The sequence below is a fragment of the Pinus tabuliformis genome, chromosome 2_1 (assembly GCF_031772625.1).
Source record: "Pinus tabuliformis cultivar Carrire ecotype Pingquan chromosome 2_1, CPIR1, whole genome shotgun sequence".
NCBI classification, from domain to species: Eukaryota; Viridiplantae; Streptophyta; class Pinopsida; order Pinales; family Pinaceae; genus Pinus; species Pinus tabuliformis.
The window spans coordinates 105,730,052-105,802,140 of NC_142299.1; the positions used below are offsets into that span (position 1 = coordinate 105,730,052).

At 38.2% G+C, this 72,089-nt stretch overlaps 1 non-coding gene and 1 pseudogene across 1 annotated transcript; one reads left to right on the top strand and one right to left on the bottom strand.

The window, feature by feature from the left end:
* Positions 1 to 12,143: 12,143 nt before the first annotated feature.
* On the bottom strand, positions 12,144 to 12,270 carry LOC149199008 (U6atac minor spliceosomal RNA). The gene has a single exon (XR_016254074.1). It is a non-coding gene; the product is annotated as a U6atac minor spliceosomal RNA (small nuclear RNA).
* A 32,673-nt stretch (positions 12,271 to 44,943) lies between these two features.
* Positions 44,944 to 59,540, top strand: LOC149199009 (putative sugar phosphate/phosphate translocator At3g11320; annotated as a pseudogene).
* The last annotated feature ends 12,549 nt before the right edge of the window (positions 59,541 to 72,089 follow it).

Sequence of the window (72,089 nt, forward strand, 5' to 3'; positions counted from 1 at the left end):
CAGGAACCTTTATAGGAGATTCAACCTGATAATGCACCACCACAGTTGGTTCGCAGATCTTCTAGGCCTCATAAGCCTTCACAAAGGTATCCTCCTTCAAACTATATTTTGTTGACTGATGAAGGTGAACCTAATTGTTTTCAAGAAGCTTGTAAAGTTGAGCATAGTAAAGAATGGAAGAAAGAAATGGAAGAAGAAATGAACTCTTTGCAAGAAAATAAAACTTGGGAGTTGGAAAACTTCCCAAAAGGTAGAAAGGCTCTACAAAACAAATGGGTGTACAGGATTAAGCATGAAGGTGATGAAAAGAAGGAGAGGTATAAAGCAAGACTGGTGGTGAAAGGTTTTGCCCAAAAAGAAGGTATTGACTTCACTGAAATTTTCTCACCTGTTGTTAAAATGTCATCCATTAGAGTCATTCTTGGTCTAGTTGCTACTTTAGACCTAGAATGTGAACAGTTAGATGTAAAAACTGCATTCCTTCATGGTGAATTAGAGGAAGAAATTTATATGGAGCAGCCAAAAGGCTTCATAGAAAAAGGCAAAGAAGGCCTTGTTTGTAGGTTGAAGAAGAGTCTCTATGGGTTGAAACAGGCACCTCGACAATGGTACAAGAAATTTGATTCATTCATGTTGGAACATGGTTTTCAGAGGTTGGAAGCTGACCATTGTGTCTATATCAAGAGGTATGATCAAGGAAAGTATATCATATTATTGTTATATGTGGATGACATGTTGATTGTTGGGCATGATAAGAATAAGATCAATAGGTTGAAGAAAGATTTGGGTGGAAAAATTGCAATGAAGGATTTGGGACCAACGCAACAGATATTGGGCATGCGAATTATGCATGACAGGAAAAACAAAAGGTTGTGGCTGTCACAAGAAAAATATATCAAGAAGGTGCTTGACAGGTTTAATATGAAGGATGCCAAGCGAATTGGTACACCCCTTGCAGCCCACTTCAAGCTGAGTACTGAATTATGTCCTAGTAATGACAAAGAGAAAGAAGTCATGAGTAATATTCCTTATGCTTCAGTAGTTGGCAGCTTAATGTATGCCATGATATGTACCGACGAGACATTGCATATTCAATGGGAGTAGTGAGCAAGTTCCTTACCAATCCAGGAAAACAACATTGACAAGCAGTAAAATGGATTTTAAAGTATCTCAAGGGTACTATTCATTATTGTTTATGTTTTAGTCATGATGAGACTGTGCTTGAAGGATTTACAGATGCAGATATGGCTGGAGATATGGATACCAGAAAGTCCACTATAGGTTATTTGTATAAATTTGCAGGTGCAGCAGTATCTTGGGTGTCAAGGCTACAAAGAATAGTAGCCCTCTCTACAACAGAAGCAGAGTACATAGCTGCAACAGAAGCTTGTAAAGAGATGTTGTGGATGCAGCGATTCCTAGGAGAGATAGGAATAAAGCAGGACAAGTATGTGTTATATTGTGATAGTCAGAGTGCCATTCACTTGGTGAAAAACCCAACATTTCATTCTAAAACCAAACACATTGACTTAAGGAACCATTGGATCCGGCATGTGTTGAAGGAAGAACAGTTATCCTTGGAAAAGATCCATACGGATAGGAACCCTGCTGATATGCTCACTAAGATTCTACCATGAAATAAACATGAGCTATGTAGAGGCATGGTAGGACTCGGTGTGATTTGATGACTCTTATTTGGCTTCAAGTGGGAGAATGTTAAGTGTGAAGCCAAATTCACGGAGGATTCTAGATCAGATCTTTCTAGATCTCCAAGATTCTAGATCTTTCTACACCGCCATTAGTTTCTAGAATCACATGCAGGATTCTAGATCCTCCTACACCGCCAGTGGTTTCTAGGTCATTCCATATCTCCATCTGAATCACATACAAGATTCTAGATCCTTCTTCTGCCTCTATAAATTTGTAATTTCTTTGGCCAAGGAAAGCAAGCCAAGGCCCAAGCCTGTTATGTAATGCAAAGTGATTTCTGTTATCCAGTGATTGTTTTATCTATTTCGTTGTTTTTGACTAAGTAATCTTGTTGTTTCTCCATTTGTCTGTCTTTGTGAATTATTCTCTGCTATCGTCGTCTAAATCTCTGAGTATAAATCCGCCGTGTATTATGTATGCTCTGATCTAACACTAATATTTTCAGGAATGTATAACTCTTTAGTTTTAAAATTCATACTGTGATTATTATTGTGTGTACTAATCTCTTGAGGATGGTTTAAATCTTTAGTTTTAAAATTTAATATTAAGACTTTAAAATATATTAATAAAATGTACTAATAAACCAAGGGAAAAAATATAAATGAAATGAATATAAAAAGTGGAGTATCTTCATATGTTATATATTTAATAATAAAATGAAGGGAATAAATAAATTATAAATGAAATTTATATAAAAAAATATATAAATGAAAATGTGGATAAAATATTTTAAAATGTAAAATTTGATGTAAATAAAATAAATATAATTTAAATTTATATATAAATTGATGTAAATAAAATAAATGTAAATTTAATATATATCTATATTTATTTATATATAGAGAGTAAGTCTATTAATTCTATATATATCACAGTATAATAATCTTTCTTTAGTCATTCTACACAACATTATATATATATATATATATATATATATATATATATTTTGAACTTAAGCTCCAAGTTTTACATTGGTTTGTATTTCTTGTGTTTCCTTTTTCTAAGGTTTTGAGATAATTACTCTCTTTCTTTGAGATGTTTCCATTGTGGAGTGCTCTAGAATATTTGTTGGCTCTTTGTCACTATTTGAATGTTTTGATTTGTGAGTATGTTTTTGCCCATACTTTGTGGATGCCAAAATTATGGCTGAATTTTGTGCGGTCATACTAATTGTTGGTTGAGCTTCTTCCCCGGATGGTTGAGCTTCCTCTTTAATGGTTGAGCTAGCATATTGTGGCATATTATGATACTGAGCTAGGTCTCTAGGAGTAGTGTGTGTATAAGGAGTCTTTTGATTATGAGAATTACCTAAATTTTGAGCCATAGTGGAATTAGAACAATTGGGTCCTTTTGGATCTTGCCACCCAGGACTTTTCTTCTTGGCTTCAGGGTGTGAAGGGATTCCTTGTGAATATGGGTAAACATTTTGTGGGTGTCCAGGTTGTTTGCAAGATCTACAATGAAAAGTCATATTTTCATAATCAACCGGTTAGGAATAAACCCTATTTCCCAATTTAAGGAGGATTTTATTTACTAAGGTTCACTTTGACACAAATGCAAATAAATGTGTGAATTATTTTCATAATCATTTCTGAATCAATCTTGATGAAGCAGCCTAATGGATTTCCTAAATCTTCTAAGATATTTTGATGTGTCAAATGGATGGGAAAATTGGGAAACCTCACCCATACTCAAGTTGCAAGATTTGACATACATAGAGGATTAAAATCCGGAAACTAGGGTTGAAGGAAGAGACCAGAACTCTCGCAAAACCAAAGTCCCTCATCAAAAACCTTTGTTGATCCTCTAAATCTAGAAAAATAAAAATAAAAAATCATTTTGAGTAGAAATTACCATAGAGAGCTCATGAAGAAGGCCACAAACCATTGGAATGATAGATAAGTGTTTTATGTTCATAGTTTGGAGTGAAGTAAGAAAATGCAATATTTTCACCTCAAGAGAGGGGGTTTCAATTAATTTCTCCACCACACATATATATCTCGAGAGATATTTAGGATTTGGGGAAGGAGACCTTGGTTTGAGAACATATTTAAATAATCTTGTTGGGGTTGCGGTGGATGCACCCCCTTTTTTTGGCTCCACCTTGAATTATCATAGCATCCTTGGAAATGTTGTATTCTTTTTTTTGCTAAAGCAAGAGTCAATCCTTCTATTATCTTATCACTAAAAATACGTTACATAAAATACATCGCGCCCGAGGAGGAAGTGGGCTGAAAAAGAAAGCAAATCTTCCGGCTTAGGGAAGAAAGACAACATCTTGAGAAAAATGGCCTAGGGCCTACGAAAAAACCAAACTCACGGCCTCCACCACTCGAGAGAAAAATAGAACGAGAACCTGACAGATCAATAAACGGACCCCAAGAGGGGAATAGAGACCTTATCAAAAAGAACTCAGGTCCGCTGGGGTTCACCCGGACCCACTAACCTTCTCATCGAACCTAATCTGTTGATCTACAGCTACAAGATCCAACAGCTGAGGGAGATATCGGGCGAAGAAGAAGCAGGGGGAATACCTCACCCGATGATCACTCGGACCCACAAACCTATTCCTTGAACCTACGCTGTTGATCTGCAGCTCCATGATCCAACGACTGAGGGAAATATCGGGCGGAGAAGAAGCAAGAGGAATACCCGCTCGATGTGGGCGGTATTCTCTCTCCTCCAAGTGCCACGTGTTGACCACTGAGTGGCATCGTATACATTTCTGGGAAACCACTTCGGATTTTGAGGGCGCTCGATAACCTAGAAACTGCTTTGCCACCCGATAACGCAAAACCATGGAAACTCTGCACCTGCTGCCATCCAATCATTTGAGCCACCTGTTAGGATAGATTGACACAAAATTATAGCTACACGCTCCAAGTAACACCATTGAGCTGGCTATCTATCGTGTTTCTCCGTGAGACCCAAGTAAGCCCAATCTCAGGATGATTTCCTATCAAACCCCTGTCATCCATTAATTGAAAGGTTAACTGTTAGATACCCTGCCTGTGCTGATACTGTTCCGTGTCTGTGTGGGCCAGAGTGTAACAACCCTCCCACAGTTGACCTGCTGGTATCGACTCCCACAAGCAGCACCTGTTGCCTCTTGTGCATCTCACCCCTTCATTGGCTAGCCAGTCCGCTACTCTGTTGGCATCTCTGCGCACATGAACAAAAATGAGAGTTCTTAGAATTCTTAGGTGCGATTGAATTCGGTGATAGCTCTGCAAAAGTATCCAGTGTCTCGAGACTTTGTCTAGTGCAGTACCCGAGCCTAGCCGCTTGACCGAATTAATGATTAATTTTGAGTCAGCCTCGATGATAGTGTTATGTAAATTGTACTTTATCAGGATTTCCAAGCATTGCTCCATGGCCATGCGTTCAGCCATATTGTTGGTGGCCCTCCCCAGGTGACTGTGAAAGATGACTTTAATGTTTCCCTCTTCATATCTGATGACTCCTCCATAACCACCATCCCCAAGGTTACCTTTTGAGGCACCATCTATATTTAATAATAAAAAGCCATGTGGATGGGGTTTCCGGAAAGCCTTTCCTTCTGAAATGTGCTTTGCTGCCTTGTTTAAGCCCTTAGAGATGTGTGACTGTAGTCCCAATAGTTCCAGAATTTGAGCATCTTGGTGACCTGGGGGCTTTTAAGGAGAATGCTTCGAGAGGGAATTTATAGTTTCTTTGAGCTGTTTTAGGATTTGTGCTGTGATGCTTTGAGCTGAGCCGGATTTTTCTTTGAAGATCTTGTTGTTACGTTCTTTCCAGACATTCTAGATCAAGAATCCTAGAATCAGAGCCCAGGCTGTATTTACTGTCTCATTGTCCGAGAAGTCCTTTCTCCAGTTCTTCAAAGTACCATTGATGTCATTCTCATTCTTGTCTGTCTACTTGAAGATATCTGCTACCCAATTCCATAAGATTGAGGTGAAGGAGCAGAGGTTGAGAAGATGATTTGTAGTTTCTTCCTGCATGCCACATAATTGGCATCTTGATGGACTAGCAAAACCTCTCTTTCTGAGATTCTCCCAAGTCAGAATCTTTTCGTGCTGAACCAGCCACCTGAACAGTTTGATCTTCGTCCAGTGTGGGTTGTTCCATAGGTCTTTCCAAGTCTTGTCAGTGCTTGGGAAGTTAAGTCCCGTGGCTATTCTTTTGGCTTCTTTGAGGTTGAAGATACCCTCGTTATTGCTACCCCATCTTAGCAGATCATTCGAGGTTGAGGTCAAAATTTGTCTCTTTTCCAGAATGGCTTCCAGAGCTTTAGTTTGGGTCTTCAATAGGGTCTCATCACTATAATCTGGTAGCTTCCAAATTCTCCATTTACCATTGTCCCTTGACTGATCCCAATATTCACTTACTTTTTTTCAGTCCTTTGTTGATGGTGTCATTTTGGATGATATCTAGTTCCTCTCTACCTAGGTTATTTTCCTGTTGCCAGTTGTCCTCCCAAAACTAGGCAATATTTCCATTTCTAATCTCCTAGAAACTGTGTTTTTGAACTAGAGCTCTGTTCTCCCAGGCCTTGTTCCAAATATGAGAACCTCTGATGTGTCCTGTCATTATTATGTGGTCCATTTCTTGCCAATCCATAACATATTTTTGTTTCCAGAGTTTAGCCCAGGGGTTTCTTAATTCCTTTAGCCATCTCCACCAAAGTTTTTCCCCCAAAACTTTGCTTAGAGTATCCTGGTCCTGGAGACCCAAACCAGCATGGGATTTGGGCTTGCAGAGCTTTTCCCAGGCTACTAGAGCCCATTTATTTTTCTCTTCCCCTTTTCCCCAAAGAAAATCCCTTTGAATATTCCTAATTTGCTGTAAGACTCCTATTGGTGCCGAAAGGGCTGATAACATGTAGATTGGGATGGTTTGAAGTACTGCCTTAGTGAGGACTAGCCTCCCTGCTAAATTCAAGGATCTGCTTGTCCACTTGCTGACTTTATCCTTTAATTTGTTCGTTATAGACTCCCAGATGTCCTTGCTTAGTGGTTTGTCTGTGAGGGGAATTCCCAGATATTTTGAAAGCGGAAGCTCTCTTTGAAATCCTAGGATTCTAGAGAGATTTCTTTGAATTGAAATATCAGTATTGAAAAAGAAAACTTTAGATTTTGTGAGGCTTACCTCAGTACCAGCAACAAGTGCAAACTCATGCAGGATTTTTTTGAAAGCTTTGGCTTTCTTGACTGTGGGTGTGCCCTGCAGCATAGTGTCGTCCAAAAATTGTTGATGGGTCAGAGTATCCCCATTCTGAGTGAGTCTAAGTCCCTGGGTTCTTCCTTCCTCCTTGGCTGAAGTGATTGCTCTGCCCAATCCTTCCATCATGAGAATGAAGAGGAAAAGGGAGAGAGGATCACCTTGTCTGAGACCTCTTAATGGCCTGAAGGTTTTGGAAGGGGAGCCATTAAGAACAATAGAACAACTAGCAGTGGTAACAAGAGCCATGACCCATCTTATCCAGTTGTAGTCAACGCCATATGCTTTAAGAACTTCCCTGATGTAAGACCAACTTAGTTTATCATAAGCTTTCGCTATGTCCAGCTGTATTATCATGCCTGCTTGCTTATTGGTCTTGAGGGAATTCACCACTTCATGAGCTTGAATGATATTATTGAGAATTTTCCTGCCTTCCATGTATCCAGTCTGTTCCTCCGACACAAGTGTTGGAAGAAGGGGTTTGAGTCTGTTGGCAATTACTTTGGAGATGATTTTGTACACCACGTTGCATAAAGCTATGGGTCTGAATCTGTCTGGAGTAATGGCTTTTTCCTGTTTAGGGATTAAGGCAATGAAGGATTCATTAAGCACTCTTAAAATAGTTTTAGATTTTCTCGAGTCCTCCACAACATCCAAAATGTCATGTTTGACTATTTCCCAACATGTTTTGAAGAAGTCAACATTGAAACCATCTGGGCCCGGAGCTTTCCCATTACGCATCTCGTTGAATACTTCATTTACTTCTCCCTTTTTCACTGGCCTATTGAGATTATAATTGTCTTCCCTGGTTACCAGTTTTGGAATATGCTGAGTAAATCTTTTAGTGAATTGAGATCTGTCAGCCATGGTCTCCTCTGTAATACTTTGAAAATTTTGAACCAGTATAGCTTCCATTTCCTCATGAGTATCTTGTTCTATCCCTTGGGGATCTGTAAGTTTTGTGATCCTGTTATGAGCCCTGTGTGCCATGGTAGATTTGTGGAAGAACCTAGTGTTTCTCTCCCCTTGCTTAATCCATTGCACTTTGGATTTCTGCCTCCAGAATATTTCCTCCTACTGGCATATGTTATCCCATTCTTGTTGAAGTGAGTCTGCTTGCATTTTCCTTTCCTCTGTGAAGCCTTCTGTGATGAGAATTTGGTTAATTTCCTGTAATTTGTTTTCCACTTCTCCTTTGGCTTTAAAGATGTTGCCAAACTCTTTTTTGTTCCATTCTTTAAGCTTTCTCTTGATGTGTTTGAGTCTATGATGTAGGAGGAACATTTTTGTACCTTGGGTGGGTATTTCTTCAGTCCACCAATTTCCTTTGTTAGTGATGAAATCAGGGTGAGTGAGCCAGACATTTTCAAACCTGAAGTGTCTGTTCCTTGGGGTTCCAATAAAGGAAGCTTCTAGTTGGATAGGCCAGTGGTCCGAGCCTCCAAAAGGGAGTATGAAAGCTGTCATGATACGACTAGTGAGAAGGAGATCCTCCGAGATTACGAATCTGTCTAATCTTGAGGCTACTAGGGAAGTTCCCCCTCTTTTGTTGTTCCATGTGAAAATGCCATTTATTGTATCCATAGCCACTAGTCTCATATTGTTAAGGAAGTTTTGGAAGGCTATTGAGTCTCTACCAAGTGTTCTAGTTCCTCCTTTTTTCTCTATGAGAGATTTGATCATATTGAAGTCCCCCCCCAGAATCTAGGGCATTGCAGGGTGTCTTTCTCTTAGTTCCTCCAGAGAGGTGAGGAGCCTGAGTTTATCTTCCAGTAGTTGAGGACCATAGACATTAGTGATCATGTAACAATCCTTGTCCCCCACAGGTTGGATAACCAATGAAAGGTGGTTTCTAGATGCCTCAGCATCCAAGATCCCAAATTTTTGAGGATTCCATAGAGTGAGAATTCCTCCAGCTGATTTATATGCTTTGACTTCTAGATACTCATACTTAATTAGCCATTTGCTATGCTTATCTCTAATTTTATCTACTGAGCATTTTGTTTCCTGTATAAACACCATATCTGGTTTTTCTTCTTTTATTCTGTTACTAAGATTTCTTTGTTTTCTTTTACTCCCTAGTCCTCTAATGTTCCAGGTTGTAAGCTTCATAATGATGGGTTTGTGAAGGAGTAACTGGTGAGATCTTTCATCTTACCTGAATTAATCATGAGTTTTCCACACTCTGTCAGCAATTTAATCTGTCTCTTCCTTCCTCTTTTCTTGCCTGGGTTTTTGTTGGAGTGTCCTGATATTATCCCCATTGATTTAATCCCTTTGTTCTCCTGGCTGTCATGGCTCCTTTTGACTCCTACAGCCTTTGTGTGAGACCTGTTGAGGAATAGTTGTTGTACTCTATCAAACTCCTCTTGTGGTAGAGAGTCAATACCTTTGTTGATTCTGTGCTCTAAAAACTTTTCTAGTTCAAGGTTCTCCCTCTCAAGGATCTCCTGTAGGTCTTGGTCCTCCGTGCCTACTTTTCTTGGGGTCATCTCATGGTCCCTTCCAAGTTCCATAGTGCTCGGTGGGTCCCCCTTTTGTTCATTGTGTTCCTGTATGATTTCCATGCTGTCCTCTTTTTCCTTCTCTCTTTAATAGTCCTCTAGGTTCTTGTGCATTTTGTTTTCTTCTCCTTCTTCTTCTAAAATTTCAAAACTGTTGTGACTTGGTAACTTGCTTTCACTAGATTTTTTCTGAGACTTTTTTGTCCCTCCTTTCCCTCTACCTCCCACTTTGGTGAAACCTTCAGGGTCTTTTACTTTGTTGGTTTTCGGGTTTTCCTCCTTTTTGTTTAGTGGGATGTCTCTGAAGAGGTGTCCATGTTCATGACATTTACGACATTTGAATGGGATGTGTTCGTAGTGAACTACCTGTACCCATTCCTCATCATAAACTTCTAGGATGACTTCATCCGGGAGTGCTCCTAATAAGTCCATCTCTACACATATGCGAGCAAAGGAGGTATATTTCCCTCGCAGAGTCGCCTCTGATATCTTTATAAAATGCCCTAATTTGTTACCTATAGCTTTTAAAGATTCCGGTATCCAATAATCTAAAGGTAAGGAGTATAATCTAATCCATACCGGGACCGATGTGAATGTTTCTCGCTCTGGAACAAAGTTCATCACCCAAGGTCGCATGTAAAGGCCTGCGATAGCATAGAAGTAGGGTCCTCCTTTGAAAACTCTGTCTTTGTCCTCTAGGTTAGTGAAAACCATTGTGAAGAAACCCTTGGAGCCAAGATGTAGATTTATTTCTCCCTTTGGTTTCCAATTGTTTCTTATCGATGTGTTCAATGCTTTCTCCGTGGGCCATATGCTTATGAACTTACAATGATCGCATAAGTTGCCATGTGATCTCTGTGCACCTGTAGTGCAGAATCATTTAAGACCACCTGGGGTTTAATATTGGCCTTGGGCTTGCAGGGTCCTGTCACAGACATCTTCTCAGTTCTCTGACTGCTCTTGCTAGGATTCGTTTCCCTCCTAGTTTCCTTGTGGGTCCCTTCCATTTCATGGGAAATGTTGTTGCTTGGCTTGTGAGTGCCTGCTGTCTTTGTCTCTGTCTCCGTTGTTTTCCGAGATTTGTTCAGACTCACCTCTTTGCTTCTATCTGAAACCACGTTACTGTAGGAGGGATTGGAGCTCCCTCCTCCAAGTCCCTCCATTGTTTACCAGCTCGTTCCTGTCACCCCTGTTCAAAACCCTAGTGCTTCAGAGCTTCCTCTCAAGTCGAAAAGCCCTCAGCTCTACCAGAGAAAAATCTATCAAAAAAAAAATCCCTTGGAAATGTTGTATTCACTAAGGAGCATCTAATCCTAAACCCATAGTCATTTATGAATGAGCACAAAGCATTCATTAGGAATGTGCATCTTCTCCTATACCCTTTTTGCAAGCAATAAACAAGATCTAAGTTCAAAATTTGCAAACAAAAAAATTCTCCTGAGATTGGTTTCACTAAGATTGGGAAATTCTCCAAATATAAGCTTGAGATAGTTACAAACTCTATATTTTTTTATAAATAAAGGAGTAGTAAAATTTGAATTTTCAATTTTAAAAACTGAATGAAAATCTTAATCATAAGATTTTATTTTTTCCCTCCTCCCCTATTTATATATTTTTATCTTATTATTTGTTAAATTAATTTCAATAAATTCTCAAGCTACTTAGTACTTTATATTAAAGTAAATTATCTCCTCTCATTTTCTTTATATATTTATAACTTATATTATGCATTTTTATTTGTTTTAATTCATTTTGTGACCCCTTTATAATATATTATTGTGCTCCTAATTATTTCATTAACATATAATATTTTGAATCCTACTCTTAACCTCTCTTTACCTTACTCTTTATAGTATATATTATTTTGGATCTAAACCTTATTAGCATTTTAATATTATTAATAAACTCTTAACCATTGTTTTATAACTTATTCTTAACCCCCTTATTAATTGATGGAGTATTCTTAATGATATATATTACTCGTTCTCCTAAATGTTAATTTATAACAGTAAATAATTTCAATCTGGCTTGTAAAATATGCTTAAAGCTTCTCTTAACCTCTCTTTACCCTCTTAGTTTTAATAGGTTGGAACTAAACACTATTACCAGATTATTATTTAAAATTATATAACTATTTTATTAATACTTATAATTTATTCTCAACCCCCTTAAAACTTTATTATGATCTAATATTATCTCCTAACAACTATTTTTATTAAGAGATTATTCTTATTCCCTTATTAATTTGCTTAGCTATATATTGCTGTTATTTATACTTCTAACAACTAATTTATAACTAAATGTAGAATATTAAATAGAATTTATAACTAATTTAGAATATTAAAGAATTTATAACTAGATTTAAAATATTAAATAATTCCTTTCTAATTTTTTAGGATTTATATTTTGAAACTTTCTCATAATCTCTTTACCCTATTTGTTTTAATATGTTGAAATTAATTCCTATTACCAAATTATTATTTAAAACTATATAACTATTTTATTAATACTTATAACTTATTCTCAACCCCTCAAAACTTTATTGTGATCTAATATTATCTCTTAACAACTATTTTTATTAAGTACTTATTCTTATCCCAACTTATTAATTTGCTTAACTATATATTACAATTTATAACTAATTTAGAATATTAAATAATTTATAACTACATTTATTAAATAATTCATTTTTAACTTCTTAGTATTTCTAGTTTTTTTCCAGCACGCAAAAACTTGTGGTAAGATCCACCCCGGCGAGGGGATGGAGAGCCTTAACCGCGTGTGATAAGAAAGTCTGAAGACTGTTCAGTCCTTGTCGAGGGAGATGTCAACCATCTCTCCTTTCTACGAACACTACTTACTATTTCTACGAACACTACTTAGTATTTCTAGTTACATGTTTAACTAATCTCCAACGACTAGTTTTCATAGGGTGACCCTGGGCAATAATGCATTCTTCCTATTTATTCATGAAACTTTAATGATTTTATGATCTTTTCATGTTGTTCTCCCATCCTCATAGATGCTATTTTATTTACGGTCTGATATATTAGAATTCACTAGATTCCATCTCCAGCTTACCAGAAAAGTGCATATTACACTGAAACGAAATGTGAAATATTTGGAAATTGCAGTAACAAAATCCTGCATTTCTTATTGAATTCAAAAGGGTTATACAGAGTTCAATGTGTATGACAAACATCCGCATTTACTTATAGCCTGTGAAAATGCTCACAGATTGCACTGAAATTAGCGATGTTTGGAAATTGCAGCCACAAATGTAATAAAATCCTGCATTTCTGAATAAATTCAGGAGGACTATACAGAGTTAAATGTGCATGAAGAATATCTGCATCTAGGTAGAGTCTATGAAAATGCTTGCGACTTTGAAAGTGGGAACCAATTTTACAGTAACACTCTCCGCTTGATGTGCATTAAGAGGTCGATTGCTTAACATGCCATTCATTCCCAATCTCAAACAACACCTCCTCGCTCTTTTCAGCTCAAAATCATGTTTATTGTTGTGGCACCTTTGCTGCTTTGGGGGAGGAGGCATGTGAGTGAATGTGCCCACGTATAATTCTTCTTCTTCATCATTATCCTCTTCTTGCCCTAATATGATATACACGTGGAAGCACAAGGGCTTTTCATTTGTTACCTTTATTCTTTCTAATACCAACTGCTCTTCCTCATCTTTCATCCGCTTCAATGGCGCCGGTCTTCTTACGCGAGCTGTAACGACTTCTTGAGGACGAGGGACTGCATCTACGCCTGAAAGCTCATCTGGGCTCCTACTGTTTGGGGGCTTTAATAACTCGGGTGATCTGAGCCAGCAGAAGACGTCGTTTAATTCTGGACTGCCGTGTGGCGAATTCTTGAATTTTTCGGCTTCGTGCACAGCGTTTGCGAGCTTATGATAATTGGTGAAATCGGTGAAATCGGGAGGAGCCGGCATAGCCGCCATCATTTGTTGGGGTCTGAGGGGCAATGATGTGGATGCAAGGAGCAGTTGTCGACGGTACATACATCCTTGCGGCATTCGTTTCTCAGGAGAACAGTGACAACGGATACAGCTACTATTCCTTTTCCATGAACGCCTTCTACTCTTCTTGTTGCTGCCTCTGAAATTGGGATTGGGCGAGGTTGGTAAGACTGGAGTCTGATTTTTTGTATTTGCTTTTGTGTTTGGAGGCCATGCGATGAGGCCTGCTGATTTTGTAGAGGCCTTTAAAGAAGGAATCAAATCATGGTGGCAATGGCGATGATAGAGTAGTTGAGTTGGGCCAAAGCCTTGTGACTATAAGAAAATAATGGAGGAGTGCAGAGCGAGGAAGGTAAGTTGGGGGAACCAAAACTTTCTGATTGTAAGAAAGGGAGGAGGGCCGCGGGAGGTCGTGAGATACTGATAGTGAGGGACACCCCAAGCTTTGTTATAAGAAAGCTTGGGAGGAGGAGAGGCGTAGGCTTCACGGTCACGCAGGAGAGCCATGTTTGACGTTTCTCGGTGCTGTATTAGACGGCTGTAAACATTTTGGCAATTTCTGTTCCTCCCGCCAGCTAATAAACGCGCGTTTTAAATATAAATTGGTGCGTTCGCCGAAGTCCAGCTTGTCGCACGGTGGCGGTGGTATCGGAGAGAATAAACTTCCAAAGTGTGAGTACACCCGTTAGCCTCTGTTTTGCTGTCGCTACGAGTCAGCGACGTGGTGAGCGTTTGTGTGGAGAATTGAAAGGTAACCCTAGCGGTTCTCTTTCAAAAGTTGTCAAATCAGACGCTGGCAATTTGTTTGCGTATCCAATCAGGCAGCGGACATTTGTATCGACAAGAACCGCTCATGAATTCTTGGACCAAATTGAATTACGAAGAGCTGTATTCAGAGTCATACATCTCTAATTTGTTCCCATTTCCATGATTTTCAACGTTTTACAACCAGCGAGGGCCCACGTAAATTTGGGTTCACTTTTTCTTTATGGTTGCGATATTTATGCAGAGAGGGAACATCTGAGGTTGGGATACTTATTCATAGATGGACTTTTGATGACGTTAGAAGATATTAATTTTTTAAGGGGTTAATTTCCCTAAATGTTATTGGGAAGTGAGGAATCTTTGGTTATTAGTTACTATTAGTTCCCTATGATAGGGAACTAATTTTTTAAGGGGTTAATTTCCCTAAATGTTATTGGGAAGTGAGGAATCTTTGGTTATTAGTTATTATTAGTTCCTTATCATAGGGAACTAAAGGAGAGTAATTTTTTCTTAGCTTACTCTAATTTATAAATGAAATAACTTTTTTTATTGGAATTTTCATAAAATTTTTATTAAGAATGTAAATTTTTAAGTAAGAATGTAAATTTTTATTGTTTAAAATATATTTTTAAATGTATAATAAATTCAGTACTTTAAAAAGTTTGAAGACACTAAAATTTTACAAATTAAACAATTTAAATTCAAGTTTTAAAAATTTATGTCTGATTTTTTTGTTAAAATTAAACAGAAATCTATTTCATCTGTAAATTAGTCTAAGCCATTTTCTTTTATTCAATATGATTATGAATTTTTTTTTTAATTAAAATTAGTTTTAAGTTTTATTTAAAATTTAAAAATAGGTTAGTTTTTATTATTTTTGTATCATCTAAATCATGTAATTTTCTTATATAAAGTTAAATACTATTTTAATATACAATTTAAAGTTTTACCCTAAATATTTATTTTTAAATGTTAACTCTTTTTTTAATGAATATTAATGTTTTAACTATATCTCTCTCTCTCTATATATACATGAATAATTGGTATTAATTTCCGTTGGAAGGGTATATATTCATCTAACCCTTCATGGATGAATGGTTAAAAATAATTGTACTTCAATTGAAATTGTAAAGTAAATAAACCCTTCATTAAAAATGCATAAATAAAGTAGTGCCAATATAAACCTCTACATCTTGCAAAAATTAGATCATGGTTACATAGAAATACTCTAAAGTTTCAATAAAGCTAATAAATAAGGAAAGGTTTTTCTCAAATTTTATTTAAAAAACAACTAAGAAAATGTTTCTTTCATTCATTAGATGATCATAAAAAATAGTTGAACTTCATTGAAAATTTCATTCTATTTTCCCAATGGCAAAGGCTTTCTACTTTCATTTGTTTCCATACATCATAAATATCATTCGAATCTACCTCATTTATAGCATGAGGTGCACTAAGAGAGAGTAACTTCAACATGTATAATGTCTCCAACGAAAGTCTTGATCTCTCATTCCTTTTAACCCTATTTAATTTTGAGAAGCCTCTTTCACACATTGTTGTGCTTGTTGGAATAACCAGAATTGCTTGTCATAATTGCATTAAATATGGAAAGCCTTCAAACCATTAAGTTTCATCTCCACATAGATCCCATGCTCCAAATGTATAAATTTGATAGAAATTGCATCTGCTTAAGGTTTCAACCTGAAAACAAGAGACACAATTCTACTTTACAGAGCCGCGGAATGGAAAGCACAATATAGAACAACATGCAATAAGAAAAACGACAAATACACAATGATTTTCTGGGAACCCAACTAGAAAAAAACCCCTAAAGCCTTTTTTCATTAATCAGTTGAATAGAGAAACTATTGCAATTGCTTTCTCGAGCTCTGAGCACAACCTGCAAAAGAATAATTGTTCTCCTACTGACTGAGGACCTCTAGCCAACACTTAGCCACATTATGCCTCCATTAGCCTCTTATTTCCTTGTGAAATCCTTAAGGAAATTAACTCCTAGAATATAGGAATTTCCGCCTATTTTCTTGCACAATTTCCAAGGATGGATCTCCCTACTCATGCAACACCTATACACTCAAACTAGTATACAACTCATGGTACACTGCCTTGTCATATACACTTAGCTGAGGAATTTAAATTCCTTGCATGCACTAGCTATTTTAGGGTGAATGATCAATTATCTAACAGATCTCTGAGTTAGACTGTTATCCCACTGCACAACTGACCTTCAATTGACTCGAACAATAGTTAGAGGTTAGTTAACTTAAAACAATTGAAAATAACTGAATTAGACTGCTAAAATTTAGCAATCACACATGCATAACTATACTCCAAGCCCACTAACTCAAATTTACTGAGTTGACTAAGTGACAAGAGCCATGTCACACTAGTTAAATTCCTCCAAGTTATCCTACTGATGTGGAAATTCGATTTACTCAATTTGTCTAAGGCTAAAGTCAGATTGAGATTTTCTTGCTACATTTTTTTCAACACTCCCTCTTAGCAAGAAAGGGATTTTGTACCACCCCTATCCAACACCTATGGAATGTATTGTACCACTACCTCTCACTGTTATTTTTGCTGCTGAGAAGCACAAGAAAAACATTGAATCAACTTTGTTTGCAAAAGTTTATTTGGAAAATTGTGTTGTTGTTGACTCTACTACTGAGCTTCCTACTCTATTGTCAACTCTTCTTTGCACTTCTCGGTATCTACCTGACACTGATCCTCTTGCTATTGAATATTGTGAACCCTTATAGCAAGATAATGATCCATGAGGAGAACACCTTAAATTTTTACAATTCTATGACTAAGGATCTACATCGCCCCACCTCAATCATGGAGGTATAGCTGCATGCATGGAAAAATATACCTCTTGTTTGTATAGGTTTATCACTCTAATTCCAATCTACTTCACTTTCCCGATATCTACATGTTTGAAGAAGACTTTTCCCTTACTGAAAATAACATCATAGCATCTATCCTCCAAAATTTCTACAAAGATCAAGTTCTTCTTCATCCTAGGTACAAACATAACATATTTGAGGTGAAGATGAGAGCCAGACTCCCTCTTAAAGGTTATAGTACCAATTCCTATAGAACTGTACCTAATGTCATCCGCCAATTCAATATGCATATGGTACATCTGATCTTACTTAGATCCTTCTTCTTTCCATTATTTTGGTTGGACTCAACCCCACCTTGGCAATTATTTCCCTTTTCCTTCCTTCCTTTTCTAACTAGAGCAAATTCCTCTTCCTCTTCTTTGAATTTTACTTCATCTCTAGTATTTCTCTTGAATTATTCTTGAACCAAATAAGACCAAAACCTTTCCCAATTCGTTAATTTTTCCCTTCCATTCATAGATTCCTGGTAATTGTGCCAGGATTTTGGAAGAGCTAAAATACCTAGGCTCACAATGTCATTTGCTGGCACATTCACCCCAACCCGTGCAAGCACATCCTAAACTTGTGTAAACCTGGAGAGATACTACAAAATAGTGTCATTTTTCTGCATCCTCATGTTTCAAAATTTGTCTTTCAGGGCCAGTTTTCTATGGTCACTGTTTTTTTTCGAATAGCTCAGTCAGTACCTTCCACATAGAAAATGGTGTCTCTTTTCCATGGAGATTTGAGACCACATGGTCTCTCACACCTTTTAGGATGATCCTCCTGACTCTAGCAACATCCTTTTTCCATTAGGCTAATTGTTGTGCATGAGACTACTGTGGTTTTACAATGTTAGTTTTAACATATTCTAACACACTATTATCATCAAGCACTGCTTCCATGAGGTCCTTTCAGGATGTGAAATTCGAGCTTCCCTCCATGGCATACTCTAATCCAGTTCGTTGAAAGTCATTCTCAGAAATCTGAAGAAAAATTGTTGCATTGAACTTGCGACGTCAAAATTCCTGAGGAAAAGTTTGAAATAATGGTTCTAATGTGATTTCAGGGATCTGATACCGTGTAGAAATTTCATATAAATTAAAACTCAAGATTTCAACCTAAAAACAAGAGACACCATTCTAGTCTAATAATCCGCGGAATGAAAATCACAATTTATAATAACATGCATCGACATGAAACAAAAAAATCACAAATACACGGTGATTTCTAGGGGAACCCAATTGGGAAAAATCATTCAAGTCTTTTTCCATTAATCAGTGGGATAGAGAAACTATTACAATTTCTTGCTCTAGCTCTGAGCATAACCTGCAATTGAATAATTTTTCCCCTATTGACTAAGAACCTTTGGCCAACACTTAAACACTTTATGCCTCCATCAACCTCCTATTTCCTTGCGCAATCCTTCAGGAAATTGCCTCCTAAAAGATAGGAATTTCCTCCTATTTTCTTGTGCAATTCCCAAGGATGGATCTCCTTACTCATGCAACACCTGTACACTCAAACTAGTATACAACTCGTGTTACACTGCCTTGTCATCTACACTCTAGATGAGGAATTCAAATTCCTTACATGCACTATATATATTGGGATGATTGATCAATTAACTAATAGATCTCTGAGTTAAATTGTTTTCCCATAACAAAACTGAACTTCAACTGACTTCAACAATAGTTAGAGGTCAGCTAACTAAACACAACTGAAAATAAGTGAGTTATATTGCTAAAATTTAGCAATCACACATGTATACCTTAACTCCAAGAACTCTAACTCGAATCTACTGAGCTAACTAAGTGAAGAGAGCCATGTGACATTAGTTAACTGCCTCCAAGTTCTCCTGCTGATGTGGAAATTTGATTTACTCAATTTGACTAAGGATAAAGTCAAATTGGGCCTTTCTTGCTACATTTTTTCAACACAAAACATATGTTTTTTAGGTATAATTTAGGAATAATACAAATAAATTAATTTAATTCACCCAAATATCTAGCAGTATCCACAATAGGTGATTCCCCAACACGAAATTTTTCACATCAACACTTTAAGCATCTTTTAGTTTGAGAGTGTCTATCATTCAACTGTTCATAATAATGTCGAGGATTCAAAAAATTAGAAAAAATAAATATAGGTAAATCTGTGAACCTCTTATCTATATATTCAATCACCTTCATAACAAAACATTTTCCCAAAAGAATAAAATCATCTACTATCATTGATGTTTCTATCTTCGACAAACTTTGAAAGCTCAATGGATGTAAATGTACCATACATGTGTTATCGACAAAATCAAGGGTTTCCCCTTGTGCTTTAATTAGAAAAGAGGATATGTGGATTGCACCTACCCCAAAACTGCTTCCTAAAAATCATTTGTGAAGCATGCTGATAGAAATATATAGAGTAGTGGAAACATGATCCTTTTGAAACTCCCGATTCAACTTATTTAATTCAATTAGCACATCTGCAAGTAGATGGATGAAAAATTGCACTTGAAATATTGTTCCCAACCCATACATTTTTTTCTCCCCTAAATCGTAATATTTTAACAAAGTAGACATGAGTTTAGCATGTCTTTCCATGATATTACCTCTAGAAATCCATCTAATTTGATAAAATTTTAAGACCTATAGCATAGTGACTTGAAATGATTCCATTAGATCTTTCAATTCTCCATGTCGTTTTTTTTATTTCCCAAGTCATGAATAAACGTTTTTTCCAAATTTGTAAATATATTGCAACTTTGGAAAATGAGATGAAAAACCATTTGCAGCTAATGCTTCTTTATACCCATCATGGAAGATGGACCATCTGAGTGAAAACCAACTAACTTATTAATTAGGCCTCTATTTTCTTCAATTTCCTCCTCACATGCAACCTGTGACCTTTCACCTTCCTTTTCTCCTATTTTCCTTTATTTCATAAATAAAATGTCAATTAATGCCCCTTGCCTTTTCAAATCATTTTCTATTGCCTTTGCCAATTTCCCCTTAGTCATAATAAACCAAATGAATACCCACTAGGATGTTTTTCCCAACATTCAACTTGGAATACATGTCCAATGACCTTGGTCTTATTTTTCCTTTATTAACTTTATTACATGAACTTTTAACCCGGGGCTATTACATTTCATGTGTCACTCTTCATTATAGAGTTATATTCTTCATTCATTGCATCTCTTAATTCTTTATATTCTTTAGCTTCTTCATAACTTGAGGGTCTTACAACATTAATTACATGATACATCAATGCATAATCTTTATACCTTATAGGTTTATGAATTTGATGTGAGACCTTCTTGGAGTTTTCCTACTTTTTTATTATTCTCCTCTTCTGGGAATGTCATTATTGCTTAAATTTTATTTCTCTTGAACATGTATCTATTCATCAGTATCATGCCACACACAAGTATTATTCATTTTATCAACTTCATCTGCATTTTCATGAAACACCACATCCCTACTTGCAAGTAATATATGTGAACTCGGATCAAACAACTTGTATGCATTTTTATCATCACAACAACTAATAAATGTGTACTTAATTGAATTTGCATCAAGTTTTCTTCTTTCATCTTCTTGAATACGAGAAAATGCTTGCATCCAAAAAATCTTAAATGACTCATTTTTGGTTTACATCCGTAAAATTATTCAAAAGGTGTTTTATGATCTAAACTTTTGGTTGGACTCCTATTTTTCAAATAAACATTAGTATTAATGGCTGCATCCCAAAAAAATTAGAGACATTTTACCTTGAAGCATATTACTTGCACATCCTACCAGGGTTATGCTTTACCTCTCAGTAACTCCATTTTGTTGATGGGTATGTGGCACTAGAAATTCTTGTATAATCCTATTTCTTTTACAATATTGATTAAATAATCTTGATTCATATTCTCCCCGCTGATCAGATCTAAAAATTTTAATGCATTTGGCAGTTCGTTTTCCCACCATATGTTTGAATTCTTTAAAGTACTCAAAATAATCATCTTATTTTTGTTCATGATAGACATAGGTATACATGGATCTATTGGAATAAAATAAGAAGTAGACAAGAAGAAGATAGAACAAACCACGCAATCTCACAATATGTGAGATCACTCTCTATTACTAAAATGCTTGATCAAACAATACATATATAGATACTCTTAGACAAATCTTAGACATTCTAGATCCTAAGAAATTGGAGCTAATAGACTAAAAAATATAAAATAGCATAGACAAAAAAGAAACCAACTCATAGCACTAACTAAGAAGTAAACCTACTCAAAAACCTACGAGTACAACTGATCACGGACAACTCATCAACCAAACAACTTAGAATTCTAGAACACCCTATTTCTACATTATTCTAACACCCCCCCTTAATGGAGAAATGGATTTTGCACACTGCCTAATTGTTGTCTACATATTTCAAAGTTCATCGTTCGAAGAGGCTTGGAAAATATGTTAGCTACATTTTCACTTGTAGTACAATAGACTAAGTCAATATCCTATGACTATATCATTTCCCTTACAAAATGGTGCTCGACTTTTATATGTTTTGTTCTAGCATGAAAAATTGGATTATTTTCCAACTTAACAGAAATCTGGTCGTCAAATTGATGCTGATTGGACCTCTTTGTTTCTTTCCAACATCTTCAACAACCCTCCTTAACCAAACAAATTCATAAGATGCATTGGTTAAGGCTTTGTATCCAGCTTGTAGTGGATGAAGAAGAAACAATTGGTTCTTTATTTCTTCTCCATGATATGATCCTTGATACTATATTGAATGCACATCCAGAAGTTGATTTTTTGTCATCAAGATTTATAACACAACTTAAATAAGAAAAACCTTCCAACTCAACATCATATTTATCAGTATACATAATACTATGATTAAGTGTTCCTTTCAGATATTGAAGGATGTTCTTTGGTGCCTTCCAATGGCTTTCACATGACTTAGCCATGAACTAACTAAGGATAATGACAAAATATGTTATATATGGCCTGGTAGTTGTGAGAATGTTCAAACTTCCCACCCGTTGAGGATACAAAGTTCCATTCACCTCTTCACTTCCATCATCACTATCTAATCTAGCATTTTGTTTTAAAGGAGTAGGCACAACCTTATGCTCAATCATATTGAACATTTTAAGGATTTCCCTGTACATTTTCTTTGCATGATAAATGTCTTACTAGATTCCATCCAAACTTCAAGACCTAAACAATAATGCAATTCACCAAGATCATTCATCTCAAATACCTATGATAATTGACATTTAATTTCTTGAATCAACCTGGATGAACTTCATATTATGATAAGATCATCAACATATAAATATATCAAATGAATATCCCTTTCATCATCTTTCTTGTTGTCTAGGTTAGGATTGCTTCTCACAAAAGCTTTCTCATAAACGAAATGATCAATTTTCACATACCAATATCTTGGTGCTTGTTTCAAACCATATAAAACTTCCTTAACATGCAAACAAGATGCCCCCGTCCCTTATTTACAAACTCTTCAGGTTGAACGAAATAAACTTCTTCTTTTAACTCACCATTCAAAAAAGTAGATTTGACATCTAACTTATGCATTTTCCATTTATGTTTTGCAACTAATGTAATCACAATTATAATTATGTTTAACTTAGGTACAGGTGCATAAGTATATTCATAATCAATTCCCTCTTTTTGTGAATAGAGTTTTACAACCAATATAGCTTTATACTTATCAATATTGCCATCAACATTAATCTTGGATTTTTACAACCATTTGCATAATATGAAAAAAATATTTTTGGGATTTTTTTTAATTCCCATATGTCATTCTTCATTATATAGTTATATTCTTCATTCACTGCATCTCTCCATCCTTTGTATTCTTTAACTTCTTCACAATTTGAAGGTTCTACAACATTCATTACAAGAGACATTAATGCATTTATACCTTATAGTTTCCTAAATTTGACGTGATGACCTTCTTAGAGTTATACTTCTTTCATCTTCTTCTCCTCTTCTCCTCTTCTTGGACTGTCATGAATGTTTGATGCTTCTTTCTCTTCAACTTGTACATATTCCTATGCCTGTTCATGTTCTTGTTCAACACTTGTATCTATTTTTACATAATCATCAGTATAATGCCATACACCGATATTATTCATTTTATCACCTTCATCTGCATTAGCATGAAACACCACATCCCTACTTGCAAGCAATCTATGTAAGTTTGATATGAAACAACGTGTATGTTTTTTTATTATCGCAACTTTTATTGAGTGTTTACCATGTTTGTTCTTTGCAATATTTTGTTACAACCATGAACTAGAGGTGTTGGTAAGTATCAGGAGATTATGTCATTGTCACGAGGACGATAATAGAGATATGATTTGAAGGAGCATAACAAAACACATAAAGTCATCATGACTTGCGTGATCATGTTAACAGTGATCGAACAATGTTGCAACATGTCGGAAGTGCATCATTATCTTTTCCCATGATACATAAGATATCCAAGGACAATTCTGATTGAGGGCTAGTGGTAGAACCCCACCAGATCAGTGAATCTATAGAATATTCAAATGATTTGGGTTGTTGTAGCACTATGGCAGGCAATGAAAAGAAAAATGTTGTGCGTTTAATTTAATGATTTTGTTTGATGTGAATTTTATATATTTAAAAGAAATATTATTATATCTATGTGTTAAAAGAAGGTTTTAGATTTATATTTGATAATGGGTTAAAGGAGTTAAAAAAATAAGTTTTATTTGTGAACTAGTGAGAAATCAGTTTGTGCAGAAATTTTTATGATGTGGTACAAGTATTTTTTATATTTGGTGTTTGGATCTAAAATTATTTGGTATTGGTGATTTGGTATTTATTTGAGATCTGCTGCATTTTATTAATTGAATACAATTTAAAAAAATACCAAATCCTCTAGTTGATACATATTTGAATGAATCCGTTAAGATTTATGGTAAAAATCATTTTAACTATAAATTTGAGTTGTTAATAGTATTGGAAGGATATCGTATATGTTCAACTATAAGTGGGGATGAGCCCAAACCCACTATTGCTACTCCTCTTTCAGATTGGGAGAAACTGGAACTGAAAGAGAAGGTGTTGTTGCTTATGTCCATAAAGGAAAATATAATTCCTCACATCGGAGATTGAAAGACATCAAAATAAATGTTGGATGTGCTCAAGGGTTTGTATGAAACAAAAAATACAAATTAGATCTTAGTTTTGAAGACTAAACTTTTATTTATAAGAATGGAAGAAATTGAAAATATAAGCAATTTCATTTCCTGTGTCAAAGATCTAAGTTATAATTTAGGAGATATTCGTGAAAAGGTGTGGAGTGCTGACTTGGTCACCATCACATTAAGCGAATTAGTGTAATCTTATCAAACTTTTGTTTCAAGTTCTTCATCTAAACAAAAGCCCCCTATGTTTGATGAATTGATAAGAATTTTTCTGCAAGAGGAAGACATGATAAAGACTTTTAATTTGGGCTCTAATAGTTTAGATTTGGTGTTGGTAGCTAAGGGTAAACAACCATTCAAAGGTAAGACATGGGACAAAAACAAAGAAGGAAACTTAAAAAAAAACAAAAAGGTAGGGCACAATCTGAATTTCCAACTCATGATAAGAGAAATGATGATTGTTATTATTGTGGCAAACCTACACGTCACTCTAAATACTTTTATAAAAAAAAAATAACGAGTATAAACAAGGAAACATAAAGCATATTGGAAAATTTGTGGACAAATACACCTGAATTAGCGATGGATTTAAAAATCTTAGATTGTTTGTTTCTAATGTTGCATTGTTTATGGAGACAGATGATATGAATGCTTGGTTCATCGATTCTGGTATATCACTCCATATGGCTTGTATAAGGTTTCGTTTGATGAATATTATGAGAACATTGATGGAACATATGTTTATCTAGGAGATAACAAATCACTTAGAGTTCAAGGTTATGGAGTAATAAGTGTGAATTTGCCTAATGGACAAGAGAGACAAATCCATAATGTGATGTATGTTCTCGGTATAAAAAATAACTTAATTTATGCTTCTACTATTGATGATCAGTATTTAAAGGTGAACTATATTAAATCACAGTGTGCTGTTAAAGACATCCAAGAATGCTACAAGGTTATTGCCACATGTACCAGAGTTGGAGGATTGTATAATTTGGATGTGACCAGGACAAGTCATCAAGTGTTGGCATCTACAACAATGCTCCCAAAAGCAATCTGAGTAATTGAATATAATCAAATAAATATAATTTATTAATATATTAAATAAATATATTAAATAAATATATAAAAATATATTAAATAAATATAATATAATTAAATATAATTAAATTAATAGAATTAATTAATATAAATGTATTAAATAAATAAATATAATTAAATACATTAAATAAATATGATCAATTAATATATTAAAAATAAATATAATTAAACATAATAATTTTATTAATATATGAATTTATATATATTAAATTAGTAATTATATTTTATTAATAAAATCAATTTAAGTTATTTAGAAAATAATTGATGATTATTAATTTAATTTCATATTGATTTATATATTAGTGATTTTATTAATTTATAATTGAAATTATCACTATATTTATCTATTTTAATTACTAAGTATTTTTACTTTCCAATATAATAAGATTAGAACTAATATATTAATGAATAAAATTTATTATTTGGTTAAGCTATTAATATAATTTAGTTATTATTATTATTATAGTTTTATTCATATTACTTTAATTATTAATTTATAATTATTATTATAATATTTAATTATTATTTAGTAATTATTAATTACTTATTATATAATAATTTATTATTATCATATTAACATTATATTAATTAGTGTATAAGTTATTATTATAGTAAATTATTTTATTTTAATTGATATTTATTAATAATATTTAAAATGAAATAAAAAAATATTAATAACAAATATTACATTAAATTTAGGGTTCTAGCCGACTGTTTGTTCTTCCATTTGAATTTTCTTCCTCCTTAGTATTTATTCCTCCTGTTCGCTCTTCTTTTTATCATCATTCTTCTACCCTGATGATGGATCCCACTTGGGATTTGAAACGTTGGTATGAAAATAATTCTACTGTGGATTCTCCGATCAATTCAAAAGATAAAAACCACAGATCTCTCAAATCCAAAATCTACAACAATGTCAATAGAAGAGCTATGGCATCAAAGGTATGGTAATTTAAATCAAAATGATTTAATTTTACTTCAAAAGAAAACAATGGTTGCAAGCCTTCTCGTTGTGAAGAATGATCATGTTGAATGCGAAGCATGTGCACTTGGCAAGCAACATAGAGAAGAATTTCCTGGACATAAGAGAAAAGGCAGAGGGAAATACTTGAATTGATTCATACTAATGATTGTGGACCTATGCAAACTACATTTCTTGCTGGAACATTGTATTTCCCTATTTGTGTTAATGATAGATCTAGGTATACATGTTTCTATTTCATAAGAAAGAAGAGTGATGTTTTTGAGTGCTTTAAAGAATTCAAAAATATGGTGGAAAAATACTATAAAATGCATCAATGTTCTCATATCTAATCGAGGGAAGAATATAAATCAAGAGAATTTAATCAATATTGTAAAAGAAATGGGATTCTACAACAAATTACAGTACCACATACACCTCAACAAAAAGGAGTTGTTGAGAGGAAAAAAAATAACACTAGTAGTTGGGAATGTCGTATGCTTCAAGGTAAAAATGTCTCTCATGGTTTTTGGGCTGAAGCTATTGATACTATTGTTTGTTTGAAAAATAGGAGTCCAACCTAAACTTTAGATCTTAAAACACATTTTGAAGCATTTTATGGGTATAAACCAAAAGTGATTCATCTAAGAGTTTTTGGATGCAAGTCATTTGTTCATATCCCAAAAAATGAAAGAAGAAAACTTGATGCAATTTCAATTAAGTGCACATTTATTGGTTACCGTGGTGATGAAAAAACATACAAGTTGTTTGATCGTAGTTCACATAGATTGCTTGCAAGTAGGGATTTGGTGTTGCATGAGAATGGAAATGAAGGAGATAAAAGGAATAATGCTACCACATGGCATACTAATGATTATGTCAAAATAGATTAAACATTTGAATAGGAACATGAACAAGCACATGAACAAGTACAAGTTTAAGAGAAAGAAACATTAGTCAGTCATGACACTCCAAGAAGAGGAGAAGAATATGAAAGAAAGAAAACTCCAAGAAGGTCATCACATTAAATTTAGGCACCCATAAGGTATAAATATTATGCATTGATGTCTCATGTAATGAATGTTGTAGAAGCTTCAGGCTATGAAGAATCTAAAGAATATAAAGAATGTAAAGATGCAATGAACGAAGAATATGACTCTTTAATGAAGAATGACACATGGGAATTAACATAATTACCTAAAATTAAAGTTCTAATAATATGTAAATGGTTGTACAAATGTAAGTTTAACGTTGATGGTAATATTGATAAGTATAAAGTATAAAGCTAGATTTGTTGTAAAGGGATATTCACAAAAACAGGGAATTGATTATAAAGATACTTTTGCACTTATAGTTAAGTTGAGCACAATTAGAATCATGATTGCATTATCTACAAAACATAATTGGAAAATGCGTCAATTAGATGTGATGCAGGAGCATAGACTCGGAAAAATACCTTGTATTTATTAAAACTAAGGGGTCTCATGTTTTTGAGAAATTATTAATTTTATGTAAATATTTATGAGATTTTGAGAGGATTTGTAAGTGTTTCCAAACAACTGAAAACATGAGAGGAATTAGCCTTGAGATAATTAAGAATTAATGATGGAGCCTAAGTTAGATTTAGTTTCAAGATTTTAGGGATAAAATCTAGATTGTAGGGGTGTTGAGATATTTGAGGACTTTGTTGAGTGATTAAAGGGATTTGAACCTAAATTGGTTTAATTCAATTTGTATAAATTTATGAGCCTCAAAGGCAAATTGGGGTAGATAGGATAGAATAGAGAGGAGAAAGTGAAGCTTGGACAGCCAAAGCTTGAAAGCCTCCGGGCAATTGTAAGGCCGTTAATGTTGAATATCCGGCAAAGGCAAAGTCTGTAAGTATTTTTATTATTAATGTGAAAAGTGTTCTCAGAGTTGTGTGGTTCGATTTCTAGAGTGGTGTATATTTTCTGTAACTGAGTTTAAATTGAGAATGCACATTTTATATAATCTGGTGGTGAAATCGTTGTTTGAGTTTAATGCCATGAAATGAGTCAAATTTTACAGAGTAATGGAAAATCGTTCTGAATAATCGATGCTGGAATAGTTGATAGTGGGGAGCAAATATCCTTCAGTTAGAATTTGACATTGGATGCATGTGTATAGTGTTTGTAAATTCTTACACTACAGTGAAATTGGAGCTGTAGAGCTATAACTAGGGTCTCTCACACCACTAATTATCCCACATTAATAAGTCAATCCGGGAACGTTTTGTTATTGCAAGGAGTAGCTCAATCCGAGGCTATTTGTCCGAGTAATGCTCGGTAGTATAGTGTTCTAATGATTTGAAAGGAAACAGATGCTAAGCTGTAACTAAACTAACCCAAAAGATAGAATCACACAAGGCGGTTGATCAGTCAAGGGTACGGAAGCAATAATCCATCCCTTTAGAAACTGATAAAGAAAGGAAATCAGAGCATGGACTTATAGGGCTAAGCAGCGTCTTGCTGAGGCTCACTACAGCCTTAGGCCTGCTCTCACACTAAGAACAACAAAGGCAGGTAAATCAAACAGCGGAAAGTAAAATGGAACAGCAGTCTGGAAATGGAACAACAGTAATGAAATGGAACAGCAGTAATGAAATGGAACAACAATCCTAAACCGTATGTACACGTTCTATAATACTATAGCAATCTCAGAGTAATGGATGGTATGACTATGTTTCTGAACGAAGTAATATTGCTTTCAAGTCTTACAAATACTATTTCACATGGATCTAATAACAATAACATTCATACCAACATTCCGCTACAGAAATAGCTGAGAGATGCAATTCGAATAGATCCACTTATACAATGCAGAGACATGAGATAAAGAACTCATTCAGATATCAATTATAATGAAGCATAGTATATCACATAAAAGATGTATCAGATTACTTAAATAATGGAAATAAACAAACCACACACAAATCACAGTATAATAATACAAAAGCAAGTGTCCTTCGGAGCCGGGCCCTTGGCTGCCAATGGAACACTGCCTTAAGTTACTCCAGATGCAGAGACGAAATGAACACCAAGTCTTCTATATTAATCGCATCAACAAAAGTATAACAAAGTCAGGTCTCAGCGAGACTTAATGATCACAGTTGGTTCTGAAACTTAGAATTACAAAAAACAGTCCTTCCCCCCGCTCAATGGCGTGGTGCCTTTATATAACAGAAATGACGGAGGTATCTAGATAATCAAAAGATAAGTCAAAGCAACGATCCCTCAGGATCAAAGATCCTGAGGGATTCGCTAATCGTTCAATTCTTCTCTTTCCCTTCTTGCGTTCTCCGACTCAGTATCCTGCATTCTTTCTCTGGGCTATTCAGCTCTAATTTTACTTGATCTTGTCCGCATTCGGTTCCCCGTTGGAGGGACAGTAGTTATTTTCCTTTTGCTTCTTGCTTTCAATCGCCGATCCTTTGTTCCCATGTCTTCCTACATAGAAAACGTCAATTATTAGCACTTGAGCTTCCTTTATCTATTGTTGCACATTTTATCAAAACCTTTATCTTCTTTGAACTCATAATGCAGAAAAGGTTAGAATTATTATTGAAAAACCACTAGATTGCTTGTCAAAAGCATACCTTCCAAGTGCTCCACACACCCCCCTGCTTACCCTGTTTCATGGCCTCATGAAAACGTTATAGTTGACATGCAAGGCGGTGAGAGAATAGGTTGGAGAGGGGATCTCGCGAGGAGGCCGGCAACCATGATGAGCAACTAGATGGTCAAAGAACTGATCTATTTGATCTACAGGAATCTCATATAAGGCCTGATATTCGGGTGCAGGGTGCCAAATAATTGGACTGCGAAATCGATATCCCAACCAGGATGGCCCTGCTCGCAGAATCCGTTCCCCATAGAGACTCAATCGGCTGGCAGCCAGCTCAAAATTCTCATATCTAAAGGGTTCCCTGAGCTGGATATTTGGGTTAGAGGTCCGATATCGAAATTTTGCAGCATAGAGGGCAAGATCTTTAATAGTCAGGAAATATTCCAGACTATTTCGGATCAAGTCTTCATGCATGGGACCTAATATCTCCTTGACACCTGGGATCCTCATCAGACTCCTATGCTCTCTCCATAGCGTCACTGGGTCTCTAGGTTCAGCTCGTACCCATAAATCTAAGCTATTCTCTTGCCTCTGGAAGGTGTTGTAAGCTTTGAGCCACTTCAGCTGATTAACCCCAAATGAGATAAAGGCTTGGAATTGTATATCGCCAACAAAAGGGCCAGGATTTAAATCAGTTTCCTGGTCTAGCACAAGATTGTGCAGGTAAAACTCGCATAATAACCTTTGAACTTTAACTCCATAGTGCTTGCAATAGTCTATAAAATTATTAACAGTGTTGATATGGATAGGTGCTCCTGCCCTAACGGCTTTTATTTTTAATCTCAGATATCGTTCAAGCAAAAATAAAGCATAATTTTTAGCAGGGGCCCTACAAGTCAAAACGTCATTATATAAGGAACACACGGTGTCCATCCGCTTAACAACACTATCTAATCAACGAGTTACCTTAGCAACCTTTTCCTGCTCCTTCTGCCATCCTTCAAAGGCCTGGCTCTCAGACTGACTGATGTCTCGAAGTTGCTGTTGGAGCTCTTCGTATCTTTCCTTGGGGACTGTCTGGTCTCGCAACTGCTCGGCTTCCTGCTGGGCTTCCTTCATCATTTTATGCAAGGTTTTGGTTTTTGGGTCCTTCTTCCACACAGCCGTAGAGGCTGGAAGTTTAACCTGGACCTTCCTATTACGTTGCTTGGAGTTTAGGACCCGAATTATGCCCGAGGGTGGTGCTTCTGTTTGGACTTCTTTGCTTTCTGTTTCCTTCTTAATGCGAATGAAGGGTTGCTGTGGTCTTCCTGCCATCGGAGCCTCTTGTTGTTCCATTGGAATATCCATTCCTTCTTCAAGGCCAGATGGAACAGCAGTCTGTCCCTCCGCGCTATTTGGAACAGCAATTTGTTCCTCCATGTCATTTGGAACAGCACCCTGTTCCTCATTATTATTTGGAACAGCAGACTGTTCCTCAGCAGTAGGTCTCCCGATGGGGTTTCGACCATCAAAACGAATTCTTGTCCTCGGGGTTCTTGCTACCGTGGTCCTCCTCCTTTTCCCTGCAGTCTTTTGTATTCTCAGACTGGCTTTCAACATTCGAATTTGCTGCCGGAGTCTGGCTATAGTGCCCAGCAACCTCTGCTGCTTCTTTCTTAATTTCTCAATTTCCCTTGTCTCGGCAGAGGGTTTGGTTCTCAAGCTTGCTTCTTCTTTATCTGGGATATCTTCCGGCATCCTGGGGACAGATTGTTATCTTCCATTTCATTATCATAACCAGGCAGGTTTTCTTCCCCTGCCTCTTCTGCATGCATTTCCTCGGGTAATTCTTCTTCTGTGGGACCGTCATGGACACCTCCTGTGCTGGAGGCCTGGCCATATTCTCCCATATTGGCCAGAACTGCTGCCAATTCCTCCTCACCTGGAGGGTCTTGCAACGGGCTACCCCCTGGCTGTGCAATTTCTTCTTCCTGATTGCCCTGCTTGGTGGCCTCTTCTCCCTCAGAGTGTTCATCTCCTTGGTTGCTTTGTCCGGTGGCCATTTCTTCCTCAGAGTGCTCATGTCCTTTTTCAATTTCTCCTTCCGGCTGGTCAGTCTCGGCCTCCGATTGCTCAGCATTTCCTTCGGAGGGTCCTCCCTCTGATTCTGGAGGTTCATCCGCAATTTCAATTGGCTGGGCCGTTGTTCCCTGAATTCTTTCCAACCTTCCTCGTATCCGGGCCAGCCGAGCTGACTTCCTTGGCCTCTCAGGTTGGTCGGGTGTACCAGCAGGTTCTGTGGGTTCCTCTGGTTGTTCTGGCGTATCGGGAGGTTGTTTCTGTTTTGAAGCGGCATGTCTCTCTGCTGCTGACTTCTTGCGTTTCTCTAATCGTTTCGGCGTGCTGGAGGACTGTTCAGGCTTTGGGGATGGTGCAGCTGATCCTCCTTCGACTATTGCAACCAGTTCCTCCCAAGTGCTTCGCTGTTGAGTGAGACCGTGGCTCACTATCAACCGAATCAGCCCATGGTGGCTAACGACTGTATCTATGTGCTGGGCCTTTTTCAGGCTTTGGGCCGCATCATGTAGTAGCGAATTTAAAAGTGCAAGGAGATTTACAGAACATTTTCCTTTTAAAACAGCTAAAAGTTTCAGGTGACGAGGTCTTACCACGTCTTTTCTCCCTTCGCAGGTGATATAGCTTTGTACTGTCTTCGCTAGCTCGGTCCAGGGTTCCCCTAGTGTTGCCGGCAGAACTCCTTTCCCTTTGACTGTCAAGCTTTGGCCTTCGTCCTGGAAAATTTCCATAGCTTTTTGTAATCTTTCCTTCTTCGGCGTCCATATGGGTCCAGCAGCTGGTAATCCTGAGACTTCTGCGATGATATCCTCTGTAACCTCTATCCGCTTTCCTCCTACTACGGAGTAGTTTTCCTGCAAATTCTGCAGGAATTCCAACGCTACTGCTTCGTTTGATTCTTGCAGGCGGTTGAAGTAATTCAACCATCCTGCGTTTTCCAGGATTTTGCGAGCAGCAGCGGAAACTGTCAGCTTGTGAGGTTCGCTTCGGACCGTCTTTCCGCCCATGATTCAACTCAGAAATGGAACAGCAACTGTTTGCGGTATTTGCGACGCAGAGAGGATGATCGATGCCAATTTTGGAAAGGATCACACAGAGCATGCAACAAAAAGAAAAGATCGTGGACGGCAGTCTCCGTGGGATGGAATCATCATACCGTTAAACCATGCCATTCCTTCGTACATTATTTTGCCCGAATGGTATGCAGCCACGTAATCCATGGAGTAATGAGGTTACTTCCCCCCCCCCCCCCGCGATCTGATAGGCTGCCCACAGCCGTCAAAGAGAGGAGCAGCAGCCAGTCGGGAGTGCAATCATCAAGTACAGCATATGAAATTATGCCATGTTGTAAAAAACAACAAAATGCCGAAACCGAGGCAAAAAGGTGGATCGCGTTTTATATAAGCCTGCGTGATATAATGAGGAACTGGGGGATTGGACGTCTGTCAACTGTATGAAGTCTCCAGTAGTCATTGTCAGTTCCATTGCCATGATCGGTGGTAATATTCATGCGATAGATATATCGGGGTGTGACATATGATACATGCAAAGGATATAAGAGACAGAAAGATTTAATATCATACCTGTTGGTGTAAATATTACGACTTCTATGCCATTAACAGAGCTCTGCTGCCAACAGGTGTTCATAACCTTGGCAGAGTTGTTTATTTCACCCTCTGGAACCATGATCCTTTGTGTATATTCGAAAGAGTGCTTTGTCAAAATGCAGGCCATTATGCTGGCTTGGTGACCAGATAGCCATAATGCCATTCACAAGGTAGGCGCGAAACGTGGTCAGGCCGGCTCGCGATGAGACCCCCTGTTCCAAGGTTTGCTTGTTAATTTACCTTCGGACCATATCCCTGGTGTGGTGGCCGTTATGGGAATGCCACTTCGCTTCCATCCTTATGATCATGGTAGGGCGGCTCTTAATGAGACCCCCTATCCTGCATTTGACAACTTTCATATTTTGTTTTTGTTTTCTTTTGCAGAGCACCTCTCTTGTTTATTTTCACATAAGGGTGGTTCCGCACTCCTTAAGAGCGGGGAATGGTGGAAGAAGTCTTACGATCCCAACAGATAGATATAAATCGTTCGTTCTTACTCCCAAGTAATGATCAAAAAAGATTTTTAGGGGAATCGTCATGATAAAGATCACCAATGACAATGGCACCGGTAAATGATAATGACAGCGAAGATGAAAAGTTCACGTCCCTCCTCTTGTCCTTTTATACATACTGGCTTCATAGTGATAGCGATTTATGATGTGCTGATTTCGGTATATCATGGTTTATGTTCACCGCATAAGTTCATTGCTGTATCTAAAAGATTGAGGAGACCATGGTCGCAAAGCATCTTCTATAAGGGCGAAAACATGTCAATGGCATTCCTGAGAGAAGAATTCATTCGTAGGATACCATTTCTTTGAGAGGAACAACGGAAAATCGCAAATGGTGTTCCTTTTGAGAAGGGAACAGCAAAGACACTCAAATGTTGTTCCTTTTGAAAAGGAACAACAGACACACTCAAGTGCTGTTCCTTTTCGCAAAGGAACAGCAAAGACACACAAGTGCTGTTCCTTTTCGCAAAGGAACAGCAAAAACACACGAGTGCTGTTCCTTTTTGCAAAGGAACAGCAAAAACACACGAGTGCTGTTCCTTTTCGCAAAGGAACAACAAAAACACACGAGTGCTGTTCCTTTTCGCAAAGGAACAGCAAAAACACACGAGTGCTGTTCCTTTTCGCAAAGGAACAGCAAAAACACACAAGTGTTGTTCCTTTTCGCAAAGGAACAGCAAAAACACACAAGTGCTGTTCCTTTTCGCAAAGGAACAACAAAAACACACAAGTGCTGTTCCTTTTCGCAAAGGAACAACAAAAACACTCAAGTGCTATTCCTTTTCGCAAAGGAACAGCAAAAACACACAAGTGCTGTTCCTTTTCACAAAGGAACAACAAAAAGCACAAGTGCTGTTCCTTTTCACAAAGGAACAGCAAAAACACACAAGTGTTGTTCCTTTTCGCAAAGGAACAGCAAAAACACTCAAAGGCTGTTCCTTTTGAAAAGGAACAACAAAATCACACAAGTGTTGTTCCTTTTCGCAAAGGAACATCAAAAAGCACAAGTGCTGTTCCTTTTCACAAAGGAACAGCAAAGGCACCCAAGTGTTGTTCCTTTTCACAAAGGAACAGCAAAAACACTTGGAATACAAGTAAAAAAAAATCAAGGAAACATATATACAAGATGTTATGTACAAATTATAAAAATGAATTTCTTAAATTATAGGTGAGGAAGATTTCGCTTCCTCTCCTAAGATTTCCATATCAGTATCTTGTCGCAGCTGCTGACAGAAGGATTCCCGAGTGAGTGGCTTTCGATAAAGGCGAACTCGGTGGCCATTTACTTTGAATGCATATCTAGAACCGTCAATTGTGATCAGGGTAAGGGTCCCATTATCATGTACATTCTGGATTTCGTATGGTCCTAACCATCGAGTTTGGAGTTTCCCCAGGAAATCCTGAAACCGAGAGTCGTATAACAGAGCCCAGTCTCCTTCATGAAAGACTTTATTCTTGATAAGTGCATCGTGCCATTTAGCTCGCTGCTGTTGAATCAATGCTGTATTTTGTAATGCAGAGAGCCTGATTTCGTCCAATTCATTAATCTGCTGTAATCGATTGATTTGTGCCTCACTCAGGTCTAGGTCGACTTCTTGTGCAGTTCGTAGCGTTCGGATTTCGAATTCTATGGGGAAAATTGGCTGCTTTCCAAACACTAATTGATAAAGTGAATAGCCTGTAGTACTTCTCCATGTGGTTCTGTAGGCCCACAGTGCCTCGGGTAGTCGAGTAGCCCAATCACGCCTATGCGATGCAATGGTCTTTGTTAAAATTGATTCTATTACCTTATTACTACTTTCTACTTGCCCATTTGCCTGCGGATGGTATGGGGTAGTGATCTTATGTTGGACATGATAATTGTTAAGTGTTGCAGCTAATTTATTTCCAACAAATTGTGGTCCACCATCGGTGATTAATTCTCTCGGAAGTCCATAACGTACAAACAAATGGAACAAGAATTGTATCACAGAGTCTTCTGTAGCCCTAGGTAATGATTCGGCCTCGACCCATTTAGTAACATAGTCTGTCGCCACCAGAATGTATGTCCTCTGATTTGATGATGGATTGATGGGCCCAACGAAGTCCAGAGCCCATTGTTCAAATGGCTCAATGACCAATTGTGGTCTCAGAGGCATTTCATCGGCTTGGCCAGGTTTTCCTGCTCGCTGGCAGCTGTCACAGGCTTGTGCAAATTTTTTCGCATCCTTGAAAATTGTAGGCCAATAGTATCCCGTCTGCAATACTTTATGTGCTGTTCGTTTTTCAGCGAAATGTCCCCCGCATGGCCCGTCATGGCAAGCTTTTAGAATGTCGAAGATTTCGTCTTCTCGAATACACCTTCTGATTTGCATGTCTGCCCCTGTATGGAACAAATGGCCTCCAATCCATGAAAACCGAGTGCTCTTCTGAACAATCTGCTTGCGCTCCTGAAGGGTTAAGTGTTTTGGTAGCTTACCGACTGCGAGGTAATTGGTGACATCAGCATACCAGGGTGTTTGAACATCAACAACAAACAGGTGCTCGTCAGGAAATTGATCCTCCACTACTGCTGTTTCAATTGCTTTCGGTATTCGTGAGAGGAAATCAGCTACAGGGTTCTCCTTGCCAGGTCGATCCTTGATTGTGATGTCGAACTCCTGCAATAAGATCAACCACCTGGTTATTCTAGCATTCGTAACAGGTTTATTTGCCAAATATTTGATAGCAGAATGATCTGTATATAACACAACAGGATAGCCTGTAATATAATGTCTAAATTTGTTAACAGCATGTATTACAGCTAGGAATTCCTTTTCAGTAACAGTATAATTGAGTTCGGCAGAGGATAAATTTTTGCTGATATAGTAAATAGCATATGGCTTCTTATCCTCTTCTTGCCCCAGGACTGCACCAATTGCTGTATTCGAGGCATCAGATGAGATTTGAAATGGCAAATTCCAGTTTGGTCCTCGAAGGACTGGGGCTGTTGATACCAGCTTTTTCAATTCCTTAAAAGCCTGATCACATTGCTCTGTCCACGAGAAATCAACATTACCAGTTAGAGCATGTAGAGGTGCAGCAATGCGTGAATAATGTTCTATAAATCGTCTGTAATATCCAGAAAATCCAAGGAAACTGCGTACCTCTGTTTGAGTAGTGGGAGTAGGGATGAGCAAAAGAATCTGAATTTTGGCAGGGTCTACCTGGATGCCAGCTGCTGAAATATAGTGCCCTAGAATGAGCCCTTCCATCATCATCATGTAACATTTTTCGTGGCTCAGGCAAAGTCTGGTAGCGATACAACGTTGTAGAACTTTTTCCAGGGTATCCAGAGCTAGGTCAAAATCATCTCCATATGGTGTAAAGTCATCCATGTACACCTCAAGTCCGTCGTTTATTAGGTCTGCAAAGATGCTGAGAACAGCCCTTTGGAATTTAGCAGGGGCATTGCATAGGCCGAAGGGTAGTACTCGATAGGCAAACGTTCCCCAGGGGCAAGTAAAGGTAGTTTTATCCTGGTCTTCAGGGGCAATTTGGATTTGGTTATATCCGCTGAAGCCATCCAGGAAAGAAAAAATTTTCTTCCCTGCCAAAGTGTCCAATACTTGATCTATAAATGGGAGGGGAAAGTGATCCTTCTGTGTGGCCTTATTTAACTCCCTGTAATCCACGCAAATCCTCCATTTCCCATTTTTCTTGGGTACCACCACTAGGGGAGAGACCCATTTACTGTCAGAGATGGGGTAAATAAAATTAACATCTAAAAGTTTCTGAAGTTCGGCTTTTACTATTTCTTTTAGATGGGGGTTGAGTCTTCTTTGTGGCTGACGAACAGGTCTTGCATCCTTCTCTCTATAAATGTGGTGGGTGCATAATTGAGGATCAATCCCCTTCATGTCAGGGTAATCCCATGCAAATGCTCCCTTATATTTTTGTAACAGATTAACAAGCTTCATTTCTTGATCTGGTGTAAGGTTGGCGTTAATATTTAGAGTCTTACCAGGTTCAATTTCCACTACTTTACTATTGGCAACAACAGTTACTGGTATTGTTTGGTCATGTGGATCTTTTAAAGGGTCTTCTTCTAGCTCGCTATCAAACGCTGCTTCTATCATGAAACATTGCATATGCGTTCTAGATTCAGTTTGACTAATGAAGTTGTTGATGGCGTCATCTTCTGTTTGATCTTTAAAATCTAAAGCATTCTGTACAGTCAATGGAGATCTGATATTGTTAATAAGATATGACACGGGATAGTGACTAGTTTTAATCATCGGCAGGCTTGGTTGTGCTGGAGGATATAGAACTAGATTTTTAACGTCTGGTCCTTTAGTTATGGTCATGTTTCCCTGCCGGCAACCAATGTAGGCATCGACAGTAGCAAGCCAAGTTCTTCCCAATATTAGCGGATGTCCATCTAGTCGGGTTTTTGGATTAATTACCAGGAAATCAGTTGGATATTCCCAGGAATCTACGGAAACCATGACATCATATAGAGTACCTTCGGGTCGAACTACAGATCGATCTGCCAATTCTAACAAAGTAGAAGTAGGTTCTACTGATGTGATGCCAAGCTTTTGGCAGGTGGAAATTGTCAAAATATTGATTGCAGCTCCCAAGTCGACTAAAGTGTTAGTCAGGGTTTGACCATAGATTTGGACAGTTACAATTGGGTTCCCGGGATCTTCGTATTTGATAGGTGTCTCTTTTCCTGATAATAGGTCAGATAAAGTACCAACTACTTGGACTCTAGGGTTAGTAGTTATATTCCTCCTTGATTTTTTTATGCACAGTTCTTTTATAGTTTTTGCGTATATAGGAATATCTTGAATGGCTTGGAGGAATGGAATCTTTATGTACAGATTTTGTAACTCTCCCAGAATGTCAAAGTCTGGAGTTTGTACTGGTCGTGGTATGACTAATCGTTCCGGGAAAGGAGGAGAGGATGTACTTGCTTGTTGATGGGTCTGCTCTTTATTTTCATCCTTTTGTTGTAGCGGTTGTTCTATTGGTAACTGATCTTCAATGTGAACTGTTTTGTCTCCCTCTGTTTCTATTATACGTCCAGATCGTAACTGAAGATCATTGCACTCCCTTAGGTCAGGTACGATTTCTGATGTGTCTATGATTTGGATGGATTGGACTGGTCTATTATTAGGATTGGGATTGGGTTGGGCTGGGAGTTGCGGTCTCAGATTAGACTGGGGGTTTTGTTGTAAGGCTGGCAGAGTTGGTTGAGGAAGTGGAATAGTTCCTGTTGACTGATATGTCGATCTTGGCCAATTGGTCTGCCAGGGTGAACCTTGTGAAGTAGGGGGAATCCATTGCGGAGGATATGAATTATTCTGCCAATATGGTGGGGTATAAGGAAAATTTGGCCAACCGAATTGGCCTGTCTGATTCATCCATGGATTCGAAGAAGGAAACGGCTGTGATGACCAATTCGGGACTGGGGGTGTAGATTGGTTTTGCCACATACCATATTGCTGAGCATTATACTGTGGAGGTTGAAAAGAAGAAGCTGGGTCCGAAAACATACTTGATTGCCTAGGTTGCCATTGGTGACGTTGGTTAACAAAGTATGCTGGTTTTGATTCTTCTTCTGCTTCCTTGTATACTGCCTTCAATCCAGGAAGTGAGGGGCAGCTCTCAGTAAGGTGGTCTTTCATACAGATAGCACATGCTTGAACTGTATCTAGCGGACATTCCTTGTGGCTGTGTTTTCTTCTGCATCGGGGGCAGAAAATTGCCAGATTTTGCTCCGCCTCCATTTGCTTTTGTTTAGCCTGCACAATATCAAGCTGTGTAGTTAATGTCCCTAGAATATCAGTTTTAAAATTTTCTAATAAATTCCCAAGTTCTACACGTGTTACTCCTTCTGTTGATATTTTGTTATCTCTAACAAACCTATCATATTCTGTTGGTTTTATCCTTGTGCTACCCCTTGAACTCCTAATGCATAAATTAATGATATCATCAAAATTTTCTTGGTAAATATCCCCTTTTCCCATGATATTCAATGTTTCAATCCACTGTTCTTTCATACCTCTAATTAATGCAGTTTTCAACACATTATCAGGCAGAGGTAATGATGCATAGGGGGATCTCTGTAAATTATACTGGAATCGTTCTACATATTCCTCTAGAGTTTCATTTGGTTTGGCCGTCATTTGGAAAATTTCTTCTTTCAGTTCTCTTGACCTACAGTAATCCTGATATTTCTTGAGAAAGGACTCTTTCATTTGCTCCCAATCGTTTATGACTCCACCACCTAGACCCATAAACCATCTCAGAGCTACTCCCTTCAAAGTAGAGGGGAACAACTTTAATTTCTGGGGGTCAGTGGTGTAATCATACCCTCTACATAACACATCGAATTCAAATAAGAATGCATTAGGGTCTTCTGATGTGAGTTCGTGAAACGTTGGGATGTGTTGAAGAGGAATCGCCTTCATGGGGGTATTTGCAGCAGAATATACTATAGGATATTGCAATGTAGAAGTTTGGGTATTTGGCTGATTCTGCGCCATGGGATCGAATATGTGCCAATAACCTTCCGGAATTTCTAGGAGGGTGTTCCTAGGTTGAGAAGGGGCGGCCTTGGCAGGGGCTGTTTTAATGACACTTCCCTTATCTGGGATTTCTATCTGAAGGAATGGGGTGCCTTCAGTATTAATTCTAGCCGCGCTCCCCTTATCTGGGCTGTTTAACAACTGGATTATCCTAGAAGGAGATTTTGGTTCCTCTATTTCCCCTGTTTCCCCTTCTCCTTCACAAAGGTTGCTTAAGTTCCCTTCTTGCAGCCGTTCTGACACAGGATTTTCAATTTCTTGGAAGTCCTGTTCATCAGTCTGACAATGCACCTCAGCGTAGGCTCCAGATGGTGATGATGTAGCTTGAAGGGAACTAGTAGGCTGCTTAGAATGAATCTTTCTGAGGCCTACTGACGGCTGAGATTCAGTTTTCTTATAGATTTCGTCTATGAAGGTTGTTCGGCCAAGGGTCACCGGTCCTTTGGCTTTTTCAGGTTTGGCTGGGGGTTTGATATTCTTTTCTAGCTTTTTCTGCTTAGTCATGCACTCTAAAAACTACTAAATCCTATCAACCAGCAATTCTACTAAGAGAGCGGACGGTGGAGCAGGGATTTTACATGCTCCGTACGCAGGTTCTTACCTTCCGTTTTTAAAATCCAACTCCCCCCTAGCAGATTTGCGCACTACTCTGTAAAGGGAAAATGGCTATTACTCCTCCCCGGCAACGACGCCAAAATGTAGAGCTGTAACTAGGGTCTCTCACACCACTAATTATCCCACATTAATAAGTCAATCCGGGAACGTTTTGTTATTGCAAGGAGTAGCTCAATCCGAGGCTATTTGTTCGAGTAATGCTCGGTAGTATAGTGTTCTAATGATTTGAAAGGAAACAGATGCTAAGCTGTAACTAAACTAACCCAAAATATAGAATCACACAAGGCGGTTGATCAGTCAAGGGTACGGAAGCAATAACCCATCCCTTTAGAAACTGATAAAGAAAGGAAATCAGAGCATGGACTTATAGGTCTGGGGCTAGGCAGCGTCTTGCTGAGGCTCACTAGAGCCTTAGGCCTGCTCTCACACTAAGAACAACAAAGGCAGGTAAATCAAACAACGGAAAGTAAAATGGAACAGCAGTCTGGAAATGGAACAGCAGTAATGAAATGGAACAGCAGTAATGAAATGGAACAGCAATCCTCAACCATATGTACACGTTCTATACTACTATAGCAATCTGAGAGTAATGGATGATATGACTATGTTTCTGAACGAAGTAATATTGCTTTCAAGTCTTACAAATACTATTTCACATGGATCTAATAACAATAACATTCATACCAACATTCCGCTACAGAAATAGCTAAGAGATGCAATTCGAATAGATCCACTTATACAATGCAGAGACATGAGATAAAGAACTCATTCAGATATCAATTATAATGAAGCATAGTATATCACATAAAAGATGTATCAGATTACTTAAATAATGGAAATAAACAAACCACATACAAATCACAGTATAATAATACAAAAGCAAGTGTCCTTCGGAGCTGGGCCCTTGGCTGCCAATGGAACACTGCCTTAAGTTACTCCAGATGCAGAGACGAAATGAACACCAAGACTTCTATATTAATCGCATCAACAAAAGTATAACAAAGTCAGGTCTCAGTGAGACTCAATGATCACAGTTGGTTCTGAAACTTAGAATTACAAAAAACAGTCCTTCCCCCGCTCAATGGCGTGGTGCCTTTATATAACAGAAATGACGGAGGTATCTAGATAATCAAAAGATAAGTCAAAGCAGCGATCCCTCAGGATCAAAGATCCTGAGGGATTCGCTAATCGTTCGATTCTTCTCTTTCCCTTCTTGCGTTCTCCGACTCAGTATCCTGCATTCTTTCTCTGGGCTATTCGGCTCTAATTTTACTTGATCTTGTCCGCATCCGGTTCCCCGTTGGAGGGACAATAGTTATTTTCCCTTTGCTTCTTGCTTTCAATCGCCGATCCTTTGTTCCCATGTCTTCCTGCATAGAAAACGTCAATTATTAGCACTTGAGCTTCCTTTATCTATTGTTGCACATTTTATCAAAACCCTTTATCTTCTTTGAACTCATAATGCAGAAAAGGTTAGAATTATTATTGAAAAACCACTAGATTGCTTGTCAAAAGCATACCTTCCAAGTGCTCCACAGGAGCGATAACTTGAAGCAGCTGGAAATCGATCTACAGCATTGGTCAATGTAGTTGAGTTTGTGTTCTCAGCGCATGGAATGTGAATGAAACGCTTGAAATTATGTGTAATGTATAGGAGGAGGAAAGGTCGATTTCAATTAAAATCGACCTACACATTGAATGGAATTCAATTTGCATAGCGCAATTAGAGATATGAATGAATCGTTGTATGGAGTGCATGAATTTCAATGGTACTTCTGCGAAGAATTGATTTTAATGTCGACTTATGAATGAGTTGCTGGATTCATGTTTTATATGCCGCAGTGATGAACTGAAGGTATGTGAAATTGGGTGAAGCATGGGGAACTCTATTTCCCTGGAGCGATGTCAGTTATGACAAAGTCTAACTCGGCATTTTGCATCTTCTGGAACGTACGCAGAAGTTTATAATTGAATCTAATCTTATGTCTTGTCAATTGACCAATGAAACAGAATTCGATTGATGGAAAATGCTGTTGGATGGAATTGAATATAAATGGCATGGTGGCTATCGTTTTATGTTGAACCAGGTCTAGTGCCGTAATTTGTTCATATATGAAATCCTGTTTGGTATGAATGTGCAGAGATTGTTTAACAACATTGAATAAGGTGAAAGACTTCGGCAAAAGCGTTGAACGCAGTTGAACATTTAACTAGGGGCCCAACACTTGTTTTGTAAGCCTGAGTTTTGTAAATTGGGAAGGTCGAATGGAGAATTGAAACACTCTGGCATTGTTGGTGGAATCAACCACGGTTAAGTCAATAGTTGATATTTGACTTTGATCAAATTCTGTACACGGCATAACGACAATTGAAGTGGGAGAGCGTTGGAGTAGGCGCACTTGAATTTGCAGAGGCGTTCATGAGGTAAGCGTATTTGTATTAAATAAAACCAGTGGCATATTTCTTATTGTGTTGACTGAATGAGGAATGTTGCATGGTTAAATACAACAATCAACGTGTAATGGTGTGTGAGCCAATGTCATTTTAAAATGATTTGCAGAAAGGTTGGGTTGAATAAACAATGTCGAGTTCAGAAAAAAGTAAGGCGCACATACTAAATGGGACCAATGTTAATTGTTAAACTTTTGGGAGTTGGACGCAATATATATTGGGTTCATGGTTATTGAACCATATGTTTGACAAGCTTCCGCTTCATTGAACCATTGTGATGGTTGTGAAATTGCCAGATTGGAATCTTCAATTTCAGAGATTTGGAGAAACATTTATATTTACACTATTGGGGAAGATTCTGGGTTTATGCAGGGTAGACCTGCGTCATTTTTGGTATCAGAGCTGGAATAGCTCTGTTTGAAGGATGAAGTTTTTTTTTTTAATTGCATGTGATAAGATCAGATTTTGAGACTGATGAATGTTGCAGCACAGAGATGCCGTGCAGGTGGAAGATGAAGCGAGATCAATAGGATCTTGAAGGTGAGTTGTAGTTGATATTTAACTCTGGTTTGAAGACTATTTGCAAAATTTGATTTACCGGCATAGTGAAGAAATCTCAGCAGGAAGAAGCAGATCACAGCTGGAGTGCAGTAATGAAGGAGTCCAGCAAGGGATTCTAGGTGAATGTGGCAGAACCTAAAGATTCAACAGAGGTTGAATAAAAAGGACAAGTGTGTTCTTGGAAGTTGCAGATAAGAGAAGCCTGAAGGAGCAATGGAGAATGCTCGAAAGGTTCCAGCAGAGGACCAGTGATTACCAAAAGACCAGATCTGGAGGGAAGGATTGGTGAGGTAAGTGGCAGCAAGAGAGTTTGCTGTTGTAGAGGCTTGATGCAACTCATGGGTGAGAAACTCATGGCGAAGGAGATGACTACTGAAAGTCATAAAGGAGAAAGCAGAGGTTCAGAAAAAGGCCACAGTAGAAAAGAGAAGAAATATGCCAAGGCGAATGGCATAAGACAGCAGTTGACTCACGAAGAGTATGAGAAAGAGAAAGCTGAGATAGCAGTTCATCTTGAGCTATTGATGGAGTTGTTACGGGAAAATGTGAAAGACCAGAGACATGGTTTGCTGATGAGGAAGAGAGTGAAGTGGCAGAGGCTACAGCAGAAAAGAGATCGACAGATAAACATGCAGTTAACAGAGGAGCTGAGGAAGCTCGAGCAGATGATGGATGTACAATTGAGACGGGAAGAACTCAGAGCAGCTGGGTTGGAAAAGGAGGTTTCCATTGGTGAAACAGAGGAGAAGATCATTGATGATTTCTTGAGTTATTGGGTAAATCCAGATCAGCTGGATAATGTAAAACCGTGTATTTTTGTAGCTGACAATTGTGATGTGATTACAGGTTTTACTGATAAGGATGCGCAATCTTGTGAAACTGTTACAGTACAAGAGGAAGTTCTTGTGAATAAGGAAGAGGATCAGCTTGAAGAGCTGGTATATAAACCAACAGTTGAGACTGATGAACTTTGTGATTTTCAGACTAAAGGTTTGTGTGTGAGTGCAGGGACTGTCAGTGATAGTGAAATGCTTCAGCAATGCTATAGTGAAATTGCATTGTTGGAATACTTGTTGGAGAATCCAGAGTATGACAGGGAGATTGCAGAAGAAAGAGTTCAGTACAGTGAACAAGAGGAGAAAGACATCATGGAAACAGATGGTATGAGAGGAAGACTGGTTGATAGTCTTGAGAGTCCTTTAGAGAATTCTTTGGGAAGAGAGAATCAGCATACTGATGTGCTGATTGAGAAGGAGAATTCAAAACAGCATACTGAGGTGCTGGCAGAGGGAAGTAAGGCACTGATGCCTTATGATTTTTGTTTTAACAAGTGTTTTGTGAATGCAGGTATTGTTGCAGGTGCTGAGGAACATTTGACTCAGCTGAGCAGTCAAATGAAGGAAGAAGTTTTCCGTTGTAGAAGACAAGAGGGCAGGGATGATTGGGTGGCAGTAAGAAATGAGAAGGTAAGAACGGAAACAAGCGTAGGAGTAAGAACTGAGCAAGCCATCTTAGCTCAGCAGGCAGAAAAAAATCAGCAGCTTGAAGATTTATTGGACAAGGAAATTGAATTAATCAGAAGAATCATGTTGAAAATGTCTCAGAGGAAGACATCAGCAAGGAAGAGACGCAGCAGAAGCAGCAGCAAAATGAAAACAGAGACAGATTGTGAAAGTGCAGCAAGTGGAGCAAGACAGCATAAAGTGTGGGATCCAGGCGGACAAAGATTTAAAACGCATGATCTGGAGATCATGATCATTTTCTACCTTGGGAGTCTGATGCAGGAGCATAGACTCGGAAAAATACCTTGTATTTATTAAAACTAAGGGGTCTCATGTTTTTGAGAAATTATTAATTTTATGTAAATATTTATGAGATTTTGAGAGGATTTGTAAGTGTTTCCAAACAACTGAAAACATGAGAGGAATTAGCCTTGAGATAATTAAGAATTAATGATGGAGCCTAAGTTAGATTTAGTTTCAAGATTTTAGGGATAAAATCTAGATTGTAGGGGTGTTGAGATATTTGAGGACTTTGTTGAGTGATTAAAGGGATTTGAACCTAAATTGGTTTAATTCAATTTGTATAAATTTATGAGCCTCAAAGGCAAATTGGGGTAGATAGGATAGAATAGAGAGGAGAAAGTGAAGTTGGGACAGCCAAAGCTTGAAAGCCTTCGGGCAATTGTAAGGCCGTTAATGTTGAATATTCGGCAAAGGAAAAGTCTGTAAGTATTTTTATTATTAATGTGAAAAGTGTTCTTAGAGTTGTGTGGTTCGATTTCTAGAGTGGTGTATATTTTCTGTAACTGAGTTTAAATTGAGAATGCACATTTTATATAATCTGGTGGTGAAATCGTTGTTTGAGTTTAATGCCATGAAATGAGTCAAATTTTACAGAGTAATGGAAAATCGTTCTGAATAATCGATGCTGGAATAGTTGATAGTGGGGAGAAAATATCCTTCAGTTAGAATTTGACATTGGATGCATGTGTATAGTGTTTGTAAATTCTTACACTACAGTGAAATTGGAGCGATAACTTGAAGCAGCTGGAAATCGATCTACAACATTGGTCAATGTAGTTGAGTTTGTGTTCTCAGCGCATGGAATGTGAATGAAACGCTTGAAATTCTGTGTAAAGTATAGGAGGAGGAAAGGTCGATTTCAATTAAAATCGACCTACACATTGAATGGAATTCAATTTGCATAGCGCAATTAGAGATATGAATGAATCGTTGTATGGAGTGCATGAATTTTAATGGTATTTCTGCGAAGAATTGATTTTAATGTCGACTTATGAATGAGTTGCTGGATTCATGTTTTATATGCCGCGGTGATGAACTGAAGGTATGTCAAATTGGGTGAAGCGTGGGGAACTCTATTTCCCTGGAGCGATGTCAGTTATGACAAAGTCTAACTCGGCATTTTGCATCTTCTGGAACGTACGCAGAAGTTTATAATTGAATCTAATCTTATGTCCTGTCAATTGACAAATGAAACAGAATTCGATTGATGGAAAACGCTGTTGGATGGAATTGAATATAAATGGCATGGTGGCTGTCGTTTTATGTTGAACCAGGTCTATTGCCGTAATTTGTTCATATATGAAATCCTGTTTGGTATGAATGTGCAGAGATTGTTTAACAGCATTGAATAAGGTGAAAGACTTCGGCAAAAGCGTTGAATGCAGTTGAACGTTTAACTGGGGGCCCAACACTTGTTTTGTAAGCCTGAGTTCTGTAAATTGGGAAGGTCGAATGGAGAATTGAAACACTCTGGCATTGTTGGTGGAATCGACCACGGTTAAGTCAATAGTTGATATTTGACTTTGATCAAATTCTGTACACGGCATAATGACAATTGAAGTGGGAGAGCGTTGGAGTAGGCGCACTTGAATTTGCAGAGGCGTTCATGAGGTAAGCGTATTTGTATTAAAAAAAACCCGTGGCATATTTCTTATTGTGTTGACTGAATGAGGAATGTTGCATGGTTAAATACAACAATCAACGTGTAATGGTGTGTGGGCCAATGTCATTTTAAAATGATTTGCAGAAAGGTTGGGTTGAATAAACAATGTCGAGTTCAGAAAAAAGTAAGGCGCACATACTAAATGGGACCAATGTTAATTGTTAAACTTTTGGGAGTTGGACGCAATATATATTGGGTTCGTGGTTATTGAACCATATGTTTGACAAGCTTCCGCTTCATTGAACCATTGTGATGGTTGTGAAATTGCCAGATTGGAATCTTCAATTTCAGAGATTTAGAGTAACATTTATATTTACACTATTGGGGAAGATTCTGGGTTTATGCAGGGTAGAACTGTGTCAAGATGTCAAATTTTATTTTTTGAGTTATAAGAAGAAGTTTGTTTGGTTCATCCTGAAGGGTTTTTAAATAAGGAACATGGGCATCTTGTTTGTAGGTTAAAGAAAGATTTATATGGTTTGAAAATTGATTAAAATTTCTTTTATGAGAAAGGTTTTGTGAGAAGAAAAAGTGATCGTAACCTGTACACCAAGAAAGATGAAGTCATGAATATTTCTTTGATATCTTTATATGCTCATGATATTATCCTAATAGGTAGTGCATCCAAGTTGATTGAAGAAATTGAAATTCAGCTGTCATAGGTATTTGACATGAACGATCTTGGTGAATTGCATTACTTTAGAAAAAAACACAAAATTGTATAGTGATGATGGAACTAAATATGTGAATGGAACTTTGTATCATCATCTGGTGGGAAGTATGAACTACCTCACCACTACCATGTCAGCTATAACATATTTTTTGAACATCCTTAGTCAGTTCTGGATCAAAAAAGGAAGTCCTTTGAAATCATGATGACAGAGGATCAACCTCTATGTATGCATTCAATATAGGATCGAGGATCCTATCATGGAGTAGCAAGAAACATCCAATTGTTTCTTTGTCATCCACAAAAGTTGAATACAAAGCCTTGGCCAATGCAACTTGTGAAGTTATTTTGTTAAATAGGATTCTTGAATATGTTGGAGAAACAAAAATATGCCCAACAAGAATCAAATGTGACAACTAGAGTTCCGTTAAGTTGGAAAATAATACAATATGGTATCAGAGTCATACGTTGAGATCTCAAAGGCCAGATTTGGGTTGTTCAAATAGAGTGTGATCTCAAATATTGTGAGTGTGGTTTACTATATCTTCTGCTTCTCTTCTTGTTATTTCTTATTTCAACATGGTATCACAACTCTAATACCAAATTGGAATAAAATAAGAAAATACCATGATCCACCAAGAGATTTAGTTTGCATAGGTCCACATATATCAACATGAATCAATTCAAGTATTTCCCTCTATATTTCCTCTTTATATAGAGGAACTCATCTTTACATTGTTTTCCAAGTGCACATGCTTCACATTCAACATTACCATTGTTCATATCACGAAGACCTTCAACTATTGTTTTCTTTTGAAGTAAATTAAATCATTGTGATTTAAATTACCATACCTTTCATTCCATAGCTCTTCTATTGACATTGTTTTAGATGCCAACGCTTGATGACATGTCCTGGTCACATCCAGCTTATACAATCCTCCAACCCTATTACCTACGACAATAAACTTGTAGCGATCTTGGATGTATTTAACAACACACTGTGATTTAATAAATTCCACCTTTGAATCTTGGTCAACAATATTATAACATAAATTAAATTATTTTTGATATGAGGAACATACATCAAATTATGGATATGTCTCTCTCCATTAGGCTAATTCACACCTATTACTTTATAACCTTAAAATTTACATGATATGTTATCTCCTAGGAAAACGTATTTTCCATCAATGTTATCATAATATTCATCAAACCAATCCTTATTACAAGACATATGGAGTGATTCAATAGAATCGATGAACCAAACATTCGCATCATCAGCCTCCACAGACAATGCAACATCAGAAACAAACAAGCTAAGATTTTTAAATCTATCACTGATCTAGGTGTCTTTGTCCATAAAATTTCCATTGTAATTTATGTTTCTTTGTTTAGACTCATTATATCTTATCTTATAACAATCTTTAGAGTTATGCCCAGGTTTTCCACAATAACAACAATTGTCATTTTTCTTATCATGAGTTGGAAATTTAGATTATGTCATACCTTTCTAGTTTGCTTGAAACTTGTCTCTTTTGTTTTTTATCCCATGGCTTACCTCTATATGGTTGTTTACCCTTGGATACCAATTCCAAATATGAACTATTAAAGAAAAATTAAAACTCTTCATCCTCTCTTCTAGTTGTAAAAGAATTCCTATCAATTCATCAAATGTAGGGGGCTTCTCTCTAACTGGGAGACTTAGAATAAAGATTTGATAATCTTGCACTAAGCCTTTTTAATGTGATGGTGATCAAGTCAATATTGGACACCATTTCACCAATATCGCCTAACTTATCTTTGACACGGGAAATGAATTTGCTTATATTTTCATTTGTTTCCATTTTCTTTAGACAAAAGCTTAGTCTTCAAAAAAAAGACCGGGTTTGTATTTGTTGTTACATAGAAAACCTTGAGCACATCCCACATTTCTTTTGATGTCTTGTAATCTCTAATGTGAGGAATTATATTGTCCTTTATGGACATACGAAGCAACACCTTTGCCTTCAGTTTTCATTTATCCTATTCTGAAAGAGAAGCAACAATAGTGGGTTTGGGCTCATTCCCACTTACAATTGACCTAAATGGTAACTTTGCAATACTATTAACAACTTAAATTTCCACTTAACATATTTTTGGGCTCATTCCTACTTACAATTGACCCTAAATGGTAACCTCCCAATACTATTAACAACTTAAATTTCCTTTTAACATCAAGCTTAGTGGATTCACTTAAATATGTGAGATTACACTCTATTGTTTAAAAATTACCTATATAAAAAAATTTAAATAAATTTTGGACTTTTTACATTCTAAGAAATTGGATCTAATATATTAAAAATAAACAATAGCACACACAACAAAGAAATCAAATCATAACAAATTACTTTTCTAGTCTAATTTCTCTAAAATTTGACGGGAATTTACTGAAACCACATGCTTGATGGGTAATCTTTGATGGGTGTTAAATCCACATATGTAGTAAAAAAACCAGTAATAAGCTTATGGTTTCTTGAATATCATTCTTAAAAGAAAAATTTAAAACATTGATGTTTTCCAGTGTGTGATTCTATAGAAAATTTTACTTTATTTTCTAATTATTTTTTGGAAATTTGACTATCTTTATAATTTCATAGTAATAATAATAAGTAATTACAATCTCTAAACATTTGTGAATAAGATAAAACTAATGATATGCATAAAAATAAATTATAATTAGGGATTCTATTTGTTCTATATATACCATCAAAACTTGTATTGAATAACAATGATTTTTCTTTTTTCATATATATATAACTTTAATTTCTTCAATAAATATTTAGAGTCTTATATATATATATATATATATATATATATATATATATATATATATATATATATATATATATATATATGTTAAGTGAGATGAGGTTTCCACGATAAGAAGGGTTCCACAACAAGGTACAATGCATGATGATGACACGTAGCAAATGAGGACACGTAGGCGTGGCAGTAAGATTACATAATAGGAATTGTCATTTTCGTCACAGTTTCATCTCACATAGTAGTCAGCTTCTTTATTCAGGTATAGTAAATAAGAGTGGAAGGGCCTCCCTATCCAGTCCAGATCCACTTTCTATCTTCCACGATAAATGACCAAGAAAAGGCGTAGAAGGAATAAGGGAAGGGGAAACGCAACCCATACAATAATCTGATAATGAATGAGGAACGAATGCATCTGGATATTGATTATAAGATGCGGTTTGATATATATCAAACCTTTGTGTTTCGGGGGTTTGAGGAATATTGATCCATCCATATTTGTATAGCTTTCCCACCAGATTCACAAAGCAGGACTCAAATGCTGCTGGTTGGACGTATATCCCCTAGTAATGGTGGTGCCTCCACCTTAGATGCTGCTATTGGCTCGGATGTTGCTAGTGGAACTGCTGCTAGCTATGGGTCTAAATATATTTAGCTGTTTCTATCCCACAACCTCTGCGCTCATTGAACGACTCTGCTGCAATGGATGGCAGAGGGTCCATATTACCTTACCCCGAAGGCCGGGGGAAGCACTGGAGTGATCTAGTAGCCAGGAAGGGGCCTGATTGATAAGTGCCAAAATATTTTCATCGACTCCAAGACTTCATGTTTCACCCTTAGCACAACTCTGAGTCTTGTATCAGTCAAATGCATGGGGCCCGGAATAAACCCATACAGAGTGAATGCTTCAATCACGGGATGCTGCCATGCGTGCTTTCAGGCTTGATAGCGATGCTTATATACGTTGCACCTCTATGTGCTACTATCTTCAAATTCAGGTATTAAATATGAATCTTCACTTAAATAAGCTTCAAAATCATCATCGGGCCTGGCACCAAGCTCATCTACTATTAGAGGAACATGTGCCTGGTACTTCAAGCCATTAGGAAAGGGTAATAGTATTTGGAATAATGCTTAATTAGTTATGTAAATTTCTGACAAATTAGTCAGCAGATTTTGTGTTCTCTGCAAAATTAAGGCAGCAAATTGTTAGGGTGGTCAGTGATGAGCCCCAAAAATGGACAATTATTTGGGCTCATTCAACCTCCTAATTTGAATTAATCCACCATTCTCATTAGTTTATTGCATGTTTTTGATTACATTTATGTTAATAGAGTGAATTTGGTTAGTCATTATGCCAACAAGTCTAATGGGTGCTTTGTGTAGCCTTTTTGGTCAATTTGGAGACAAAATTGAAGGTCTTAATGAGCACTTGGCAGCCAAATTCGTGGGAAGACAAGGGAGAGGATTTATAGGAAGGTGTCCCCTTCATTTATGGGCCCTTACCTCGAATTCTCAACCATCAGCTCGGAGTTCAAGGGCCACCAAATCAATCAACACAAGGGCAGCCAAGCAAGTCAAGTAGGACTGCTGTTAACTACAAGTCTTGGGCAACCGAGTCCCTAAATTTTAGGAGGACTGTTGGGTCCTCAAATTGTATAAATAAGAAGGCGTAGGGCCTCATTTTGGTTAGCCAGTGGATGTTAGCTAGTTAGCCAGTAGATAGTAGCTAGTGGTTAGTCATTTTGTAGCCATTGGTTAGCTAGTTTGTAGTTCGATTTTTATGCAATAGATTAGCTTTGCTTTCAGCTCATGTTCAAGTTCTTCTTGTGGGCAGTTTTGATGTAACTCTTCATTTCTTGATCAATAAAGATGAACCCAGCTTTACACCAGCTCTAAATCTCTCTTAGGAGGCTGTAGCTCTTGGGGTTGGGCCCATCTCAAGCGCCCAATACCTCCTTCGTTTATCTTTGTGTTTGCTGCGTTCTTAAAATAAAATCTGCTATTTAGATTTAGATCTTGCTTCGTTATTTAGATTTCTTTTGATGGTTAAAGTAGTTGTTTATGTTTAGAATATATTGGTAGGATAATAACAGGAAAAAGCTCAAAAAAAGGGTCAGCAAATGCTTTTGGTTTCACCTCTTCCTTATTGGATCAGGGGCTGGAGTTGAAGTAACCATGCTGTCCCAAACAAAAACACTTTCTTTGCTTCACCATGCAATCATTAGTGTTTGAATCTCGTTCGTAGAACTTGATATCAGTTTGGATGCATGCTTAGGTTTATGATCACTTAGTTTCATAGTTGTTTCACATGGTTTCACTGCAAATAAACTTCTGTTCATTTCCTTTTGTTGTTCGGTCAGATTAGAGTGAAGTAACTAGGTATTAGGTTTTATAACTAGATCTTTGTTTTCTTGCATGTCTTTGTTTGTTCAGTTTGAAAAACCACTTGCAGAGTACCTGTTATCCTTCCTTACCTGCCCATACCCCATCCAACCTACCTGTTTCATCCTTCACTCAGAACCCTTACCTTACACTTACCTCATTCGCTTACTTTGCCATAATTCTCATCTTCTTGTGCAACATCATCTCATCCCTCCTTGAACAAATCTCACCATCTACACCTTCTCCTCAACTCCATTCCCCAATTCCTGGACCTCTTCACACCCCTATTTCACCTCCATACTCATTCCATCATCTTTTTCCTTCCATCCATGCTCCAAAATCCCATTTCGAAACATCCTGTAGAAGAATTACAGAACATCCTGTAGAAATCCTGAACATCCTGTAGAACCCCTGCAGACTTCTTGTAGAAGCTCATAAACACGGTTTCTTGGCAGCCAAACTTTGTGAGACTCTCTGGAAGGGTGTTAGGGACCCCTTAGACCCTCTCTGAACCTTCCTGACCTCTTCCATGCATTTCTCCTCCTTGATCCACCTCTGCACAGTGAAAAGCCAGTTAAAAGCACATGCATGATAATTCTAATAACTTAATCAAAAATACAAAAAGATGTTTTCTTCAGATAGTGATAACTTGGACACATGCATTTTACCTTCCTAGAAGTAATGGCATCTCTTTTCGTAGTTTGCATTCTCTCCTTTGCATTAGTAGGACTAGCTGGTAGAATTAGGGTTTGCTAGGGTTTGCTTTTCCTTTTGGCTTTCAGTTCCTTTTTGCAAATAGATTAGCTTCCTTTGAGTTAACTTTCGTCCATCAGTTAAAAAGCTTCTTCTGAGAACTCATAGAAGTTGGCTTGAGCCCCTAGCGGACTTGTGCCAGCTGACCGGGTGACAGCTGCACCAAGAGCTAGTACTTGTGCATACAGCACCGTCGCTTCCAAGTTTGTTACGAACTACCGGGTTGACAAAACTAAAGAAGGAAGCTCCAGGAGTTGTAGCATTATTGCTACAATACTGGAGCCCACCATCTTTTTGGCGCCATTGCCGGGGAAGCATCAGAGTATTGGTGATTGTCGCTTTTCTTCTATTTTCCACTACAATCTTCTGCTAAGTAGTTTATTTCATTTCCATTATGCAATTTCATTTATGCAAAAGTAGATTAGCCTTTCCCGCTTTCATAGATTAGCATTTCAATTCTGCAATTTCATTTCTGCAAGCGTAGATTAGCATTTCAATTCCACAAGCGTAGTTTAGCATTTCATTCCTGCAATTTCATTTGAGCAAAATAAATTAGTCCTTTACTGCTTTCATTTCAATTCCGCATTTTCATTTCAGCAAGATAGTTGGTTGCAGTTCAATCTATTTTAGTTTTGCAGGTACAAGAAGAAAAATACAAAAATCAATCAAAAAGATTTCCTTTCATGCCTTGTAGGAGTAGAGATAAGTTAGAAAAATGATTTCACAACACCCCCCATTGCTTCACACGGCCAACCTTCTCTCTTCTTCGATGGCTGTGACTAAGAAGAACCCTTGGATGGACAAAAAGACATATTTAAAGAACCTCTAGGGGAGAAGAAGAAGAAAACATTCCTCTGGAGCAAATGGCTACAAGCAGAAATGTTGGGAGCAGTCCCTTGTCCAAAGACGAATTTGAAGATCAGATAGAAGATTTCAAGAGTGATATGAGGCAGTTTCTTGCCATGCAATTGGATACCCTGTGGATCCAAAAGAAGCAAGAGGAAGCCAAGAGGGCTTTGGTCATATTTTGTCCCAGGTGCACTAGAAAGCATCCTAGGAACGAATGTCCAATGCACCCCCTAGAAGTGTGTTTCATCTGTGAAGAATACCATCCTACAGATCAGTGCCCTTCCTTGCCCGGAATTAAAATTGCATACCAGAGAGCCAAAGGAGCCACTAAATCACTCTGTTATATGAACCAAAGGAGGCCACATGGACCCATACCCTACCAGCAGGGAATGCAAGGTACATCCCAGACCTATTATGACCCCTATCAAGCCACTTTCATGCCTTCCTGGGGTCCCCCTGCTCATCCATCCTGGTTCACACCTCCTCCTTGTTCCTTCACAGATCCATATTATGCCCAACTAGTTGCTCATTCATTTCACTCTTATGCTCAGCCACAGCCTCAGTGGAATGCACCTTATCAGGAGTGGAGGCCCCAGTACAACTTTCATCCCACTCATTTTCCTCCACCACCTGCTCATCCACAACCATCGCCTCCTCCTCCACCAAGGCAACCCCAAATGCCTACCCAACCACAATGCCATCCATCTCCATCTCAATTTCACACCTCCACTCAACTACCCGTACCATTTCCAAAGCCATACAATGGAGCAGCTCAACCCAATTGCAAAGCTGAGGCACAACATGTGCAAATGACTCCTCTTGAGCTCAATGATGTTCACCAAAGCTCAGGAAGAGTGTTGCAAAACAGAGATTATATTGACAACATTGAAGGACCAAAGGAAAAAGAAGATTCCAAAGAGGAGATCAAAGAACCATGGGCTGCACTTGATGAAGAGAAGAGATCAAAATCAAAGATCGAGAGAGTTTCCTCATGGTTACCATCAAATCTTCCATGTATTCAAGAGAAAGATCAGCAAAAGGAGGAAGATGAGAAAGTCATGATAGAAAGTGACATGAAGAATGATCCAGATCAGCAAAAGGAGGAAGATGAGAAAGTCATGATAGAAGGTGACATGAAGAATGATCCAGATCAGCAAAAGGACCAAGGATATCAAAGCTATATTGAGACATGGTTCCAGACAGTCACTAAGTTGCAGCAGTACTCTCTTCCTCAGCTATGTTTGATCCCTTCAAGGTCAGATCATTTGGTCCCTGAGATCTGGATACCTATCCAAGCATGCATTTCGAGCCTCCACATCATTTTGTCTCTAATCTCGATGTGCACATGGCTCCATTGGAAGTATTCTTATACTTGAAAATGATTTTGTTTTTCAAGTAGGGTAGGGTAGAAAAAAAAAAAAAAAAAAAAGAAAAAAAAGAAAAAAAAAAAAAGAAAAAATGAAAAAGGAGGAAAATAGAAATCTAAGGTGAAAACCTCCTCGGAGGCGCCTTAGATTGGCTCATTGATTGAAAACCTCCATGAGGCGGTCAATGGGTTGGAAAAAAGAGAAAATGAAAGGGAATAAGATCTTTGGGTGAAAACCTCCCTTGGAGGCGCCCAAGGCAGGCAATTAGGGTGAAAACCTCCATGAGGTGCCCTAGTTGTTTTTCAAAAAAAAAAAAAACAAAAGAGAAAAAGAAAAATAAAAATAAAACTAATTCCATTGGCTAATTGCAAGTTGCAAGAAGGACGTTTCATGACAGGAGGAGCACTCAAATCAAGGTTAAAGGAATTTTTCTTGTGCCTTCTACAGGAAGCTCTGTATTTCTACAGGAAACATCCTGTAGAACCTTTGGACGAACCAAATTCAAGTCTAAAATGGAATCTGATGGTGGGAATCTGTTGATTAGGCCTACAAGCACTTGTGTGTCCATCCCTTGCCTTTCTCCATCATTTTTTCCACCTCATTGTGCTTCTCATTGTGCTTCTACAGGAACTTCCTGTAGAAATTGTGGGAAACTAGACATGGATTTCAAAAAGTGGTTTGGTGAACATGGTAGCTTCCTCAAGGGTTCAGAAGCCCTCATGCAATCTTCCAACTCCTCCTCCATCATCTCCATACCTGCATCACAGCCCAAGCTCAGTTTTCCCTTCCATGCAAACACATGCAAAGTGCCTTGAAGCAAAAACACCTAGAACACAATTTGTTTTTGCCATAACTTGAACACCATGCATCCATTTGACAAACCGTTTTATGGGGAATTGTACAAGGGTGATGAAAACATGCCTGAGCAGTTTCATGCCGTTCCGGTGCACGGTTTCCAAGAAATCAGCCTCCATCACCATCAGCCATTTTTACATTTTCTCCATATCCGTGCATCCGTTTCAAAACCTGTTTCATGGAGATATGCATGTGAGTGATAGTAACCTACCCAAGAATTTTCAGCTGATTCCGATGCACGGTTTCCGAGAAATCGATCTCTGAAATCTTCAGCCATTTTCCATTTTTCTCAAAATCCGTGCATCCATTGATCACGATTTTGCTATGGGAGATGCATAATGATGATAGGAACATGATCAGCAAGTTTCAGATCAATCCGATTTACCGTTTGGGAGCAATGGCGAAAACAAGTTCTGGTTCTGTGACAATGCAGCAGCAGCAGCTTGAATGTGCAGATTTGAACGTGGAAACAATTGCCTGGAGCTTAGATCTGGTCAGAGGACACCTGCACAAGGAAAAGCAATCAAAAATCATCAGCCAAGCCCTCATGCAACCAAAGGATCCAAGCATGCAACAGCAGAACATGAGCATACAGCAGCAAAAAGCTTCACAAGCAGCCATTTGACTTCAGGTACGTGACTAAACCTTGTTCATCTATTGCATGAATCTAGTCTAAGCATTGCATGAACGAATGGAATGGTGAAATTAAGCCATGAATGTAGCAAGACACCCAGTTCTCTAGCACTCACGAGAAAGTCACGCAGCATGCGTGGATCGTCATTCACGTGGAAGTTGAGAAACACAGGCAATGGAAGATTTGTTGAACTTCAGTGCACAGGGCATCAATTGATTAACAAATAGAAGAAGACATGCAGTTCATGATAGCATAGCAGTTCATATGGGCCAGCACACGTTTTTGCCAGTTCACTCCACCAAAAATCACGCAGAATTAATGAGCGCTCAGCCGAAATTCATAAACTGTTAGTCAACTTGCACTTGCATCATGTTAAACTGAAGTATACATCCTCTGCTCCACAATCAGCTTAACCTATCATCCTTCGCTGATTTTTTTGGCCTGTTCAAAATTCTTCCGCATACCAAGATCGTGCAGAGGCTTATAATAACGAGACATCCACATCTGTTTTGGGTCCATCTGAGTCCTACACAGTATAGACAAGTACCCAGACGATGCTCAGGTCTGGAAACCAATTGGGTCTTCCGAATATTGATCAAATCTGATTTTTCAAGCCCTCTTCAGCTATGGCCGAAACACAAACATGGACGAGGCGGGGCAGTAATCCAAATTCCCGTGTCCCAGACTATTACAACAGCTCTCATTATTGCAGCTTGGTACTCTTCCAATATTGGTGTGCTATTGCTTAACAAATGCCGACTTAGTTTTTTGGATGCAGATACCCAATATTCCTCACAATGTTGCACATGTGTGCCTGTTCATTTTATGGTTTTCTGGCAATTTCATGGTTAGAGATTGTACCAATGCAGTTCATCGTCTCCAGGAGACAGTTTCTTGAGATATTGGCACTGAGCTTCATTTTCTCCTTCTCGGTTGTTTGTGGAAATATTTCTCTGCGCTATTTGCCAGTCTCCTTCAATCAAGCTATTGGGGCAACAACTCCCTTCTTCACAGCAATATTTTGCATTTATAATAACATGTAAGAGGGAGTCTTCTGTGGTTTATATGGCCTTGGTGCCTGTGGTATTTGGCATTGTTATTGCAAGCAACAGTGAGCCATCATTCCACCTTTTTGGCTTTTTGGTTTGCCTAGGATCAACTGCTGCCAGAGCATTGAAATCAGTTGTTCAGGGGCTCCTGCTTACCTCTGAGGCAGAGAAGCTTCACTCTATGAATTTGCTCATGTACATGGCACCAATTGCTGCGCTGTTATTGCTTCCTGTTACTCTTTTTGTGGAGGGTAATGTATTAGCTATTGCTATTGAAAAAGCCAGAGAAAACACCTTTATCATATTCCTGTTGCTTGGAAACATGACCATGGCTTATCTTGTGAATTTAACCAACTTCCTTGTTACAAAACATACGAGTGCCCTCACGTTGCAGGTTTTAGGAAATGCCAAGGCCACCATTTCTTCCATATGATTGCATATACTTGCACATTCATAACAAGGCTGAGGATTCACTAGGAAAAGCAGCAGACAGCGAGGAAGAAGAGCAGAAAGGGGGAGAAGATGATAGCTGCCACAGCCAAGCTGAAAGTAAAATCGCCCACAGCCAAGCAGGAAGTTAGCAGACTGTTTCTACAGGAAGACAGAGAATTGTTTCTACAGGAAGTTTGGAGAAAGGGCAGCAGAAGGAGAAATTGGCCGAGATTTTAGCCAAGGAGGCCACCAGGGCCATCAAAGATGAGGAGAGAGATTGGTTGCTCAGAGGATGAGAAACACTTTCAGTAGGGGGGTGATGATGAGCCCCAAAAATGGACAATTATTTGGGCTCATTCAACCTCCTAATTTGACTTAATCCACCATTCTCATTAGTTTATTGCATGTTTTTTATTACATTTATGTTAATAGAGTGAATTTGGTTAGTCATTATGCCAACAAGTCTAATGGGTGCTTTGTGTAGCCTTTTTGGTCAATTTGGAGACAAAATTGAAGGTCTTAATGAGCACTTGGCAGCCAAATTCGTGGGAAGACAAGGGAGAGGATTTATAGGAAGGTGTCCCCTTCATTTATGGGCCCTTACCTCGAATTCTCCACCATCAGCTCGGAGTTCAAGGGCCACCGAATCAATCAACACAAGGGCAGCCAAGCAATGTTGGCATTATGATTCAAGTGTTGTCCTTGATGGCAACTCACTCAGAGGATGATACAAGTGCTCAGAGGTTGGTACAAGTGATGGCATCTTAATCAGAAGACAGATCTCAGTACAGCATGCCAAGGAAGCTCATACACGCCGTTTCGTTAAGCCCAAGTCGCGTGTACACGCTAGTTAGATTCATAAAAAGCGCGTGTATGTGGAAAGGTTCCTTTGGTCCATGGTGGTTAGTCCTTGGAAGTTGTGCCTATGATTTCGGACCATTGTGTCTCGACGGGCGTGTCGATCCCTAGTTTTGAAGTTGATGGTATTGTGTTACTATGGTTTTGGCTCTTGGTATTGAGCTAGGCCTAAGACTATATAAGGAGAAGAAGATCATTAGGCAAAATTATCTTTCGACAAGGGCTTGAATATCTAAGAGTGAAAGAGATCTGATTTGCAGGTGCTGGGTTGCTTGATCTAAGCCAAGGAGAGATCACATTGGTGGATGGAAGACTAGATCTAAGGATAGATCGGGATCTAATGGTTTGAAATGCACTATCATGATATGGTTGATTATGCTTATTTCTAGATCTGCATATTGTCGCAATGCTATGTTCTGGGTCTAACTAATGTCTGGTACAGCTGCAAATTGAGAAAGTTTATTTTTAGATCTGTACGCAGGTTGGCTTCGGTAAAAGAGCGTGTATACGCGGGTTTGGCTCCTTGAAGTAGCGTATATCTTTTGAAGCTTGTTTTTGGGTTTACAGTGGGGTCTGACAGTTATTGCAGAGTTCTGTAGTCTGCTCTGTGTTCTGATAACTGGTGATTGACAGGGTTCAGTGGTTCAGTGATTCAGAGTTTGGTTGTTTTATGCTTCAATGATCTGTTGTGGAAATTGAATGAATTGTGGTCTTCAGATTGTAATGTTGTGCTTCAGGAATATTCAAGTCTGAAAATGTATGAAAGGTGATACCTGAAGAAAAGAAGATTGTAGGTCAGCACCTACGTACTAGTATCTTGGCTAGTACAAGAACAAAGGGGGTTGGAGCTCCCTTCCAAGGAAGTTTGGAGAACGAGAGAAGGTTGTAGCCTTCTGCAGGTTGTAGCCTGCGTACTGGTATAAGGCTGCACCAGTACAAAAGATTGTAAACTGAAGTTTCTTAAAGAAAGATAGAGATAACTTGCAGCAGGTGGTTTTCACCCACATTGGGTTTCCACCTTATATCTTGGTGTTCATGTGTGTGACTTTTGATCCGTTCTGTTATACTGCATCTGCTTACTGTTAATGTGCTGAATAATGTCCTGATGAACTTAACTGAAGAATAAGCTAACTAAGTTATGAGTTTTCTGCTTATACGCTGTTTTATTTAGTCACAGTAGCGTGTACACGCTGTTTTACTTAACTGAAGTAGCGTATATGTTTCTGAGCATTGAAAAGGTTTGATTGATCTGATAATACTGATTCACCCCCCCTCTCAGTATTATTTCCAACAATTGGTATCAGAGCAGGTCCTTCAGGGAAGCTTGATCGCTTGAAGGTAGATCATTCATCATGAGCAACTACGAGAAAGAAGCATCAATCAGGCCACCGGTTTTTGATGGAACAAATTTCAATTATTGGAAGGTAAGAGTTACTGCATATCTTCAATCTCTTGGTACAGAAGTTTGGAACATTGTAGAAACAGGCTATGCTTTTCCTTCAGTTACTCCTACAGATCCAGCTGAGAAAAAGACATATGAAACAAATGCAAAAGCAGTCAGTACTCTATTAGGAAGTATATCCCAAACAGAATTCATGAAGGTCATGCACTTCAAATCAGCAAAAGAGATATGGGACAAAATGATCACTAGCTATGAAGGAGATGAACAGGTAAAGGAAGCTAAACTTCAAACTCTCAGGATTCAATATGAGACTCTCAAGATGTATAATGATGAAAGTGTGGCAAATTATTTTCTTCGGGTAGACGAGATTGTTAATTGTATGAAAAATTTGGGTGAAGAAATAAAAGAGACTATAGTAGTTTCAAAGATTCTAAGATCATTATCCCCCAAGTTTGAATCTAAAGTATCTGCAATAGAAGAAAAGGAAAATCTCAAAGTTCTCACTATGTCTCAGTTACATGGAATTCTAACTGCTTATGAAATGAGAAAGGGAGGTCCATCAGACAGAAGGGAAGCTGCTTTTAAGGCATCAGGAAAAGAAGATTACTATGAGGCAAGCCATGTTCCAGAAGAAGAGGAAGAAGAATCAAATTTTGTTAGAAATCTTCAAAGGGGTGCTGGAAGGTTCAGAGGTAAGCTACCTTTCAAATGCTTTGCTTGTGGAAGAGTAGGTCATTATGCTGCAAAATGTCCTAATAAAGATAAAGGAAAAGAACCTGCTAGATGGAATAAGAAACAAAGTGCAAATAAGAAAAGCTACTACACCCATGAAGATAGTGATGGCTTATCAAACAGTGATGAAGATGAACAAGGTAATAAATATAAGCTATTAATGGCATTTGAAGATGATGATTATGAGGATGCTGTAGATGTGGATAATCTCTATAATGAAATTACTAGACTCAAGAGATGCATAGAAGAAAAGAGTGTGATCATTGATACTTTGCAATTTCAAATTGATGAAAAGGAAAAACATCTTGAAAAACTAGAAGGTGAAATTGTTGGTCTCAGAAAAGAAATTGAGAAAACAAAAGCTATTAATCTTAAGTTTGTCAAAGGATCTGAAACTTTGGATGAGATTATCAATGTGCAGCGGTCTCCTCTAAACAAGACAGGTTTGGGCTATAATGGAGAAACCTCTAAAGCATCCACCTCAAAGAATTATCTTGATGCAGCAAGAAGAAATGAGCAGAAGAACAATGAAGATAATCAGGTAAAGCAGGGACGAATTACAAACAGAAACTATCAGGGACAATCCTTCTTAAGGGTGAACAAAAGCTACAACCAACCACAGGTAAAATCTTCTCAGTTTGGCACAAGAATAGATGAAAATAGAAATTACAATCAGTTGGCTGGTAGATTCAATAACCGCAGAAGCTTCTTCAATGGACAATGCTTTTCTTGCCATAACTTTGGTCACAAAGCAGCTCAATGTGTTGCATATAAAACAATCATGACTAGGGAAGCTCAAAAACAAAGAAGTATGACAGGGATTACAAAGAGGACCTATAACAACTTTTCGGTTCTTGAAAATGAAGTTGAATGTTCTATTTGCAATAATTTTGGTCATAAAGAATCTGAATGCAGGAGCAGGTTTCAGGAGAAAAAGGAACAAGCCACGAGCACCAAAAAATGGAGAATAAAAGAACCTCAGACAGAAAGATGTGGGATAGCGTTTTATGCAGAAGGACAGGAAAATCTATGGTACATTGACAGTGGATGTTCGAAACATATGACAGGTGATAAAGAAAAACTTGAATCTTATTCTACTTTAGAAAAGGGAAAGAAAGTTTCTTTTGGAAATGATACTCCTGCAACTATAAAAGGAAAAGGTATTGCTCCTTTGAAAGAAAAGGTCAAGGCTGGAAATGTTTTGTATGTTGATGGATTGAAGCATAATCTTCTAAGTGTCAGTCAGATGTGTGATCAAAAAACCGAGGTTATTTTCAGATCGAATGGATGTCTTGTTCGTGATCTTGATACAGGTAAAACAGTTCTCAAAGGCAAAAGAACTCCAAATAATCTGTACATATTTGAAGAAGGACAACAACAATGCTATCTTAGCAAGGATGAAGAGCACTGGCTATGGCATCGAAGGTTGGGACATCTAAGCTTCTCACAAATAAGAAAAGCATGCAAATATCAGGCAGTTCGCGATCTTCCAGATATCAAAATTCCAGACAACACTATATGCAAATCTTGTCAGTTTGGAAAGCAAACCAGAACTAACTTTCCAGAAAAGGAAGGATCAGCTAGCTTGCCTCTTGAGCTAGTCCATACAGATGTATGTGGTCCATTTAGGAAAAGGACACCTCGAGGAGAAGAATATCTGATATTATTCATTGATGATTTCTCAAGGTTTGTTTGGTTAGGGCTTATGAAGCACAAAGATGAAGCATTCGAAAAATTCAAATCCTTCAAAGCATTGGCTGAAAATGAATCAGGACACAAAATTAAGTGCCTCAGATCTGACAGAGGTGGGGAGTTCACATCAAATGAATTTTTCGATTTCTGCGATGAACATGGGATAAGAAGAGAATTCTCTACAGCTAGAACTCCTCAGCAAAATGGGGTTGTGGAAAGAATGAACAGAACTATCCAACAAATGGCTCGTGCTATGCTCGATGAATCAGGTACTCCTGCAACCTTCTGGGGTGAAGCTGCACATGCTGCTGTTATCATTCTTAACAAAACAAATGTCCGAGTAAACAGCACTCAAACACCTCATGAGCTTTGGAGTGGTAAAACTCCTTCCGTGAAGCATTTCAAAATCTTTGGGAGCAAATGTTATATTAAGAATACTGATGAGCAACTTGGCAAACTTGAACCTAGAGCAGATGAGGGCATTCTTCTTGGTTATTCTCCACATAGCAAAGCATACAAGTGCTACAATAAAAGACTTGGCAGAATTGTTGACAGTATTGATATAGTGGTTGATGAGAAGGGATATATTCCTAGGCAAGTTCATCATGAAGACATTGAAGAAGATGAAGGTTACTCTCAAAGGCGAAATGATGAAGAAGAAGAATCTCAAGAAGAACCAGAGGAGCAGACAAGAATAGAAGAGAAGACTCCATCCAGATATGTCCAAAAGAATCATCCAGAAACTCAGATTGTGGGGCAGAAAGAAGCAGGAGTACAAACAAGAAGGACACTTGCAGAAGCTTCAAGCTACTTGGCTCTACTCTCCTCCATTGAACCACAAAATGTGAAAGAAGCATGCAAAGATGAATGTTGGGTCAAAGCAATGGATGAAGAACTTGAGCAAATCGAAAGGAACAACACTTGGGAATTAGTTCCTAGACCAAAAGATAAGAATGTAATAGGAACAAAATGGGTCTTCAAGAATAAGTTAAATGAAAATGGAGAAGTAATTAGAAACAAGGCCAGACTTGTTTGTAAAGGGTATGCACAGCAAGAAGGAATAGATTTTGAAGAGACCTTTGCTCCTGTGGCAAGACTAGAGGCCATCCGAATGTTCCTTGCTCTCTCAAGCTTTCAAAACTTCAAGGTATTTCAAATGGACGTGAAATCAGCCTTCCTGAATGGAGACTTAGAAGAAGAAGTATATATTGAGCAGCCAGATGGGTTCATTCTTGGAAATGATCCAAACCTTGTATGCAGATTGAAAAAGGCACTCTATGGGCTCAAACAAGCTCCAAGGGCTTGGTACTATCGCTTGGACAAATATCTTCACCAACAAGGCTTTTCAAAAGGATCAGCAGATAGCAATCTCTATATAAAAGTTGAAAATAACAAATTGCTAATCCTTGTTGTTTATGTAGATGATATTATTTTTGGCAGCAATGAAGAGACCATGAGTCAAAACTTTGCCTTGGTTATGCAGAAAGAATTCGAAATGTCACTTCTTGGAGAATTGACATATTTTCTTGGATTGCAAATCCAACAAAATGAAGGAGGTATCTTCTTGTCTCAAACCAAATACCTCAAGCAGATCTTGAAGAAGTATGGCATGGAAGAGTCAAAACCAGTATGTACACCCATGGTTACAGGATGCAGCCTCAGTGCAAATGATGAATCAGCAGCAGTTCACCAACCCACTTATAGATCCATGATTGGGAGTTTGCTTTATTTGACAGGTACTCGACCAGATATTACACATGCAGTAGGAATGGTTGGAAGATTTCAAGCCAACCCAAAGGAAACTCATCTTCAGGCAGTCAAAAGAATCTTCAAATATCTTCAAGGGACCCAAAACTATGGCTTATGGTATCCTAGAAATACTGATCTCACTCTTCATGCTTACACAGATGCAGATTGGGCTGGAAGTGTGGATGATAGGAAAAGCACAAGTGGAGGTGCTTTCTTCATGGGTTCTAGATTAGTATCTTGGTTCAGCAAGAAACAAAGTTCGATTGCCTTATCTACAGCTGAAGCAGAATATGTGGCTGCAGCATCTTGTTGCACACAACTTCTTTGGATGATGCAGACCTTGCAGGACTTTCAAATCACTTGCACTCCACCTGTCTCTATCTTATGTGATAATACAAGTGCAATCAGCATTTCAAAGAATCCTGTCATGCACTCAAAGACCAAGCACATACCAATCAAGTACCATTTTCTTCGGGAACAAGTGCTTGAGCAGAAGGTCAAGTTGGAGTATGTTCCTTCTAAGGAGCAAGTTGCTGATATTCTCACAAAACCACTGCCCAGGGAAACTTTTGAATATCTCAGACAAAAGCTGGGAGTAGTTGATGCTTCATCCTGTTGTTGAAGATTGTTTGTCTACAGAAAAGTTGGTATACGCAGGTTACGGAAGGGATATGAGCGTATACACGCGGATTTATGGTGGGTAAGTCGCGTGTATGCTGGACGCTTGTTGCAGAAAGAATATCCGCGTACATACGCTGTTTTATATAGGATAAAACGCGTATATGAAGTTCTGAACAGCAAGGGAAAACTCTGAAGTTCTGAAAAGCAATAGGAATGTCAGAATTCTTCAGGCACAGTTTCAGGGAGTGCAACAGGCACAGGTTCAGGGGGAGCAGCTCAAAAGTCTCATAAAGCATTGTTGGCATTCAGATGTTTTGGTTGTTGGTTTCAGGAGAAGGAGCTCAGAAAGAAATTCTGGTTGCTGATCTAACAAGATGTTTATCAGATGTTGCTGGTGTCTTTCCTAAGTCTTGGTCTAGATCTGTTGTCTCTATGTCATGTATCTCTCTTGTCATATCTCTTTTATGGTGTCAAGGTCATGTAACGGCCTATGTTGGTTTCCCCACTATGCCTGGGATGAATGCTGTAATATAATTGGTTGTTTCTGATATGTCCCCTCTTGGTAGGGAGTATGGATGTATGTATTGAGTCTTTTGGTGATAGGAAGGTCCCTTATGGTGTATAAATCTTGGCTCTTGTTGAAGAACATCTTTTTCAGATCTGGCCTACTGTCAGGGGGAGCACGAGTCAGCACAGCCAAGCAGAGGTATCAGCATGTCCTCAGGGGGAGCACAGCCCTTTGCTCTTGATGTCAAAGGGGGAGAGTGACTTGGTGTGGTGGTTGCCATCAAGTCCAAAGGGGGAGATTGTTGGCATTATGATTCAAGTGTTGTCCTTGATGGCAACTCACTCAGAGGATGATACAAGTGCTCAGAGGTTGGTACAAGTGATGGCATCTTAATCAGAAGACAGATCTCAGTACAGCATGCCAAGGAAGCTCATACACGCCGTTTCGTTAAGCCCAAGTCGCGTGTACACGCTAGTTAGATTCATAAAAAGCGCGTGTATGTGGAAAGGTTCCTTTGGTCCATGGTGGTTAGTCCTTGGAAGTTGTGCCTATGATTTCGGACCATTGTGTCTCGACGGGCGTGTCGATCCCTAGTTTTGAAGTTGATGGTATTGTGTTACTATGGTTTTGGCTCTTGGTATTGAGCTAGGCCTAAGACTATATAAGGAGAAGAAGATCATTAGGCAAAATTATCTTTCGACAAGGGCTTGAATATCTAAGAGTGAAAGAGATCTGATTTGCAGGTGCTGGGTTGCTTGATCTAAGCCAAGGAGAGATCACATTGGTGGATGGAAGACTAGATCTAAGGATAGATCGGGATCTAATGGTTTGAAATGCACTATCATGATATGGTTGATTATGCTTATTTCTAGATCTGCATATTGTCGCAATGCTATGTTCTGGGTCTAACTAATGTCTGGTACAGCTGCAAATTGAGAAAGTTTATTTTTAGATCTGTACGCAGGTTGGCTTCGGTAAAAGAGCGTGTATACGCGGGTTTGGCTCCTTGAAGTAGCGTATATCTTTTGAAGCTTGTTTTTGGGTTTACAGTGGGGTCTGACAGTTATTGCAGAGTTCTGTAGTCTGCTCTGTGTTCTGATAACTGGTGATTGACAGGGTTCAGTGGTTCAGTGATTCAGAGTTTGGTTGTTTTATGCTTCAATGATCTGTTGTGGAAATTGAATGAATTGTGGTCTTCAGATTGTAATGTTGTGCTTCAGGAATATTCAAGTCTGAAAATGTATGAAAGGTGATACCTGAAGAAAAGAAGATTGTAGGTCAGCACCTACGTACTAGTATCTTGGCTAGTACAAGAACAAAGGGGGTTGGAGCTCCCTTCCAAGGAAGTTTGGAGAACGAGAGAAGGTTGTAGCCTTCTGCAGGTTGTAGCCTGCGTACTGGTATAAGGCTGCACCAGTACAAAAGATTGTAAACTGAAGTTTCTTAAAGAAAGATAGAGATAACTTGCAGCAGGTGGTTTTCACCCACATTGGGTTTCCACCTTATATCTTGGTGTTCATGTGTGTGACTTTTGATCCGTTCTGTTATACTGCATCTGCTTACTGTTAATGTGCTGAATAATGTCCTGATGAACTTAACTGAAGAATAAGCTAACTAAGTTATGAGTTTTCTGCTTATACGCTGTTTTATTTAGTCACAGTAGCGTGTACACGCTGTTTTACTTAACTGAAGTAGCGTATATGTTTCTGAGCATTGAAAAGGTTTGATTGATCTGATAATACTGATTCACCCCCCCTCTCAGTATTATTTCCAACAAGCAAGTCAAGTAGGACTGCTGTTAACTACAAGTCTTGGGCAGCCGAGTCCCTAAATTTTAGGAGGACTGTTGGGTCCTCAAATTGTATAAATAAGAAGGCTTAGGGCCTCATTTTGGTTAGCCAGTTGTTATAGACAATTTTGTGCCTTACAGCAACAGGCATGAATTGTCAATAATCCAAGGGATCCAAAGTTCCCTAAACATGATGTTCTTACCCCTAGAGGAACAAGGTCAACAAACCAACAACTCTCAGATCAGTTCTCCACCTGAAAATACTCAAAAACAAGCAATCCTGAAATCAAAGCAGGTGCTCCACTAGGCTTCTGCGCTGAAACTCAGATCCTCCATGGTGTACCTGCGTTGCAAAGCAAGTGGAACAAAGGCCACCTGCGCTGAGCGAGATGGGACAAGTGGCACAATGAGTCATTGCTCTGGAATCTTCCAAAAATGACACTTGGAACAGGGATTTCGCCTTGTGATGAGTCAGAGGCTCTGTTTCTCCAAGTGGAAGCAAGGTTCTCCAAGTGGACTCAAGAACTGAAGATCAACTAAAGATTCACTGAAGAAAGAGAGGACACAAGGCAACTACACATCAGTTGCAAGCTGACTCATCCTTTCTCAATTCATCTTTATATTGAGCTCTCTCCTATGAGCTCAGGAGGCTGGAATTTTGTGCAAAGTAATGATATGCTGTTGGTTTCACTATAGAACTATTGGGTGATTGTTTGAGAGAGGTGAAGAGGAGAAATTCTTTCTGCTGGGAGGTGTTGCTGGGTTGGAGCCTTCAATGGTTGTAATACTCCCAGAACCTTTACTTCTTCATTAATAAAAGCTATTGAGGTTCTTCTATGTGCTCTTGTTTCAATAATATATTGTGATGATTGCATGTTTGGTTTACACTAATCCATGAACCAGTTATGATTGCATGCCTCTTGTAGTTTCCTTCTTTGTTATTTTGCAGGATCTCATTGTAGCTGGGCAAGCAAAAGAACAAGGAGCTAGGAGCAAGCGGCCAAAGAGAAGAGTTTGGATTCGACATTAAGCGCAAGGCAACGGTTAGTGCATTTCTCCATTCTCTTTTGCTTTCATAAAGAAGTAAACCTTAAGTAGTTTATTTTACAGTTGTTGCTAAGGAACTATCACCCTTAGAGTGGGATAGGGTCATCCGAGTCGGATACTTTTCCCTACAACAAACTGGCGACTCCGCTGGGGATCGTATCCGTTTGATTGTGTTTGTAGTATTTTGCTATTCATTTCCTGAACAAAAGAGTACCAAATCGAAAAGCTTTTGACTATATCAAAAGCGAAGTAGAGGGCAGCTACTCTAGCTCATTTTTGAGCAAGTTCATGATTTGAAGAGCTGATCTACAAGGATCCTTGTAAGCTCTTAGTGATAGTTTTTCACCTTCCTAATCATCCCTTTGAGTGTGCTTGACTGATTGCTTCTGATTTGAGCAAAAACTGTGCATTTTTGAGAAAATTGTGACCCGGAAACTGTGAAAACGCAACCTTCGTTTTCCAAAGCAGGTAGTACACAGGCTACCTGCTTTGCAACGCAGGTCCCGAAGGGGCTACCTGCATTGAGAGCCAGACTGGATGTGCAGCACCTGCGTTGGCCCAATTTTGCCTAGGGCAGTTGGGGTTTCCTCCCTTTTTCTTGCCTGTTTTCACTATAGATTTGGCAGCCAGTTACCAGTCTTGTACCTGTTCTGAAACCAACCTTACTTGCCATCATTCCGCCTCTGTTATATAACAAAATTGTACTTGTTCTTTTGTATTTCTTACATCATTTACAATTTCCCATAACGAAAGTGAACTAGTCTTGCTTTGGCCTCTTAGATCTGAACCTGTGTTAGGCATTTTGCTGGTCTAAAGAGTTAGCTTGTTTGTTGTCCATAGCTGATTAGTCATTTACTTTCGTCATTATGGTTTGATTTCATGCATTTCCAGTGATTAAGTAAGTGAATCTTAAGGTGTCTTTTGATTTTGGACAAGCTTGTTTACTTTCGCTTTAAATCGAAATCAAAGTTATATAACAACTTTCTTTTTGTAACCCATCCACATTAAGAAAGGGAAAAGAAAATACATGCATTGTGCATTTTGCATTTGACTGTTTGCTTGACGATTTAGGAAAAATTTGCATTTAGTGTGTGCTCTATGATCTGTGTGAAAAGATTTGCCTTTCTTTTCCCTCAGTAGTTAAGGTTTTCAAAGTTGAAAGATTGAAAAGTTTGCTTCTCATCTTAGACTGCATTCAGGAATTTGTTACATACATCTCGTGGTGATCCTTAAAGGCAAACTGCTAAGCAAGATCAACATTAAAATAAATCCAATTTACATAACAACGCTTTGTAACATAACGCAAACGAATAGAGGTCTAGGTAGAGACGTGTTCCGGCGTCGTTAAACATAGTGGCTGTCCATCTCTACGAAGGTGGGTGATTCCTCCTGAGAGTCGGTGGCACTAATACGGACTTGTGCTCCCACGTACCATCGCGTATATATTGGGAGACCCCTATAGGCAATTATCCTTTATCCATAGGAAGCCGTGTCGGCCGCCCTACTGATCGCGATGCAGTGAACACAGCATTCACGATGATCGACCACCCGTACCGTAAAACGTATTCTGTGGTTTCGCGAAAAGTTTGGCACACCCTCTGCCTAGAACTCCAGAGAAGTTTCTTTTGGCCTTTTTCAAACTCTATAACTGAAAAAGTCCATCCGAGCATTTGTCACTTCGGGCTCGTTAAAACATCGAAGGAGACTAGAGTCATCTTTAGCTTTTTCTCGACTCTTAAAACATGAAAAAGCAAAGTTGTGTCTAAAGCGTCGTTAATAAAATTTATTTTAAACGGAACATAATCACCTCCTATTCCTGCGTTGATCTTCGAAGTTAGTCTTTTGGCATCGTAAGTTCTTGTAGAATCGCTAAGCGATCTTTTGGATAGACTAGATATGTCTGAACAACCGTCGACATCTAGGACTGTGTCGTCTGACACAGCAGCAGCAGAACCTCCTGCTGCTACTCCAACGATGTTCGCTGGTATACCATCTGTCCCGGCAAATTGTCAACAACAAGCCGGAATCCCATCAGGGACGACGACATGGTTAGTTCCTATTTCTTCATCTGGATTATCATCTGGTATTTCTTATGTTGAAACTCAACAAATTGATCCAATGTGTCTTCAAAGGCCAATTTACCCTTTAAGTA